We start from the raw sequence: 72,089 nt of genomic DNA, 5'->3' as shown, positions 1-72,089 counted from the left end.
ACTTGTGGCACCTTAGAGACTAACCAATTTATTTGAGCATAAGCTTTCATGCTGTAGCTCACGAAAGCTTATGCTCAAATAAATTGGTTAGTCTCTAAGGTGCCACAAGTACTCCTTTTCTTTTTGGAAATACTCAGTTAAGGCTCCTCCACTCATCTTCACTCTGTCTCCTAAACAATGGGAGGACCTTCACCAGTTGCCACAGAAAAGAACTATAGTCTTCTCTGTTGCGTATATTAGTTACAATAGTATGCTCTTTTTTGTTATGCTATACGAATCCATTCATGGCCTGCGAGCGTGTCTTGGACCCATCTTGTGACCGTAGGTAGATTACTTGGCATCTGTAGCCATTAGTTCATAACATTCTGAGGATAAGTACCTGTACTTCCATCCATCCAAAAGTTATAAAGAAAAAACAAATAATACAAACATAGGCTCCATGCCTGCTTTGTGTGTACCATTGAGCCTTCTTGCAAGATCAGGGCCATAGCTATCTAGAGTTAGTGCCATAGCTCCATGATATGCAATGAGATAATACTGATAACAGCTTTCAAAATAAACTAAGTGCACAAGGACTTGGGGGCGTGGACGGCCAGGAGGCAGACTGAGGCAACCTACTGAATCCTTATATCTGGTCCTTCGGTTCTTACCTTCCTCTCTCCTTCAGTGGAGGGGATGCTTTAGGGCCTGAGGACTGCAACAGTAGCCATGGCGTGGCTCTCATCTTCTGTGGAGCATTCATTCCTATCCTCTGGGTTCCTCCTGAGCTGGGCTCTACTCCTAAAACATCATCTCATTGTATAAAAGAATCCTTTGAACAGGTCTATTTATTTTTTACTAAATTAATAGAGTCCATTGTTTGGTTATGTTTCAGTTTCGCTTTGTACACAGAAATCTTGTCATTCAACTGATCTATTCCTTGAACTGGTACGTTGTCAATGGGTTGGATTTTTAGGGCCTGATTTTTCTCCTACTTATATCAGAGATTTAAGGGGAGGTACTCCTGATTCACAGCTATATAAGTGAGAGGATAATCAGGGCCTAGCTTATTATGCCACTCCCCTCACAGAAAGAAAAGGAGTACTTGTGGCACCTTAGAGACTAACCAAGAGAACACCCTGCTAGCCACCCCCATCTTTTATCATGATGGGAGTTCAGCTCAGGCACTTCCACTGACCACAGCTATTAACTAAAGCCAGCCTACTTCTCCTGTCGTAGCCTGTATGCGGGGTGCTGGAAAAATTTGCATATTGGAGGTGCTGAGAGCCACTGAACCAAATTGTAATCCCTGGATATGAGGGAAACCACATCAGGCCAGGGGGTGCAGCAGCACCCCCAGCACCCTTAGTTCCAGCACCTATGCAGTCATGGACTTTTTGGGGTACAGAGAATTACACAGGACAAGATGCTGCACATGTATATAACACAGGAAAACTATATTACATTGTAAAAAGAAAAGGAGTACTTGTGGCACCTTAGAGACTATCCAATTTATTTGAGCATGAGCTTTCGTGAGCTACAGCTCACTTCATCAGATGCATACCGTGGAAACTGCAGAAGACATTATATACACAGAGACCATGAAACAATAGAGAGTGGGGTGGGAGGAGGTATTGTTTCATGGTCTCTGTGTATATAATGTCTTCTGCAGTTTCCACAGTATGCATCCGATGAAGTGAACTGTAGCTCACGAAAGCTCATGCTCAAATAAATTGGTTAGTCTCTAAGGTGCCACAAGTACTCCTTTTCTTTTTGCGAATACAGACTAACACGGCTGCTACTCTGAAACCTATATTACATTGTATTACTTGAGAAATAGAATGTGATCAACACACTGAAGACGATCACGGTTCATATGCAAAAAGGAGCAGGGTTAAGATTGGGCTTTCAACAATAAGGGCAGTATTTTCTAATTTCTGACAGCCTAACCATGGACCCACAGTTTTATCATAGCAGTTTTTTGTATGACGAGTTTAATAGTCTCCTAGTTAGTTGTTTGCAGTATTGTGGGCAAGCATCATGAGGTACTCTCTACTCACAGCTCGGTGGCACCCCTTTCTGGCAATTCTGGGGATTAGATCTGCCTGGTTCAGCACCCTCTTCCTTCTCTTCCACTGTTGCAGCTTTCCTCCCACTCACAGAGTTGCAGTATGGCTGCTTTGTGACTCAAGCCTGCCGACCAGGGCAGCTGTGATTTTTCCCTTCAAGGGGAATCTTTCAAAGTCTCCCTGCACAACCAGTGTCAGAGAGTCCTCACGCCCACTGCCCTATGTCACTCTCACAGTGACTCAGGCTGTCTTCCCATTCACTGCCCCCAAGCAATACCACTCTGCAGGGGATATTAGGTGAGAGCAGGCATGCCCTCTACACTGAGTTCCAGTCCAGAGACCTATAGCAAGCGGTTAAGGTTTGAGACTAAACCAAGCTTACTACTCTCTGTCCTGGACTACTTCCTACCATGCTTCTTTAAGTTCCTCCCCCATCAGACTCCCTAGTCAAACCCCTCTCTCTAAGATCTACTGGATAAACCCTTCCTCATGAGCTCCTATCTCCCCTTACTTCTCCCTTACCCCAGAGAGACACACTCCAGACTTCCTCCCTACTACCCCCTCCCCCCCATGTGTTGCCAGCCGCCTGGCTTCATAGAAACCCTACCTGTTCCTTCGCAGGTAAGCTCCCTTCTAATTAGCTCCCTACACTCAGCCTACATCTCCCCCCTTTCCAGCTTAATTAGCTGATTGGGTCCATCTAGTCTAATTCAACTCCTTCAGGGCTGGTGTGGGGAGTACAACCCATCACAGTGAGGTAATATCTTTTATGGGACCAACTTTCTGTTGGTGAATAAGGCAAGTTTGGGAGCCACACATAGCTGAAGAAAACCCGAAGAAGAGCTCTGTGTAGTTTACAAGCTTGTCTCTTTCACCAACAGAAGTTGGTCCCATAAAAGATATGACCTCACCTACCTTGTCTTTCCTAGTTAGTTATTAATTTAACCAAAGGTAAAACAGGTTGAGGAGCTCCAATTCTCAGGAGAATGCTTTGCTGGCTAGCATAAAATGGCAATGAAGTGTGGCTATTCCATAATGGGGAATTCTTTAGACACAACCAAAATTCCCAGTCCCACATCCTTTGCAGAATGGTGCTAGAGCACTCCTAAAATGAATCGGTTTCCTGCACACTTTACAAAGGGCATGGCAGCTCTCTCTATCCATGCATGCCTTTAGAATATTCTCCGCAATGCAGTTAAGATAGTCACATGTGTGCACAAACACAGCTTTCCTTAGCTGGTCACTTTATGATCTTAGATGTGAGATGTACTGTGCTTGTGCATTAACATTTCATATGATCATAAGTCCATGAAGTCAATATTAAATTTCACTCGAACACTTAGTAAGGGCAATATTTATGTTGAACTTCAACTTTCTACCCTCACAGGGTTCAGCTGTAGAGTTTTTCCACAAGAAAAGGCAACATTCTTCTCTAATGAAGAAAGTGTATATATACACACTAAGTTGTACATTATTATATATAGTCATGGTACTCAGAGAGAGAGAGAGAGAGAGACGCAGCTGATATGATTTTGTAGAAACTTATAAAAAAATGAATTTTCAGAAACAGAGACCATGCTTAGAAAACATCAATCTGAAAATGTGAATGTTATGAGTGTCTAAAAAATAAGGAAAGTATGGAAAGTGTTATGCTTCCTTAACAGCAGCAGTCAGTGATCTACTCTTCTAATCCAATCATTGTCATAAAAAGTTACTGATTGCCAGAGGATTCTCAAACCACAAGCACAATTATTTCCTATTTTAAGTATAGGGTTAAGATTGTGGTATCTCAGATGACAAGGTGTGGTAACACCTAGAAAATGGTGAGTGCTATTATCTTATAGAAAGCAGAGGATGTGATGAGGTGAATAGGCCACACACAGGACTTTGCTAGGACAAGGTTAACAGAAAGCCCTGCTGTACACAGCCAGACATCCGTATGAAATCTGTACCAGGAATAAAGTGGAACCATCTGACAACGTGGCTGCCTGGAATCAGCTAACAGAAGGTGGTGGAGTGGCAGGCTCTCTGGAATATGAATAATCTCTATAAAGCAGAACTGTAGTTTGGACTAAAAGGCTGGTTGTTTGTGTCTTTGTCTATTGTTTATAACTAAACAGCACCATCACTGGGTGAAATTTAGCCCCGTTGTACAGATTCCTTTGTCTGGTTTCCAGCATTGCTCAGGGTGGGGTTTTGTTTTAGACTCTCTTTTACTGGTGTGGAGTGACTGTTGGCAGGATTCTGAAAGAGTTCTCTGTTTTAAGACTAACTTGATCCCTCCCCTCTCCTTTAATGGGAGGAGGGGGTGAAGTAACCGCAGCTGATGCAGGGTCCCTCCAGCGAACATCTGAAATCTTGTTTCTGAAACACTGCTCTGTTAGATGCCTGTATATATACACAGAAAACTTCTTAGCAATATCAAGTGTTTTTTTCCCCCAACATGCATACCTGCCTGTAAAAAAGAAAGACTAGGTGGGTGAGGTAATATCTTTTATTGGACCAACTTCTGTTGCTGAGAGAGACAAGCTCTCGATCTTACACAGACTTCTTCTAAGCTCGAAAGCTTGTCTCTCTCCAACAAAATCCGGTCCAATAAAAGATATCACCTCACTCACCTTCTCTCTCTTATATCCTGGGAACAACATGACTACAACAACGCTCGGTGCAAAACAGAACACAGTGCAGTCAAGAGAGTTGCTTTGGATGTATGGCTGTTTTGATGCGTACTGTGAACAGGATGCACTATAGAGAAATGTGTTACTGCTTGAAAGGGCAGCAAGCCCAGGGGAAAGGGACTATCATGCAAGCACTCCAGTCTGGAAGAGTAGTTTATGTAAGGACAACTTCCTAGGGTAATGCCAGCTACTCACTGGGAGAACTAACTGCATTACAGTGCCTTGTTAAATAAATCAAATAAAATATTCGTAAGCTGCAATTGCTGGGTCAGCTGACTGTCAGGAGCTCCAGACATCCATGTGTCAGTGCTGGAGAATTCATCCAGATCTAGGTCTAAAAATATGCAACACTATTTGTTTAGTTTCAGCATGTATGATAGATAAGTCTGGCAGATGCCCAAGGCTGCTTGAAAGGCTAGTCTTGGTGGGTATGATGAAAGAAAGCTGAGAGGGGGAAGCCAAGAGCTTTCTCCCCTATTTCCTTTAAATACTTTACTGGGAATTTTTCTGCTTTGAGTGAGAGAACAACATTTTTTCTTAAATAAAAATGACTGATTTTTAACCTACATAATTTTTCATAGATATTAAAGCCATAAGAGACCTTTGTGATTATCTAGTGACTCTAGTCACACCTCTTGAATAACACAGGCTATCAAATTTCACCAAGTGTTTTCTGCATCAAGCCTATAACTACTTTTATATTAGTCTCTGAACATACAAAATATTTCAATTCTTTTTAGAATATACTGACTGCAAAGATGGGACAAATTAACCCTCCTCCCCACCTTCTGAGTGTGTTTGTTTGTATTTAAAGGCACACAGAGATCATTTAGAACACTGGTCTGACCCTCAGAGCATTAAGGCTTAACAACCCTCCACATGTATCCTCAGTAGAGTTTGAGCCCAGGACCTTCAATACAGCAGCACAGGTTTAACAACTTGAAGTAAAGGAATAACTCCAGTAACTGGTAACTGTCATATGCAGTGAAGGGCGGCCAGCATATCCCTCGGCCCGCGCCGCTTCCCGCAGCCCCCATTGGCCTGGAGTGGCAAACCGCATCCAGTGGGAGCCGTGATTGGCCGAACTTGCGGACGCGGCAGGTAAATAAACCGGCCCTGTCCGCCAGGGTCTTTCCCTGAACAAGCGGCGGACTGGCTTCGAGAACCACTGATCTAGTGGACCTGAGAGAGTGGCATGTGACACACCCTTCACCAATGTGTTACACAGCAATAATTGTTTGTTAATTGGTTTGGTTCTAAACAAGAAGTAGGAAATTAATTTTAACTGATTGGGACATAGGATTTCTAACCTTAATTCACACAGAAATGTAACCCTTTCTCTGCAGCAGTATAGATGAAGTCCTATAAAGACTACATCTTCGTAAATCTCCATAATCGCTAGTCTAGGCTGCTGCAGAAATCACTGACAAAACTCCCATTGACCATGACCTCCAGGATAGGATGGGGTCTTTAATCCATCAGCAAAGCTTGTCTCTTAGCAGCCAGTGTAATAATAGAAGGGAAGCTTGTTGCCATAGAATAATCACCACTTTACAAAAAGAAAAGGAGTACTTGTGGCACCTCAGAGACTAACAAATTTGAGCATAAGCTTTCTTGAGCTACAGCTCACTTCATCATTCCACTGAATGCATCCGATGAAGTGAGCTGTAGCTCACGAAAGCTTATGCTCAAATAAATTGGTTAGTCTCTAAGGTGCCACAAGTACTCCTTTTCTTTTTGCGAATACAGACTAACATGGTTGCTACTCTGAAACCACCACTTTACAGTTTTTAATGGCACAAAGTTAAGATCTTTAAGGATAAAACCAAATCTTATAATGCCATTAGTTTGGGATTTTTTTTTCTTTTAAAGAGGGCGTCCTGTGCTGAATTATAGCTGAGTGGGAAAAATACTCATCTGAAATTCTTTTGAACTAATATTGGAGAATATTTATAGAAAACTTTCAGATTTGTAAACTCCAGTAATTGCTCTAGAAACCTTATTCTAAGAGTTCTTCATTCAAGTGTCAAAAACATAGCAGAGCCCCAATCTGCAAACACTCATACATGCTTAATTTTACTACCACAAGTAGTCTCAGTCAAATCAATGGGGCTGCTCACAGTAGTAAAGTTATATGTATAAAGTAAGTGTTTTTAGGATCACAGCAAAGGTGATCTATGTGAGCAGTCAAAATAACCAAGTATTTTGAATACTCAATGAATGGCCTGTGAACTAATCTATTCTGCAAAAGTTTCAACTATATTGCAAACATGTCAGCTAATCTGAGGAAAATCATGACATACTCAGACAAATCATGGACAGAAAAACATACAAACTTTGTCTAATTTATTTTATTATAATTTGAACTGTAACTCCAGTGGAACAGTAGTTTCTTGTTCACAGGTTGTCAAGGTTCCTCCCCCACTCTGAACTCTAGGGTACAGATGTGGGGACCTGCATGAAAAACCTCCTAAGCTTATCTTTACCAGCTTAGGTCAAAACTTCCCCAAGGTACAAAATATTACACCCGTTATCCTTGGAATGGCCGCTACCACCACCAAACTAATACTGGTTACTGGGGAAGAGCTGTTTGGACGCGTCTTTCCCCCCAAAATACTTCCCCAAAACCTTGCACCCCACTTCCTGGACAAGGTTTGGTAAAAAGCCTCACCAATTTGCCTAGGTGACTACAGACCCAGACCCTTGGATCTTAAGAACAATGAACAATCCTCCCAACACTTGCACCCCCCCTCTCCTGGGAAATGTTGGATAAAAAGCCTCACCAATTTGCATAGGTGACCACAGACCCAAACCCTTGGATCTGAGAACAATGAAAAAGCATTCAGTTTTTACAAGAAGACTTTTAATAAAAAATAGAAGTAAATAGAAATAAAGAAATCCCCCCTGTAAAATCAGGATGTAGATATCTTACAGGGTAATTAGATTCAAAAACATAGAGAACCCCTCTAGGCAAAACCTTAAGTTACAAAAAAGATACACAGACAGAAATAGTTATTCTATTCAGCACAATGCTTTTCTCAGCCATTTAAAGGAATCATAATCTAACACATACCTAGCTAGATTACTTACTAAAAGTTCTAAGACTCCATTCCTGTTCTGTCTCTGGCAAGAGCAGCATACAGACAGACACAGACCCTCTGTTTCTCTCCCTCCTCCCAGCTTTTGAAAGTATCTTGTCTCCTCATTGGTCATTTTGGTCAGGTGCCAGCGAGGTTACCTTTAGCTTCTTAACCCTTTACAGGTGAGAGGAGCTTTCCCCTGGCCAGGAGGGATTTCAAAGGGGTTTACCCTTCCCTTTATATTTATGACACAGGTATACGCCAAATCAGAAAATGAGACATGTTGCATTATAAAAGATACACAAGTGGTGGCAGGTCTAGTATCTTGCCTCTTTGCAACACAGCTGACTGACTTTCTGCCACTTACTATATAAAGTATGCAACTAATTTTTGGACTCTACAAGCAGTCTAGATTTTCCTAGGCATTGTTTTATGATCTGAATCTTTGAGGGTGCTGCTTATATTAGGAGGACTGATACAATTTCTTTCCAAATCTCAAATCCTTTTGGTTTCAATTATTTTCATCTTATCTAAAGCTTTTCTGAATTGTACCCATATTACTCCTCTGCATATACTCATCTCTGGTATTTGGGGTTGAGGTGGGACTATTACTTTGGAATCTAAGTGTCACACCGATGAGTTTCTCCAGTTGGTATCTCTCTTTCAGGTAGGCTTTGGGCAGATAGTCTATCCAAGCCTTTCACACATTGTTCCTGCTGAATAGCTATACCTCCTTCATCCATGATCATGTCAAATCTCAAATTTATCTGCCATATTCTACCCCAGAGTCAGCTGCATTTCAGTGGAAGGTGAAGAAATCTCAGTCTATAAATACCACAAAGTCTTTGGAATAAAGATATGTTCAAGGCTTGGGGCACGTGGCACTTCAGTCTAAATTACACATCATGACTTCAAACACACAGTGAGCTGCCCCAAATTAGTTGGCAGTGTCCGTTACAAAATCATTGGATTACTTGAATTTGTATTTAAATAATTCTGTAAATGCACCATTCCCTTGTAGCAAAAAAATACCACTTCCAGAGGAGGGAGGCTATTTAAACCGAGTGCTCAGCTGGGGACGAGGCATGCAGCAGCACGTGGGGCAGAAGCCCCCATTTTGAGCGAGCAGGGGGAAGATTAGGAAGTGGTGGCTGCCCTGTGCCAAAGTTCTTTGGTTGGACTTAGGAGGCCCAGATATCAGCTGCTACCTCCTGCACTGTTTTTTGGGGGGGAAAAGCTTCAGTTCTTCCTAGCCCCACTGCTTACTTCTAATAGAAGGTAAAGTGAGACCAGCTATTTGTCCTTAATTTCCTCTTCTGCCTCCTGTTCTGTGCTGTTAAGGGCAGCAACATAGAATCCCACTGAAACATGCCTTGTGAGGAATTCACACAGCCGTAAAAGATCAGAAGAATGAAGATCAGACAGGCAAGCTACAATGGAAGGTGGCAGGAAAAATGACTATTGGATAGATTTTAATGGAGCATTTTGGCAAAAAGGCAAGTTATGCAGCTATTTGTGAGGTTGTGTATCTGTATTATACATACAACTATATCAATCCCAGGTTCAAAGATGCCCCTAGAATGCATCTTCCCCACTATAAAGACAACAGCCGCTCTACAGAGAATAGCTAGATGTTTTTTAAAATACTATTTTCAATCAAGAGAAGAAAAAAAAAAAGAGGTATTTGGAGCAACAGGCAAAGCAATTCTGAGTTTCTCTTTTAAGGTGAAAATACTCTTGTTGGAAGGTACAATGCACGGCCGGGAGGAGTAGCAGGAAACCCAAAAAGGAAGGCACAGAGTGTGGAACAACATGGTTTGAACTTTTTAAAAGGAGGTACAGTGTTAAGATGTAGACCTAAAAAGAAACAAGTGAACAAACTGCGCACACACCTTACCACTGAGGTGCTGAAAATTTTTTGTTCAGAATGTAGCTGCCAGCCAAAGGCATCTTTTAAATAATAAATGTAGGAGCAAATACAATAAAGAAGGATGTGCTGTGGGGAGAAGAGATTATAAACAAGATTGCAGCTATTACTGACACCAAGTGTTGGTTTTGGAATTGCAGCCTCTATTCCCAGGTACAACAACTCTATCAAACATTCATATTTCAATCCCTCCCTTCCCATTTGGGTCTTTTCTTAAATAAAACTTTCCCTATTTTATTCTTTGGCAGGAATGAGTGACGCCCTCCTTTCCCACACAGAGATTATAGTGTACCACATTCTGTTGTTTTAAATTTGTGCTCTGGCTAGGAAGCACCAAACTCTTGTATTGACCACAAATGTCAGCTTTTACCACATACTTTTTATTTTGGGAATCTCTTCAGACACTCTCTGCATCCACATAAGCTGCACTGTGTTAAAGAAAATGAATTGCTAGATACAAAGAAATCTAAAACTTGAGATTTTAGCAAAAAAATGATGATCATTCCTCAGTCAGATCATTCATTTTCCATAACTAAGAAACCAGTGCTGTTTTATGCTTGCCAAATAAGCATCTTGGGAGAACTGGTTAATTATGATCCACTGCTGACTTGGGAGACCAGTGCAATCTGAAAGTGAATTTCACTCAGAGGCCAGGATGCAGGGCAATGGGGTCAGCGCCTCTTGAAGGAATCAACTGAGATTTCACTTGCTGATCTGAGTGGTGGTCCTAACAACATTCACCATCCTTCTTCATAGCACTCGCTCACTCACAGGCTCTCTCCTGAGACTGGTGATCTCATGTAAGGAAATCCAGACACCACACAGGGTTCTCATTACTTTGTAATGACTGTACTTTCAGGTCCTAAACAAAACGAAATGACTTCCAGTACAGTATTAAGTGACCAGTTCATTACAAGTTTTCCTACTGATCATGTCTAGGTATACAGTACTTGGGTTTTGTTTCAGTGCGAGGGGTTGAACTAGATGACCTCTTCAGGTTCCTTTGAGATCTGTATTTCTATGATTCAATGTCACGGCTTGTTAACCTCTCCTTCCATCATGAGCAGTCATGACTAAAGGCTTGTAAATATTATGTTACAGGGAGCACTGGGTCTTTTCTTTCTTGTTAAAAATTCAGCAGTCAACTAGAAATCCCTTTTTTTTTTAATTTACTCAGAATAACTCTCAACTCAGATGCTCCTTTTTGAGTAAAAAGTCAAAGTTCTGCTTTTACAGACTGTAACAGTTGGACTGACTGAAGCATGAGAAGAGAATGTGCTTTGCCCCAGGTCACACGCTGCACTGAGTGTTTCAAACTGCATTTGAATCCTGGCTCCCAGTCCTTTTATGTCAAACACCAGACCAAAGTGCTTCTTAATACGTACTCTTTCCCCATAAGACAACAAAAACAGGCTATATCCCACAAATCTGTTTGTATGGCAGCTCCATGCAAACATCATAGGCAGCATAATGCCGGAACCATCTAGAACTGCTGTACCTCACACACAGAGAGCTAAAGTTCACCTCCCCAGACCCTTTAGACTTACAGCCAGAATGCTGGACCTCATTAATACTTGCTGACCCCCTGATGTTTTCAACAAATCTATCAAAAAGAGTGTGTAGGAGGAGGGAGGGGGGGAACATAGGTAATCAAAAACAGAAATTTTGAGAAAAATATCACAGAAAAATTTTAATTCAGAGAATTTTGACCAGTTCTACTCACCAGTGTTACTCCTTAAGGCTGCTCTTGCCATTACAGGCCATGAAAATTGAGGTTTTAATCAGGCATTATTGTGATGACTGATAAAGCAATTGACGGAGAGGTTGACTGTGTGCTCAGCTAGGTTGGCCTCTATCAGCAGTGGCCGCTAGCGCACAGTCCAATACAGGGTCCAAGATGGGAAGCAATGTGCCTCCCTCTGTCCTGATGCAAACTATCCCAATAAATCACCTTGCTGCAGTGGCCCCTATTGACCATTGTAACACCATAGGCAGAATGGCCAGGCCCACCCCTTACAAACCGCCACAATACCTCCTGCACAGTTCCTTCCCACTGTCCTGGTAAATGCTTCAGTCATGTCCCTTTGTCACCTTGGATATGGTGGTCCAAAGCAGCAGCAGTATGTGTGTGGGCTTTTTTAAAGCTCTTTTACTCTCTCCTCCTCCTGTTGCATATTTCCTCTTCATAACAAGGAGAGTTGTAGGTAGACCTTTGTTTTCAAAATATTATTCCAAATATTATTCTATGGTGTTCTCGCTTTTCTGAGAGTCCACAATGCTGTAAAGATTTAATTTTGTCTTCTCTAAATTCAGACTTCCCATCCAGCTGTGTTTTTTTTTTAAAGTTCACAATGAATCAATATAGATTTGTAGAATTATGGGAATTTTCTTTAAGTGGTCCAAGATATTCCACTAAAACAAATGGCTGCTGCTTTTTATCATGAGAAGCTGTATAATATTTTTTTTCTTTTTGCTGATGTGCATTAGACTTTTTATAGACAGGAAGTTAATAACAAATTGGATTGGACTCATCTGTAAAGTTTTTTCTTCAGTAACCTTTATCAGTAAATATGGACGCCTAACCTGTGCTTGTTTGCATTCAGACATGTTTGACAGTTGACACACTTTTATCTGCAATGTAGCAAGCCTAAAAGTTTACAGTGACTTGCTGATAGTTGCTTGATTAATCAGTTTTGTATAAAATACTGTAAAGTCCAATAGAAAATTATTAGCAGCAATGACTCAGTGTAATCCTATCCTGAAATGCATACTGATTTGTACATAATAAACCATGTTACAGGAAGCGTAAAAGCTCTGCCAAATCACAAAAAGCCACGAAATTCAAAGAGAACATCAGAATTCCCACTCTTAAACTGACACCCAAACCTCGCAGCACATTTGCTGGATAAAATCACGTACTGTTTGGGGTTGGCTACAATAATCTGATACAGAGGAGTGAGTTTAGTTTCGTAATTACTACTACGATATAGCTAGCACTTTAAGAACACAAGGACGGCCATACTGGGTCAGACCAAAGGTCCATCTAGCCCAGTATCCTGTGCCACAAGTACTCCTTTTCTTTTTGTCTTCCAACAGTGGCCAATGCCCCAGAAGGAAATGAACAGAACAGGTAATCATCAAGATAGCTGTGCCCTGTCGCCCATTCCCAGCTTCTGGCAAACAGAAGGCAGTGATGCCATCACTGACCATCCTGGCTAATAGCCATTGATGGACCTTTCTTCCATGAACTTATCTAGTTCTTTTTTTAACCCTGTTATAGTCTTGGCCTTTACAACATCATCTGGCAAAGAGCCAAATTCTCCATTCCGCCAGCCCCTTAGTGATTGTCTGTTGGTGCAAAGAAGCCATAAAGTGGCTGGAGATGGTTAGGTATGATAAAGGAATCCCTTGGTAGTATAGCAGTTCTATCCCATACCTCTTGCTACTCTCTATATAAGGAGCAAAGCCTAAAAGGTGAAAGTTGGAGTGTCTCTATGCTGTGGATTATCTCAGTTGCTCTAATTTAAACTAGGAGATGAATGAGCCCCAGCCAGAGCCAACATTTTAAATAATGGAAATTTATAGGATTATATACTAAGGAATTATTCTATATTTAGATACAATTACTCAGCTCTAAACAGCATAAGAATAGAGCTACTGAACAACTTGTAACTGTGCAAAGCCTTTTCACTGTTGGAAAGCAATTTCAGTTGTAGCTATGCTGCTATTTGAGAAGGGATTATGTGTGTGTGTTAAAGGAAGAGTCCACGTAATTTTTTAATCTATACTCCTTCAATCTTCGGTAATCATAGATGTTAATTGTAACAGTAATAAATTTAAAAAGCATCAGGAAAAAAAGTGATTGAAATTATTTTCCTCTATTTCTTTTCACATTGTTTACTTTTTGCAGTTGACAGCACTTTGTGTATAGTCAGTTTCACAGTTTCTACCTATTTTAGGGATCTGTGCTGGTGTCCTTTACCATAAAACCTGTACACTGTACAGTCTGTCATTCCTTTTTATGTGAGTCATTCACACAGTAACAGAGAAGAAAAATATTTCTAGAAAAATAGGACAAGGAGATTGCAAACCCACAAACATTGGAAGGAGGATACAGATTTTTTTTTAATAGAATAAATTTCAAATTGGTGACTTTTTAATCTCCTCAGTGTTTTTGGTTCATTAAATTTTTTTCTAAAATGCATTTTTTTCTGACATTTATCTGAAGGTCTTTGTAGGCCGTGAATAAAAATGACATTTACAACCTAAATAACTATTCTACGGTTGAGATACACAAAGTCTAAGGTCAAGTGCCTTCATCCATCCAAAAAGTACAAGTTCCTGTATAGCCCCATTTCTTGATGTATATTAGGTTAGTCATATTTGGCTGTGTTTGACCCATTGAATTATAACAGCTATTTCTACACAGCCCAACCTGGAATGAATGGCTTACCTGCCAAAGCCCTGCATTAACCAGCAGGATCAACAAAGCCTCCTAGTAAGGAAGATAATTGGATTTACTTACTATGGAAGGGATTAAACATCTCAAAACAGAGCTCTTATCTGCTCTTCATGGACATTAAAGATTTCTTGGTGGTTTTTGTCAGAGTAGGGGGTTTGCCTTCATCTCCTTGGTGAAAATGTCTCATCCCTGATTGTTCTATAGTATGTTACGTGCTGGCTGCCATCCCCTTGCATGCCAGTAATAGGTATCACAAGCAATTCAGGTCCTGACATAAGACCCAACTTTGCACATATTTATGCCTGTGGATAGTCCCACTGAAACTATTCACTTGTGTGCAGTTCCTCAAGTCTGCACGTCTTTGCCCTATTTTGTAAAGTGTTTTGAATGCAAGCACTATGCAAGATTTTCATTTAAAAATCATCATAGAGTGAACTGCACGGAAGTGCATGGTCCTTGTACTAAAAGACTGATAAGGTTTTGTATATTACTGTGGCCACTTATCTAACAGATGTTTGGAGAGTGTGGTCCCGTGGTTAGTGCAGTGGGCTGGGAATCAAGATTTGTGGGTTCCATTACCATCTACTTCTAACTTGCAGTGTGACCAACTCTTGTTATTTTATTGAGAGTCTTACATTTGGTGTTTTTCTTGATCCATCAGCTCCTGGAGTCATGTTATTTTATGAGAATGTCAACTTTCATTTTTTAATTAAATTTTAGCCCTCCCATTTCCAGAGAAAAGCTTGAAAACCTGTCCTAAGTGTGTCCTAAAGGTTTGTAAACCAGAAAGCAAGAACTAAAAATATATTTAAAGAAAAACCATCTCATTTTAAAAACCAATCTCAGGATTTTTGAATATTCAAGTCTCTCAACAGCGGCCGGCGCCAGATGCTTTAGAGGGAATACCGGAATAGGGCAATTTATGGAGTGATCCATTCCCCATCATCCACTCCCAGGTTCCGTCAGTAAGAGGTTTAGAGACACCTGCAGCATGGGGCTGCATCCCTGAGCATGGCCATTAGCCACTGCTGGACCTATCCTCCGTGAATGTTCTCTAATGCTTTTTTTTTTTTTTTTTTTTTTTTTTTGAAGCCAGTGATACTTTTAGCCCTCACAGCATCCCCAGCAAGGTGTGCTGGGTGAAGAAATATTTCCGGTTGTTGGTTTCCAATCTGCTGCCTCTAGAGTTAACCCGGACGCCTGGTTCTTCTTCTGGTCTGGCTCCGTGCCCCGCGGAGCCGCCAACGTTTCAGAACATCCTCCGGCCACTCACCCAGGCACTGGCAGCTCTGCCCCCGCAGACAGGCGAGGCTTGCCCGGGCGTGCCGGGCCGAGACGAAGGGGAATCCCGGGCGGAAAGGGAAGCAGCCACTGCGGAGCGGGCTCCGAGGCGGGACTCTCCGGGCCGGCCGCCGCATGCGGGTGCGCGGCGCGTTGGGAAGGCAGATACCGGGCGCGGCTGGGCCGGCGGATAAGCGGCCCCTGCGGGCAAGCGAGCTGCGGCCGGAGCGCCTCCTCCCCGCGGGCGGCCGAGCACCATGGCCGCGGCCTCGGCCTCCGAGACCCTCGAGCTGAACGGGCAAACCGGCGGCGGCGGCGAGCGAGCGCCTCCCGACAGGGTAAGGAGCAGCGCGGGGCCGAGTGGCGCATCCTGCGAGGCGGGGCTGGACCAGCTCCCGGCCTGGGCTGAGGCCTGGCGGCTGAGAGGGACCCGGGGCCGTCGCGGCGCAGGCGCTGTCCGGCCCGGCCAAGGCGCGGGGGCTCTGGTCGGACAGGCGGGGGCTGGCTCCCGCTGGGCCCCGAGGCGGGAGATGGGTCAGGGGCTGACAAGCCAGAGGTCAAAGCGCTGGCCCCAGAGAGGGGAGTGGGAGCCAGGCCCTTCACCCCGCAACGAGACGGGGCTGAGCGAGCCCCTGCCACCGCTGCCCGTGTGTGCTCCGGGCTGAAGGGAGGAAACCCATCACCTGCCAAGTGCGAACGGAGGAGAGCGGGAGCAATCTCTGCCCTGCAAAAATATGCCTTAGGTTTTAATCCTGAACCCCATTCGATGGGCGTATTGTGTCCTGGGTTAAATTTAGGAAGAGCATCTAAGATTTGAGGTGCAAACGCCTCCCCCCCCATTTCCATGTACTTCAGTCAGTCCCTCAGGGAACGGATAATATAATTTGCATTTATCACACTAAAACAGACTGCAAACGGCATGCAAAACTTTTTAAGTTCCTTCTTTGCTATTAATTTACCTAGAAGCAGGATTACACCTGTTCTTTCCCTTCATATATATGAAATAAAACTATGATTAACAAAGTGCTTTCTGTTAGAATATAATACAGCGTGTTCCTATTCAGACTTCCAAGTTTGCCTATGGAAAGGTAGTAGAGAATCGTTCTTCCTCTCTCTATATGCTGGCCCGCCACTCCCTGCAGCTCCCATTGACCGGGAACGGCAAACCGCGGCCACTGGGAGCTGTGGGGGCCGTGCCTGCGGACGGTCAACGTCAGCAAAATGGTTTGTGGCCCACAATCAAATTCTCCTGACGGGCCGCAGGTTGTCCACCACTGCTGGAGCTGCTACCTTCCCTTGCCAACTGCTGTTTCAGCACACTTGTTCATCCCTGGACATTGTCATTAAATTAGAACATAAGCTTTTCGGGGCTGGGACCATATCTTTCTACATATTTATACAGTACTTAGGCCAATGGGGCTCCAAACCAGAAGGTGGCCTTTAGGTATTACAATATTACAAATAATAAACAATGTAGTTCTATTTAGTTCAAGGGGAGTTTTTAGGAAATGTGTGTGCTATAGCTTGCTATCAATTCTAACCAGAGACTATTTGCCACAGAATCACTCACTACCGTGCATATACATAGGAAGGATGACTTTGCTAATGAATATATGGCTGACTCATAGCAGTATGTGACCAAGGAGTAATTCTACAGTATTTAAGGGAGATAGGAACTCCAGTAGCTAATGGAATTTGAGTAAGGACAGCTGATTTAAACTGAAGCCACGGCTCAAATATTTAGCGGATAGTGCTTACTACAAATGTCAGTTGTTCATATCCCCTTTGGAAATCTGATTCTGAGACTATTTTGAATGCCTTGAATCTCAAATATACTATAGTCGACCAGAAAAAAAACTTTTAATCTATTCCTTCCAAGATTGGCAGAACATTTCTCTAGTAGAGTTTTTCTGTCTTTCCTGCTTGAGTGCACAGCTTTTAAAACAACAACCCCTATTTTCTAATATTCTTACAGTCACATTTGTATAAGCTATTTTTGAATAGACTGCTCACTCAGCTTGATGGAGAAATCTCTCTTTTGGCCTGAAATCTCCCGCTTTGTCTATTCAAAATCTATGTTTTAAAATGCTGAGACATTCATTATCCACTGAGAGCAGCACAAAGGAGCATAGGAAAGTTGATTAACTGTCTGTTTTTGTTTGTCCTCAGCCTTGAGGCTGTTCAGCTCCTAGCTCCAGGTATCCAGTCCCGCTCATCATACAGCCCTCCACTCAAGCCTGTGCTCACTCTCCACCTCCTCTTAGGTAGAGCTGCTGTGAGAAGCAACAGGATTGAGTGCATTTTTCCCTCCCTACAGAGCAGCTCTAGCAACTCAAGGAGAAGCAGAGAGGTCCTCTTTATGCACCTGAACAGTGAGGAGGATAGAGAAGAGACCAAAAGAGGTTCAGGAAAAGATGTGTGTGTGTTTGGGGCGAGGGGGGGGGGGGGGCGGGTGCCTGAAGTGAATTACTTAGGATTGTTTGTGAATTTTTCATGAATCAGTCCAAAGAACTGAACCAAAAAAACCCAACAACCACCTTCCACCACTAATTGGATGAATAGTTGACAAATTCCTAAATCACAACATCTGTCTGTAAAGTATTGAATCCTCTACTTGAAAAAGGCTTGTCTCTATGCAAAAGTTTTTTCTTGGTGTAACGGAAGGTGCAAATTTAAACTGATCTAGTGTGGACACTTATCCTGGTATAAGAGAACCTTTTTTATGGTTTAGCTTAAGTTGTTTGTGAAGGGGGTTAAGCTAATCTGGAAAAAGCCACTCCTATGCCTGAATAAGAGTGTCCATATAGAACAACATATCAGTATAACTGTAGCTGTATAATTGGTAAAACTTTCCCATGCAGTCAAGGCACAGGCACATCTGTGTAAGATTCCTGTTCCCACCTTGATGAGCCCTGTGTGTGATGTCATATAGCCTTCCTTACTGGCATAAGTTCTAAAGCAGATTGTCAAATACTGGAAAAGTACCGCAATAAAAAAAAATTGGTTGATTTTGGCATTACTCATGTCTGATCCCAAGTCAGGCTTGATGTACTTGAGTCAGAATGATGAACTGAAAAATTCTCTTTAGAACTGCCAATTCCTCATTCATCTCATTTTAACAGAAAGGAATAGCTTTGACTAGGTCATGTTAACTCAAAGTGGGGATGTTTTTCCCTTTCAGTTTCTGTTCTTGGAATTTTTCTATATACTTTAGTGGGTTTTCTGCTCTTGCTTTATATTCTGCCATCTGTAGTTACTGTTCCATTTGTGGCAAACCTTTCCCAAAGAAACTGACACACAATCAGTCAATTAAGATATCACATGAAGAATAAGCAGCTGTAAAATTAATTGCCAAGAATATTTAAAACCAAATAATTCTATAAAGTAATGTTGTAGAGGTATTTACAAACTTTAATCCTCCCATTACACCTGAAATAGGAAAGTGCACTTTTGTTTTGGCAGGGGCGGGGAGGAGGAATGAGGCAGAGGCTAAGGGTCAGATTTTCCAAAAAAGCTCAGATCCCCTTAAGGGTATGTCTACACAGCAAAGAAGAACTCGCAGCTTGCCTGTGCCAGTGAACTCCGACTTGCGGGGCTGTTTCATTGTTGTGTAGAGTTCCAGACTCAGGCTGGAGCCCAGGCTCTAAGACCCTGTGGGGTGGAGAGTCCCAGAGCTCAGGCTACAGCCTGAGCCTGGAAGTCTACACAGCAATAAAACAGCCCAAGCCCGAATCAGCTGGCACAGGCCAACCATGTATTTTTCTTTGCTGTGTCGACATACCCTTGGATACCTAAAAAAGGGGGAAGCACTCAGCACCCAACAGATCCCACTGCGATATCTATGATCAGATTTTAAGAAGAGCTCAGCATGGTGGATAACTGGGAGCTAAGCTCTTCTGAAAAATCAAGCCTCCATTTTCGATGCTAAGCGCTATTGAAAATCTGGCCCTTATTGACTAGGCCAGGACCCCAAGGGATCTATCTATATGAGAGAGATATATTAAGAGCCAGAAATTCCTATCTTCTATGGTTAGGCTAGATTGTCACGCCTTTGCTCACAATGAGTAGTTCCTTTCTCACTTTTAGTAGAGCCTATTCTTCATTATTCCAATTAAAGTCAATGATCCTGCCTAAGAGATTTTTTCAAGAGTTTTTAATGCAAGTGCTGCTGGCAATAGCTAATGAGGACAAGAAATAGAAAAATATGGAAGCTGTCTCAAAAGTTTTCTTATAGCTGGTGTGCTATCTCACTGTATCAATACACACAGTATATTCTGTCAGATGAATAAGCTACCAAAGAGAGGAAAAATAAACCTAAAAGTTGCATAGCAGAGCAAGGGATATTAATGTCACATTGTAGCCATTCATACATTTATAGTTTTTTTTCTGGCTAGAAAGATATGCAAAGCAGGTATTTTCACTATTAGCATCCATAAGCAAATGTTAATAAAGAATATTGAGGTGTCCTGGCAGTCTAAAACTATAATGAACAAACTTCAATACATGTGGGAACCTGAAATAATTATTCTGTTCTTCACTAGAATGAAATGTGTCCTGAAGCATTACATATTTCAAATGGAAACTCTGTCTCATCTAATGGCTAGTAGTAATTATTTATAGCAAATGCAACATGTCAACAGAGCTTTACAAACACACAACACAACACAGCACAGTCAGCTTACAATGTAATTCTGACAAATGCTGTAAGACCAAATAGCTGTGGAGTGGAGAGATGGAAGGTGAAAGCCAGCAGTCTACAGATGCTCTAAAAATCATTTTAAAAACAAGTTCTCATTGTCTTAAATTATTAAAAACTGATTTTTAGAGTTGGCTTTTTCAGCATTTTTGTTGGTTTACTTTTTCCATAGCCGGTCAGTTTGGGTAATAAAAATATTCCAAACAGGATTTGAGAAAAGAAAGACGACTTGGCATACACGAAAGATGAAGCTGTTCTAAACGTAGGGAACAGACCGTAAAGAAGTACAGATTCAAAAGCAGGATGAGCCGCCAAGGGAATATTTAAAAACCTAAAACCTCTGGGGAGAGAGTCTACCCTTATCTGCTCAATGCCCAGACTTAAGCTACTCATTTAGGGCCCAATCCTGCATACCCCAAAACTCATTAGTTTTACAATATTAAAATCCTCATGGAACAAAGATGCACAAGTCAGTGATGCTTATTGGCAAGGAAACAGTTACACAGAGGACTATAAAAGAAAAGGACCAGAAGAATGAAGATTTGAATCTGGGCAGAATCTGATAATGCTCCACACAAAGCAAAACCCATTGGAGAACATGTGATGTGCCATATGATTACAGGAGTCAGACCTCTAGTACCCTGCATTTATCATCTGGATCAAGTTTAGTTCTCAGTTGTAGTAGTACTTTTAAAACTTATTTTGAAGCTATCAGAATGTCTGCAAGCCACAGCAGGGCTCTGTGAAAACCTGCCACATTAGTTATCTTGTCTTCCAGAATGGTATTCCCAGATTTCATGAGCTTTGTAGTTAGAACTCTCATGTGCGATTATAAAGCATCATTAAATAATCATATTGGCTCTGAATATTCATTTTCTTCTATAGAGTTTGTGTCATGCAGAGAAAATATTAGTTTGTATTAAAGGAGAAACCTTTGCTGTTTCACCGCATAGGGTGGTAATTATACTGCTTCAGGGCCTAATCTTGCTCTCAGTGAATTTATTGACAAGACTCCCACTGATTTAAAATAGAGCAGGATCAGTCCCTCCCTTCCCTTTGAATTTAAGTCTGAAAGCTAAACGCAGCCCTGGCATGGGCTTCAGTGGAGTTGCTTCCGCTTACAGTGGTTTTGAATTTGGTCCAATATCTTTTGTAAGAGACAATAGTATATAGTTATACACTCATTCTTTGGAGCAAGTTCTACGTAAGCATTAACGCAATACATTAACATGCAGGGACTGCATTCTTGTCTAATCTGGGAATGATGGCAGATTGGGAGGCTTTCCTGAATCTGGGCCTATTTAAGCATGTTCTTATGTGCTGCCCTTAGTGCAGTCCTGAATAGGGATGGACTTAACTTCATGCATACACACTTTCCCGAATCAAAGCCTTAATACAGAAATGAAAGGAAAACATGATGCAGGGAAAAAGAAATCTAGCATGAATGGTTTTGTCTTGATTAAATAAGTTGGATTTGTTTTCCTTTTAAAACCCTTTACTACTTGATATGCATTGTCGTCTTGATTGCTTTCTAAGGAATTCTGTATTGTCTTTATCTGAATACATTATTAATCCTACTTTTTCCTTTTCTTTTTTAATAATGTTGCTATAATAATACTCTTGATTTTAGACCTGTGAAAAACATCTCAGATGTGATTTCACCAGCTCTCACAAGCTAAGCATCGTTGAGCTGCATTAGCACTTGAATGCCAGACCTCTAGAGAAAATGGAGGTACTACTTTAGGAAGTGGTGTTGATGAGGGCTTGTCTACACTGGCAAGTTTCTGCACAGTAAAGTAGGTTTTTGAACTCAAACTGCAGATGTGTACACACTGCCAAGCCACTTTGTGCACAGAAACTCCTCCGTTGCAGTGCTGCAAAAAAACCACCTCAACGAGAGTCGTAAGGCTATTTGCACAGAGGCTCCAGCGCTCTATTGCCAGTGTAGACACTTGATTGCTTTCTGCGGCGTAATTGGCCTCCGGAGCTGTCCCATAATGCCTCAAGTGACCGCTCTGCTCATTGTTTTGAACTCAGCTGCCCTGGAGACATGCGCCCCTCCCCTTTCAAAGCAGGGCTGATGTTGGGGTTTCCCCCTCCCCCTGCCTCAGGACTGGTTGCTTCCTGCCGCTGTCTGAACTTACAAGACAACATGCTGACACACTCTCTGTCCCCCAAAACACACTCTCTCCATCCCTTCATACACACACACACACTCCTTGTCAAACTCTCCCCCCTACCACTTCAGTTGAAAAGTAGCTGGCAATGTAGTAGGATGCCCATGGAACAATGGAATTGGGAAACCTGCATCATGTGATGCTGTGCCTGCCCCATGAGGCATTGCAAACCCTTCCCAAAGAACCCTGCGGCCAGTTGCACAGTGGGATAGCTACCACAATGCACTGCTGTCTTTGCCATGGCAAGACCTGCTAATGTGGATGCTCTCAAGCGTCACAAGGAGCACAGTGTGGACACGCAACAGCGTTTTAATAAAAGTGGTATAATTTGTGGTGCAGAAACATGCCAGTGTAGACATACCCTAAGTTCTGTATGTGGTATTCTTCTATCTGAGTCAGTAGTGAACTAGTGGTTGAGTGTGGTGTTGTGGGCATGGTCCTTTGGCGGTTTTATCTTTGAGGAGATAGAAAAACAAGAAGGTCTCAACCATCTGTTGCATAGCTGCCACCATTCCAAAGATTTTCCTAGGCATAATACTGAAAAACAGCAAGGGTTCTGGAGTCTTTTCAGGAGAGAATGCCTAAAACAAGATATTTCTGGTTGTGAGTGACCACATAGTTACCCATCATATTTCTGATTTGTGAATGAGAGAGAGCCGGGGACGCTGCGATTGACAAACAATTATATAATCAGCTTAATGGTGTAGTTACAGGAATAACATTTCGACTTAGACACTGGGAAACTAATAGATTAGGTTTATGCTTAAAAAAAAAAAAATCGGGAAGTTGTCCCCCTTCCTCACTTTTCTTCTATGGGGATTTTGTGCTTTGCAGACAGAAAGTATTGTCTATTATACACACGCAATGGGTGAAGTTTTCTGAATTGGCCAGTGCTTTTGGATACTTCAGTTTCTGGAAGCCCAACTTGAGACATGGGGCCTGATATTCAGAAGCACAGAGCACTCACAGCCCCAGTTGAAACCCACAGGAGCTGTGGGTGCTCAACGATTCTGAATCAGGGTCAAAGCGTCTCAGATTGGATGCCCCAAATTTGTATTGTGTGCACACAAATCAAAGATTGCAGTATATGCAGAGAGCTGGAAATTGAAGTTTAGTTTAACAGCTCTGAACTGTTGGTTTTCCAGTGTGGTCAGTTAAGGATAGATTAACAGTCATAGAGCTTGATCTTGCAAACCCCGATTCATGTATATGAGTAACTTCATTCATGTTGTCAAGTATCAGAGGGGTAGCCGTGTTAGTCTGTATCCACAAAAACAACGAGGAATCTGGTGGCACTTTAAAGACTAACAGATTTATTTGGGCATAAGCTTTCATTGGTAAAAAATAAATCCGTTAGTCTTTAAGGTGCCACCAGACTCCTTGTTGTTTTCATTCATGTTAACAGTCCTATAGCTCTCAATATGCACAAGCATTTGCAAGATCTGGCTCATAACTTTTAACTTTCAGGTCTCTGTTGATTTAGAGCATGTTCTAAAACAAACAACTCTGAAACCAGTATTTAATTCTATCCTCTTAGAAAGCAGGTGTATGATGGGAGAAATGTAAGAGGCTGACCAGAACAATAGCTGCATGTAAGCCAGAAGCAAAAGGGCATACATTAAAATCTCCAGCGCGTGAAGTCACGTGCATTTTCTTTCATACATGCAAGGGCACAAGAAAGTCACAGAAGTGAACTTTAACATCGTTATGGAGCGAATGAAAGAAATGAGTGTTCAGTGGTGCTGGTGTTTGCAGACTAATTTCCAGTGTGGAGAGGTATCCACATAAAAAACCAGCATGCGAATTGGTACTGACACTTTTACCTCTCCTGACAGTGTAATTGGTACCCTTTTGGGGACTCTCAGCAAAGGCCAAAGTTTGAATAGCAAGACTAAATTCCTCTTCCCCCCATCCCCCTATCAGCCATTCCTCTTTGTCAGACTTTAGGCATGTTAGTGTGCTAGTGTGTGGAAGCTTAAGTAGACAGCGTAGGTTAGTGAATGAACAGGGAAGTTTGGTCTTCAGGCTTTTCAATCAGGTAACTTTCACCACTGAGTCAAAGAGCAATAAAAGCGAGAGCCTTACTATAATACACACAAGACCGGACTAAAGAAAAGGAGTACTTGTGGCACCTTAGAGACTTACCAATTTATTTGAGCATAAGCTTTCGTGAGCTACAGCTCACTTCATCCGATGCTGTAGCTCACGAAAGCTTATGCTCAAATAAATTGGTTAGTCTCTAAGGTGCCACAAGTACTCCTTTTCTTTTTGCGGATACAGACTAACACGGCTGCTACTCTAAGACCTGTATGTTTAGCAAACTGCCTTGATATTTGTTTTCAAACTTTATCTGAAGTGGATACTGTCCCTGATTTGCAACTAAAAGCCAGAGCATTTTTGTTGTTGAGTCATCGGGTGTAAGGAATAAGGCTCTTTTTACAAAGGAAATCCCCATGAACTGGAAGGCACAGGGTCAGAATGGTCAGTAAAAACAAGTAGTTGCAAAATATTCTTTTACCCACACAGTTGCCAGTAAAATATTACTAAAATTAACCGTACTGTGGGGAAATAAGCATTGGGTTACTCGTTACCCTTTTAATCTTTTGGCAAAGATTTAAGAGAAGGAAAACAATGCAACTATTCTGATGTAGTGTCTTAATTAGTTGGCTCCCCACAGACGAGAGTAAACACTGCTGGTGAAGACAGTGGTCCCACAAAAGGGGCTGCAAGATGCTGGGTGGGTGAGCAAGCTCTGTCAATGAAAAACGAAGCTGTTCAGCAAATGGTTCTCACTGCTCTCAGAAGAGCGACAGAGATTGGAGATGGGAAAGCTTTTCACAGCTCTCCTTTTCAGAACAAGCTAAAGAACACACTGCACAGACAAACATGGTTTGTGCCCAGATGTCCTGATTTTTTAGGGACAGTTCCAGTATTTGGGACTGTGTCTCATGTGGGCGCCTGTCATAAATATAAAGGGAAGGGTAAACACCTTTAAATCCCTCCTGGCCAGAGGAAAAACCCTTTCACCTGTAAAGGGTTAAGAAGCTAGGATAACCTCGCTGGCACCTGACCAAAATGACCAATGAGGAGACAAGATACTTTAAAAGCTGGAGGGGGGGGGACGGGACGGAGACAATGGGTTCTCTCTGTCTGTGTGAGGCTTTTCCAGGACTAGAACAGGTCAGAACTCCTGTAAAGAGTTAGTAAGCAATCTAGCTAGATATGCGTTAGATTCTGTTTTGTTTAAATGGCTGATAAAATAAAGTTGTGCTGAATGGAATGTATATTCCTGTTTTTGAGTCTTTTTGTAACTTAAGGTTTTGCCTAGAGGGATTCTCTATGTTTTGAATCTGATTACCCTGTAAAGTATTTGCCATCCTGATTTTACAGGTGATTCTTTTACTTTTTCTTTAATTAAAATTCTCTTAAGAACCTGATTGCTTTTTCATTGTTCTTAAGATCTAAGGGTTTGGGTCTGTGTTCACCTATGCAAATTGGTGAGGATTTTTATCAAGCCTTCCGCAGGAAAGGGGGTGTAGTGCTTGGGGGGATATTTGGCGGGGTGGGGGGGAGGGAGGAGAAGTTTCCAAGTGGGCACTTCCCCTGTTCTTTGTGTAACACTTTGGTGGTGGCAGCGTTTAACCTAAGCTGGTAAGAATAAGCTTAGGGGGTCTTTCATGCAGGTCCTCACATCTTTACCCTAGAGTTCAGAGTGGGGAAGGAACCTTGACAGCGCCTATTACCCCACACCCCCTGTCCCACTTGCTATCTGGTCACCCTACGCAGAGCTCAGATACCAGCTCTGCTGTGGCAGACGTGCGTGCATGCTGGTTGTTAACATGGAAGTGAATACACTAAGATCTTGTTCACATGAGGGCTTCTTTGAAACCATTCTCAGACACTTGTGAGGTTCCCCCCCCCAAATATAGTCAGTAACTTGTCTGTACTAGATAATTCTGGTGGTAGGAGCATGGCATGGGATTGCATCACACCACACTGTGACTAAAGATGCAGAATATTTGCAGTGGTGCAGAAACATGCCAGTAGTATTGATGTTTTAGTTCCTTGGAACAAGACTCACCATCATCACATCCAGCACTGGCTCACGGCCAGAGGTGAAAGTAAGCCGTTACGCCCTGGTATGGCGTACCGGCAAGAGCCGGTGTGCTGTATTGAGGCAGCCTGGCTTCCCCAGGGGGCAATTTATAGCTGGCGCCCCAAGCCCTTTAAATTGCCTCCAGAGCCCTGTTGTTGGAGCCCTGAGGTAGCAGCTGCGGGGCTCCGGTGGCTATTTAAAGGGCCAGGGATTTTCTGCTTCTACCACCCCTGCCCTGTAAATAGCCGTTGGAGCCCCGCCGCCGCTACTCCAGGGCTCCGGAGGCTATTTAAAGGACTGGGGTGGTAGAAGCAGGGGAGCCACAGGCCCTTTAAATAGCCCCCAGAGCCCCAGGCTGCTACTGCTACCCCGGTGGGAGAGGAGAGGGGAGGGGAGGGGAGAGGGCAGTTACCTTACAGGGTGGGCTGGGGCTGGCTCTGACCCCCTCAGCCCCGCCCCTTCTGCCCTAGGCTCCACCCCTTCTGGGGGCCAGAGCTGGCCCCAGCGTCCTGGTAAGTCACTCGACTTACTTTCACCCCTGCTCATGGCAGTGCTCATGTAAACCAAGACCACATCTACATTAGGCAGATCGCCCAAAGTTATTCATCCACTGGTGTAGCCCCACGAGCGATGGCAACAGTGCTAGCTGTGGTGTAGTGCTGAGAGTTGCTTACATTTTTTATTGCACGTCATCTAGACCTATCCAAGTAAGGTTAGCTGCATATTGCAGGGATGCAATTCTCTGGTGTGTGCAAGGCTATTAAGGTACGGCACTGACTGTGAGGCAGAGAAACAGCTTTATCCCAGCCACATTTATGCAGAGAGCTCCAGGAAAAAAGGATGGGGAATATATTTCATAGAATTGTCTCCCCACTACTCCATAAGCTGTCTGGCAGCAGGTGTCCTCTCACTGCTCCTTATGGATCTTTACACAGTTTGGGTAAAATAAGCATGTTGGAAAAAACAGTAAGGGAGACAGATCCTAGACATGTGCATGGAAAGAACCTTCTGTAGCTGGATCTTACCCTTCCTGTATACATTTGTAGAAAGGGGGAAATACAGTCGCACCATCACTCCTGCCCCAAATACCAGAGGGCCCTCTGAAGATCCAGCCTTTCACTGACTGGGGGAGGGTCTCTCTGTAGTGGAAACACTTAATCTATCTTGCACTCACTGGAAAAGGTTACTATCGTTGGAATCTGTGCCCATTTATTTGTAGTCTCCCCTCTGTGTGGGAAGCGCCTTAAAAAGGGCCAGGCACTGGCTGAGGAAGTGCCGCCAGCATTAGCAGTATTTCAGACTGCAAGCGAAGGGGTAATTGTAGCACAGATAGGCAAAGCCATGCTAGCTTTAATCTAGCTAGCATTGGTAACCGTAGAAATGGGGCAGCAAAGGCTGGCATCCAGAGTACAAACCCTGCAGGAAGCCTGCATACACTCTGGTTCCTAGCCCGTAGGTAAATCTGGGCCATCACATCTACACTACTATTGTCGTCCAGGCTAGCTAGATTAAAGCTAGCATAGGCATGTCTATCCACGCTATAGTCACACCTTCACTTCGCAGTGTAGACATAGCATAAAGCTGCATTAGAACTGGACAGAGTCACAGGGTGCCAGGAGCCACTGCAGAAGTGAGCAATCCCAGCTCTTCTTCAGGGGGCAAATGTTGCCCTTGTGGAGGGGAAAAGGTAGATACCCTGTGGTTTCTGAACAGTGCTTATAAAATGGAAAGCACTGGTTAAATACGTGGCACTGTTACAGCATCGTTGCAGCGAGCACTGGATGGCATTTTATAGCCGCATAGCAAAAAGCATTTTGGACAGTTATTGTAAGCCCAGTTCAAGTTTTAGCATAGACCTTGCTTCTGTGTCTCACTTTGCTTTCGGGAGAGGGATAGCTCAGTGGTTTGAGTATTGGCCTGCTAAACCCAGGGTTGTGAGTTCAATCCGTGAGGGGGCCATTTAGGGACCTGGGGCAAAAATTGGGGATTGGTCCTGCTATGAGCAGGGGGTTGGACTAGATGATCTCCTGAGGTCTCTTCGAACCTTGATATTCTATGATTCAGGCTTAAATCTTCTAAAGCCAAGAAGCTGCAGCACAGAGACCTAATTTACTGGTACCTGCCAGCTACATGCTGTTTCTTAATCACAGTATGAAATCATTTCCTGCTTTCCTCCTACATAGTATTTAAACATAGATATTGCTATCTAACATGCTTTTTTCCCCCCAATTCTAACTGCCATAGACAGCAAAGCCTCTGCAGTAGTACTGACTAAATCAGTATTTTCAGCAGTTGCCTTAAACTGATCTTCCAGCATGTCGATCTTCAATTCTGACACACTAATCCATGCACTGTTTCTTTCCTCTTCCCTTGCCAGATGGGAAGTACCTCTCCCTAATGAGGGAGTGGAAGTTACTGGAACTTTTCTGGTTACATTTTCCCTCTCCCCAAATAAAAAGCGATAAATACCACCATTTCCTCAGCTAAAGGGTGTTTGGAAATACTTGCATACAGTAGAGGACTGACATTTTTCAGTGGTGAATTTGTTAACTTGTTAGAACAGCTGCATCTGAATTTCCGAGAGTGTTAGAGTCACCATATAAAATGTCAATAGTAAACTTAAATAGGACATGAATTCAGTGGAGTGGACACTAGAATATCAAGTGTAGGTATTCTCTCCATGCCTTACTTTCCCCGCTATTTAAAGTAGTTATTGTTGAAAAGCAACTCAAACCCAAATTACTGTACTTGTTTGCTCTATGAGCCACAAAAGCCCAAAGCACAGTGCTCAACAGAGGTGCTCTGCAGTAGCTCAGAACAGGAGGTCGGTGACTAAGGCTGTCTATTGACCATAACCCTTACGTGGGGCTGGAACCCAGCAGCCACTATAATAGACGATTTAATGAATCAGGATATTAACCCTCCATGTCCCCCATCCTCCCAGGATGTTTAAAAATGTGGGAGTGCTTTTCCTGGTATAAGGACTGGGCCAAGTTTCACTCTGATGCGTGAGCACCCTATTATATCCACAGGTGGAAATTAAAGCGGAATGAGCCCCAGTCCATTTACATGTAGTTAATGAAGAGTTGTGTATTAAAGTAAATTATTTAAGGCCATGTTCCCACTCCCATTGAAGCCAAAGGGAAAACAGAGAGAGCTCCAAGACTGGGCCCTAAAGATTTTATTGCAATGTGGATAGGGAACAGGGCCGGTGTAACCACTAGGCAGCTGCCTAGGGCGCCAAGATTTGGGGGAGCCAAAAAGCGGTGCCCCCCAAATTTTTTTTTTTACACTATTGCCAGAAAACAAATGAATAAAGAAAAGAGAACTGTTGTTGAACTTGCATTTTAACTTGTCGTTCTCTTGTACATTACAGCTATAGCCTACACCAACTCTGCATTGTGGGCATGAGTGTACTGCTTCACTATGGTACAAAGTGGCAAGGACGTCATTTTTCTTGTCGTGTGCAGCCGTCACCCATTCTGACAGCCTGTTTATAATGCTACGTTCACTAGTTTTCGGAGGTTGTCGACTGAGGCTAACTATTTTTGTTGAGTTGTTTCAGATCTAAGACTCTTGCAATTGCTGCTGCATCATTTTGCTAATACTTTGTGTCAATTGTGTGTGTATGTTCAGTATCTGAGTGTATATGTTTATCATGTGCAAATGTGTGTAGTTTGTTGAAATTTGTCATATTGATTGTCAGTTGTTGTATGATGGAGTATCCGCCATTCTAATTTTATAAATTTTATTAACAATAATTGGATAGTCTAAAGGTAGAATAAAACGTAGTAGATTTTGATATGAAAGAATGAATGAATGAAGTATATGTGACTAAAAAGGGTGTATTTCTGATTACAATCAATATTGCTTAATTTTAAGGAAGAGTCATCTTGATCTCTTAATAAATGTTTACGTCACACAATTGATGAAATTCAAATAGTGACTCAGGAAGTGACATGTATTCTCTATCCTTTACTTTTAATAGTGAACAAGAAAAAGAACTGATAGGAATAAAATTTAATTTTTTTTCGTTTTCAGTTGTTGCAGCCTCATGGCAGATAGAGAAAAATTGTCTGGGGCACAATTTCGTAAGTGGAAGGCAGACAAGCAAAAAGAAGAAAGAATAAATTTTCAAGCCGAATGTGTATTAATTCTAATGAACAATGCCACGTTATGCAGTATTCATTTTTGAAAGTTTATAATAAGCGATGCTCTGGGGGAAGGAGAGAGGGGGCGCAAGGTGGAAGTTTCGCCTAGGGCGCAAAATATCTTTGCACCAGTTCGCAGTCTGCTTTCTTCATTTAGAATTGGAGCCTGGGTCAAACCAATCTACTATTTACCATAGGTCAAATATTGCACTCTAAGTCAGTTTCTTTGGAAGGAAGAAGCAAACAATTAGCCAGCAGATACCTGAACAGATAGTTATGCTTCCTCAGTTATGAACTTATTGCAAAACCCCACAAATGGGATCAGTTTTATAGTCCATAAAAAATTTTTTAAAAAAAGTTATTTTCAATAGAATCACACAGGCCAAATTCTGCTGTTACGCTTGTGCAACTTTTTGATGTTATTGGCATTACATGTTTGCAGCCACAGGCAGAATATGGCCTATATTGTACAATTAATAATAGGTGATATTAGTTTAAGTCTTTTTGCTCAATAGTTCCAACATTTATTTTGTGCTGCTTTTCCTTGAAGGTAATGGGAACACAGCCACAAGGGTTTTCACTTCTGTTAGGGAGACGATATCATTCAAGGAACTGTAATGTTTATATAAGTGATTCAGTAGCATGTGTCCATGTCTTCCCCCCCAGGAAACTGGGGCAAATAGGGTTGGGTTTTTTTTTAAAAAAATTTAATACCATGGGAGCTAAACAAAGCTAAAGAAATAGATATTTCTGACTGACTGAAGTTTTGATCTGAAAAATTAACACTTCCTCTTTTCACCAAGTCTCAGTAATCCTCTGTGTGAGGCTATGATTACATGGCTTCATTCCCATCACTGCTGTCTCATGACATTTTTCTCTCAGTACATTATTTAAATTGTGTCCAGAGAAATGAGGTCAAATTTTCAGTTTGTTCTCTTGCAAGGAACTGGGCAGTTACGTGATATAGCATAAAACATTTAATGCACTGAAATTTTTCTAGCTTCAAAGACGACAAGCACAGGATGGACAGTGGCAGAACTGGCTTTGAAACTGGAAGTTTGGATGCTTTGATCACAGCCACTGACCAGTTTAATTAGAGAGTGTCTTCTGAATTTGAAAGAACCTTTAAATAGAGACTTTTCCCCACAGTGCTTAGCCTTTCCAAAGAAAACATTTATATAGTAAAAATATCCCTAACAAATGGGAGTTAAAAAACCCAAAACCAAAAAACCCCAGCCATGACACTTTTTATAATCTTTCAAAAGAAATTATATTGAAGTAGTTAGAAACCAAAGATATGGACAAGATGGAAGCTCATATACAGTCAGTCACCCAAGAGAAAAGGAAGTTGTTTGCATAATTAAACATTCAGTAAGGAAGAAGAGTTATTAAATCAGATATCGAAGGTCTATATTCTGCTCCCTCTTATGCCTGTGCAACTTCATGGAGGTGGGTAGAGGTGCCTGGGTATATAGTTGTGCTACATGGGTGTAACAGAAGGCATAATTTGGTTCATAGTTTTAAGTGTGTACCAAGGGCCAGATTTTTTAAAGAGGTCAAAGGGAGGTAGGTGCCTAACCTGCTTTGAGAGAGACAAGGTGGGTGAGTTAATATCTTTTATTGGACCAACTTCTGTTGGTGAGAGAGACACGCTCTCAAGCTTCTGAAGAAGAGCTCTATGTAAGCTCAAGAGCTTGTCGCTCTCACCAACAGAAGCTGGTCCAAATAAAATATATTAACTCATCCTCCTTGTCTCTCTAATACCCTGGGACCAACACAGCCACAACATAAGCTGCTTTTAGGCAGTTTTGAAAATCTCACCAGGTGCCTAATTCCTTTAGAAATCTGTTGCCAATGAGAGTTTTACTGATATCCTAAAGGATGAGGAAGGAAAAAAAGCAAGAGAGAACAGACCTGCTATGTCTACTGCTTTCCCCAATAGATTACTGCTTTTTTGGCATTTGGTGTTAGAAATCCCCTGACCTTTCAAAACAAAAAGTCCATTGCCTTTGTAGCGGGGGGGAGGGGAAGTATCTTAATCATCTCCCATCACATGAGATCAGAAATGGAATATCCACATACGTATTGGGGTGGGCACAGCATGGGAATATCCACCAGTGTATCTGGATGGCACAAAGGCTTATGCAGCAGTTTAATCCAACAAATCCTCAGATAGGATTATTGAATGACTCTGGTGGTGCATAGGTCTTGTCCCACATAGGGAGGAGTTTCATCCAGTATAGTGGGTGTTTAAAGCAGTGGCTCCCAACCGTTCCAGACTACTGTACCCCTTTCCAGGTGTCTGATTTGTTTTGCATATCCCCAGGTTTCACCTCACTTAAAAACTACTTGCTTTCAAAATCAGACCTAAATATAGAAAAAAAAGTGTCATAGCACACTATTACTGAAAAATTGCTCATGGTCTCATTTTTACCATATTTTTACAGTTATAAAATAAATCAATTGGAATTTAAATATTGTACTTACATTTCAGTGTATAGTATATAGAACAGTATAAACAAGTAATTGTCTGTATGAAATTTTAGTTTGTATGGACTTCGCTAGTGCTTTTTATGTAGCCTATTGTAAAACTAGGTAAATATCTAGAGGTGTTGATGTACCCCCTGGAAGACCTGTGTGTACCCCCAGGGGTACACGTACCTCTGGTTGAGAGCTGCTGGTTTAATGTATAGCCCTGGTTTTAAAAATGTTTAAAAGCAATCCAATTTCTACACTTCTCAGCCTTTAGATTATGCAGATTCCCCAAACTTTCTGTCTCTTGTGACATGGAAATTCTGATGCACATGCTTCTAACAGTTAGTACATTGTATATATCTGCCTTAAGTCCAGGCATAATCTATTGCTCCTTGATGAGAGGATCTTGGTAGGTGTGAGCACACAGAAACAGATGAGAGCAGTACAGGGGTGAGCAGAACTATTAGGGAAATCAGTCCCTGGTCCAGAGTCCCTTCTTTAGCTCTCTATCCTGTTAAACTTGACGTATTCATAACTGGAATTTTTTTAACTTTCAGCCTAGACCACAACGCTGGCTGCAGGGAAATGGACCCATTAATATGAACCACTATGCCAATAAGAAGAGTGCTGCAGAGAGCATGTTGGACATTGCTCTTCTGATGGCCAATGCATCCCAGTTGAAAGCAGTAATGGAGCAAGGACCTTCCTTCTCATTCTACATCCCACTTATTGTTCTCATCAGCATATCCCTCATACTTCAAATTGGCGTGGGCGTGCTCCTGATATTCCTTGGTACGTATTAAGAACATTACTATTTATTTTTCCTTTAGGATTAACCCTGTTTTTACATTTTCCTTTTGGAAAGAAAGCTATTTGAATGGCTTTGTCTCAGAACAGGTTAAAATTCAGCTACAGAATACAGGAAATGTTTTTGGTATGTTGGCTTCCTTTTCACTGGGGAAAGTGGATTGCCAATAAGCTTCCTCATTTTTAATTGCTGACTGCAGGAAAATAGACTATTATTTCAGTGAGGCTGGAGGACCAAGGAACATAGTTAAATACAGTGCACTTTAAACAACAACAACAATCTATATAGGGCAGGCTCTTTATGCACCATAGCCTCATGCAATTAGAAGCAACAGAGTCTTAAGGAATGACCAAAAAGTTATTCTGTAGCAACAGCAGTAAAAGAGTAGATTACACCTCCTCCCCAACATCTTTATTAGAAGTGACACTACAGTCCTCCACCCCCACATTACCAATGTGACAGACTAATAGTGGTATCCTAGATGTTTTCTTTAGTTTATCACTAGTTACACCCCCACCCCAAATTTCTTTTACACTGATGCTGTACATGGCTTTAACGACTTTAAACCAGTGTGAGTGAAAGCAGAATTTGGTCCTGAGTACTAGACATCAGCATAAGGCTTGGTAAGAATAAAATGAACTTATTTGAAAACTCCCAGCCTTATGGGGTAAATAGGGGAACTCATATTACTTTGCATGTACCATAAATGGCATTAAGGAGTATTTTAGAATACTGACATTCTGGTTACCACACGTATCGTACAAAGAACAATGGAAAGATATAGTTAAGGATGCCAAAGTCGTTACAGGTTTTGACACTAGTGATTTTTAGAAGTATTAACTGGACTTAAAGCTAAGAAGAAGAGATTCACTCTTTATAGCATCTCTTATTGGTATATAATCCCTTGAAAGAAATGGATTGACAGCCATAAGCTATTAGAGAATTGTTCAAAGGCAAGATCCTGGATTCTATTTGAGGAATGGTATAGCTAACAAACAGCTAAGATAGAATTTCTTCACACCAAAGACATGTCTAACCCATGATCAAGCCACCATCACTTCATCTTGACTTTTGGGTCAACAGGACATATAACATCAGAGTAAAAGCTGATATGTCTATGCCTGGGGACCATCTTCTGGACTGGCGAGGAGATTCTAGCACAAGTATCAAGATCACTTTGATTTTGAACTTATTGTCACTATTAATATTCATTATTACCAGTGTTACATGTGTCTGATTACTGGTAAGACTAAAGAAAACATCAGTAGAGAAAGCATTTATACTTTTTCTGAAAAATATTTAAGATGATATATTTATTATTAGGACTTATTTAAAGATAGAGGGTGAAATCCTAGCTGCATTGGGCTTCAATGGGAATGTTGCCATTATATTAAATAATTTGGATTAAATCAAAGGGACTGATCTATGTAGAATCCAAGTTCTGCTTTTTGCATTTTCTATTATCCTCGAATTTACAGACCCCATTGCCGTTTCATGCAGCTGGAAATTAATGCAGCATTTTTATTGATTTTTTTCAAAATACCAACATTTACTGTACCAGCACTAGGAATTTCTGTATTTATACTGCAGATGAAAATCCAAGACCCAAGAACTAGTTATCCAAGTTCTGAGTTTAAAGTTAGACTCCTTCTAAATTAACAGAGCAACTGTGTTGTGTGGGCAAAGGGCTTGATCCTGTGCTCCTTATGCAAAACACTGACCTCAATAGAAGGGATGTGCATGGAGGGTGGGTGCAGGGGAATCCATTTCCTATACTCCAATCCCATGGTTGCATTAGTGGTCCAGTATCCATTTTGGTGGAAAATTCCAAATAAATGGTGCTAACGGACTATAACCTAGAATTTGCTAACATGCGTCTCTGGGATGAGAGTGGAGAGCACCAAGGAATTATGCAGCATTCTTCCAAAACATTTTTGAAAGTAGAATCATTTGCATTGTCACTATCAGAATCTTTGGTAGTCTTTGCATATACTTTGCCATCACAGGAGTGAGATGTGTAGTGAGATTCCAGCATCACTTTGCAAAGTTTTTAGAAAAGGCCTGTATCTGGGGCTGTAACATTCATAAGAATCACCTAGTCAAAAGGAAACCGACACCGAAAATATCTGCAGCTCAAGTTTAAAGAGTTGACCTGAGATGCTTATGCAAGTTGCCAGAGGACAGGCTTAGGTTTTCCACCAACAGCCCCTCAATAAGAGACTGCCACAGCCCATTGAAATAAGTGGGAGTCCTACTGACTTCAGAAGGCATTGGATCAGCCCCTTGCTACTGACAGCTGTATATATATAAACATTTCTCAGGTAGATTTGAAAGGCTCTTCTTTTGAAATTAAGCCCGTAAGATATTTGTGTTTTTCCATACGTAAAAAGGAGAAGTCTGGAAAGCAGAAGCCAGAGTTCACACAGGGCACTTAAAGAACCCCTCCACCCCACCCCTGATTTCTCATTGGCTGCTATTTTGCTTAATTAGCTTTCTGTGCAGCACAACTGAGGAGGCAGCCTCCTGTTCCAAGGAGGAAGTTCCCAGTTAGTGAGGATGCATGGGCTGTGGTGTCTTGGATACGCCAATGGCACCCAGCTTTGTTTCTCTCTCTTCTCATCCAGCCAGGAGAGAAGAGTGCCTTTGCCAGTGTCTGGAGGAGATTGGGGAATAGAGATCTAACTGGCTGTGACTCACTCAATTCAGATAAGACAGGAGTGATGATGGGTTACAGCAGTGGTTCTCAAACTTTTGTACTGGTGACCCCTTTCACCTAGCAAGCCTCTGAGTGCGACCCCACTTTTAAATTAAAAACACTTTTTTATATATTTAACACCATTATAAATGCTGGAGGCAAAGCGGGATTTGGGGTGGAGGCTGACAGCTCGCGACACAACATGTAATAACCTCGCGACTCCCTGAGGGGGCCCGACCCACAGTTTGAGAACCCCTAGGTTAGAGAAAGCAGCCTGAATACATGGCAGAAATAATAATAATAATGTCTTTGATTGTTGCTGAGAGACTGGTTTGAGCCCCATTGCTGCTGAATAATCCATCTCTCAGCAGTGGCAGACACTGCTTTTTAACATTTACATCTGGCTAGCAGGCTGCAATCTTCTTTCAGATGTGGACCTTTCTTCTCTAACCCATACCTTTTGTCAACCTGTAATGTGTTCTATTTGGGGGCTACACCCAAACTGTTCAGAAGCTAGAGATAAGGCAGCTGTGTAGCAGCCCACTTAGTAAACAGAGTGGTGTTCAGCCAGCACATTTAGCTGGTGCTTTAAGATTAGCACTTGCTGCCTGTGAATTTCTAGATGTGTCAAGTGTTGGCATGACTTATAGAGCTCTGAATTGCTTAGGGTGTTCCTATTTGAGAGGCTCTTCCCCAGTGACACACTGCCACATAGGTGCTGGAACTAGGGATGCTGGGGGTGCGGCCGCACCCCCTAGCTTGAAGTGGTTTCCATTCTAGACAGGGTTTACAGTTTGGTTCAATGGCTCTCAGCACCCCACTATGCAAATTGTTCCGGCACCCCTGCACTAACCACAGTGGAGATCAAAGCAGTCAAGTTGGACCCCTCCTTGGTATAAATGAAATGAAGGCATGAGACACTGTAAAGGCAGCTTGCCTTTCACAGTGCAGATATGTCTGCTGCCTCAGTGTATGGTTGTTGGACAGACAGGTTAGCTCTCTGGCCAAACAAAAACTTCCCCATCCCCCCCTTTCAGGGTAATGGAAGTTGAAGCCATTATTCAATCTCTTTCCCTTTGTTATAGATCAGTCCCAGAGTATGCCAGTTTTCACCCTTCTCTAGAGAAGATCAGCAACTCTTCTCCCTCTTTCTTCCATCCTCTCCTAGAAACTCCAGCTTCGAAAGAGGGGGCGGCAAGCGCTCAGTCCAACACCCAACCACCCTCCCCAAATGTGTCCTTGCTCAAGGCTGCTCTTGCTCCCATGGTTCTCTTCTCTAGCTAGCCAGCTTTCTAGGCAGCTTCCTCCAATTGCTCAGATGAGGCCCAGAGTGGTCTCACTGGGAGGCAAAATATATCCTGGCACTCCTTCCCATCATTCCTTGCTGTGAGCCTCCAACTCCCATCAGAAGTGGGAACAAGAACTCTGAAGAATTCCCATGTTCTGGGTTGAACCAGCAACAGGGCCATGAGCCTGCCATAAAGGGCCAGTATTCCCTGTCACAAACACAGACCAAGTGCAGAATGGGTCTGCTATTTGAGAAATAAGTTTGCTATTTCCTTCTGGTTCTAAACTGATGGAAGATTACACATGGCCTGTCCTTTGGAGAGACTGGTTTTCTGCACACTTTTCCTTGGAGGTGCCATGGCAGCGTTAACAACTTTTTAGAACGGGGAAAAAGAGAGTATTTTGAAATAGTTTAGGCTGCCTGAAATGATAGTGGGATTGGATTACTATGACAAAAGGAGTAGGAATAACTGTACTAAAGAACGGTTGAGGTTAGCTGCATGTTTCGTACTATAATAATGAAATAGGATTACTATAATTCCATCTGAAATCTCAGAGTTCTGCTTTACTAGATGGAGCTGTATTTTACCTACTTCCTCGCCCCCAATTTTGATGAATCATCAAAATGACATTTCTCTGTAACCTGATGTCTAACACATGAGATCCTCTAGGTACATATACATTGTCTTTTTTCCCCCTCCACCAGCAGCCAGCCTTAATAAACCCTTTTCTTAAATACTACAAGAAAGGAGTTGTAGTTCATTTGTCTGGAACTGCCATGCATTACAATGATCCAGGAGATGTTAGAAGACACACCTCCACACACACAAATGACAAGCATGCTACCAGCAACGCTACATAACCTGTTTTTTCAGGGTTGCCTACGGAGTTAACTCCCAAAAAGTTTTAGTGTCAGTGTAGGTGCAGAGTAGCTGAAATGGTCAAACAGTCCCCCCACTACTGCCCTACAGTGTTCTGGCTGGCTTGGGAAGTCTCTCACAGCATGCTGCTTCTGGGAACAGAGCCGAGAACTATGGGACAGATCCCCAGGAGCCTTTGGAATCGAGAGAGAGTTTAGGGCACCACTAGCACGGACGCAGGGCAAACCTGCAATGGGTCATAAACTAATTCAGCATGACTAGCCGGGATTCACTGAACCATTTGTAACTGAGTTAGTTTAAGTACAAATGGGGTCAGTAGTTCTTCAGTGTTGACAATGCCCACATGTAGGGCCCTACCAAATTCATGGTCCATTTTGGTCAATTTCATGGCCATAGGATTTTTAAAAATAATAAAATTCATGATTACAGCTATTTAAATCTGAAATTTCATCATGTTGTAATCGTAGGGGTCCTGACCCCGAATAGGATTTGTGGGAGTGGGTCGCAAGGTTATTGTAGGGGGAGGCTGCAGAACTGCTACCCTGACTTCAGCGCTGCTTCTGGCTGGGCGCTGTCTTCAGAGCTGGGCACCTGGCCTACAGGCGCTGCCGCTCTCCGCTGCCCAGCTCTGAAGGCAGCGCAGAAGTAAGGAGTGGCAATACCGTGACCCCCCTGCAACTCCCTTTTAGGTCAGGACCCCCAATTTTGAGAAATGCTGGTCTCCCCTGTGAAATATATATAGTATAGGGTAAAAGCACACAAAAGACCAGCTTTCACGGTCCGTGACGTGTTTTTCATGGCCATGAATTTGATAGGGCCCTACCCATATGCTAAAAAACCCCCACCCTGATTTGTATAACAGAGTTCGCAAACTGCACATCAAGGGGCTTTGGTAACACTGTTTATGACACTGTTGCTGCCAGAGCCTGCATGGTACTTAACATTTTATTCAGATTTCTTTTGTTTATATAATTTATGTATCTTACTACCAACCAAAGTTAGAGGAAGATGTCCTCTCATTAGTTCTCTTTAAGGGCCTGATCCAAAGCCCACTGAAATCAATGACAGTCTGCCCACCAACTTCAATGATATTTGAATCAGGCTATAAATTACAGAGCCCCTGTTTAGAGAAAAAGTGGTCAGAGGAGATTTTTGGCTTGCCATAATGCTGAACAGTCCTGCCAAATTTCACACAATCCTACACAAGCATATTCATATTTAATATTACTCATATATACAGTTTACAAGATCTGGAAATGAGGCCTACACCAATCTAATTTTATCTTCTCTTATTTGTCCTCCCCTCAGCAGTTAAAGCAAGGAAAAGTGCAAGCAAAGAAAAGAAAACAATGTTGACACAGCTGATGCTCAAAATAAGAGTGACTGCAAGCTGTGATGCTTTGAAATTTCACTCTCTGTTAATGTATCATAGATGAAATAATGCTCCTGCTTTCTAAAACTAAGAACCAGAAGCCCTAGGAATAGCCATCAGTGGGTAGATATGGGGGCAGGTACAGAGATCTCCTATTGGAACAGATGGGAGAGAGATGATTGGGCTATCTAGAAAGGATATACAGCCTATTCTGGCATTAGAGGCTAGACTTTACTGGTTCTCATTGGTAGATCATCTGATAAATGAGTAAAGACAAGTTTTCAAGAGGTAAAGTAATAAAAAATATTTAAATTTTGCATTATGACAGTTTTCCTTTTGGAAAGAAAGAAATTCAATGTACTGTAGGGAATATTAAGAGCTACAAGTGTTGGGGATCTTTTCTGTAGGATACATTCTGCATCTAGCTACACATAGCAAGTCAGTGGGAGCTGCACAAATGTATCTAAGAGCAGAATATGGCTCTTACAGTATAAGAGGATATTACATATTCATCACAAATGAAATTAGTCCTCAGATTTTGCAACATTGGCTGCAATACTAACTTCCCTTTTTGCAGGACGGATGGGTCTGGCATCTAGTGAGGGGTAAAGAGAAATCTTTATATAAGATAAATAATAAAAAGCTTTTTACCATGTATGTTAATGTGTTTTGATAGTAAAAATACCACTTTTCTCTTTTCCTTTCAAGTAAAATATGACCTTAATAACCCTGCAAAACATGCCAAGCTGGATGTCCTCAATAACCTTGCAACTGGACTGGTGTTCATTATAGTAGTTGTGAATATTTTTATCACTGCCTTTGGAGTGCAGAAACCAGTGGCTGAGACAGCCTCAAGACAGTAAGTGACAAGAAGGTGAGTTATGATCCTTTCAAATTTTTTTCTATTGCCTTCCACCCAACCGACAGTACCCACTCATACAGCCTCCCACACTCCTCATCAGAGCCTGAAAATCATGTTTTTTTTTTAACCTGGCCATTTCCCCCTTTAAAGTTTATCTGTATGATCTCTGTAGAGGGAGAACAAGTGTATTCTTCACACTGTTCTTGAATGAGATTATAAATACTAGGGATTATCAATGAATTGGATACTGGATTTTGACTGCAAAGCGCAAAAAAAGACTTAGGCATATAGAAGACAGTTTTGTACTCCACAGAGGGAACATACAAGGGGCCCCTCTTGAAGTCGTAGAGAGCATGCCTCAGGAAAAGCCACTCCTTCTTCTCAGTGCTCACAAAGCCAAATCAAGGGACTGAAAACTGTACTTTTACCCTTCTACCACAAAAGCTTTTTTACTAGGCAGGTTTGCATTTGCAGTATATTGCTATGCCAGTCAGTTATTAACACATAAAAGACTTTATCCAAGTTACTGGTATGGTTTATTGTTAACCCAATACAATGTTAGGCAGCAGTAGAGATGTTAGACTTCATTTACTGTGCCCTGTGGTTTTCCCAGGATGCACTTCTTCCTGTTTGTAGGAAGCCCAACCCAGGAAATTCTGCACTATAGGTTGCTTTGATAAATGTGGTAGAACTGTGTTATTTCCCCCACCCGAGCAGTGTAAGGCTACTCCTCAATGTGGAAGGTACTTGAAAATAAGAGGCTCTGATTTACCCTTCTATGTAAGCATAGAAGAGCTTGTGAAAGATCAAAATGTAGATCTCAGCAGCATTGAGAGGCTGCATTCTGGCTGAAATTCATCACAGCGCAGAAGGCAAGCCCAAGAGCAGGGTACGACTACCATCACACTTACACCCTCAACAGAGGATTTAAATTGTATACCATGTGCCTTGCTTTGGCCCTCTGCACAGGGGGGCATGTCCTCTTAATCCCAAATCCCTTTTCAAGAAGGCCTGTGGACGAAACCATTGCATGGAACTGCCAGTAGTAATCCCATAGTATGCCAGATCCCCACACTAATCCCACATGACACTGCACAGCCTCATACACATCCCACATCAGATGGGCAAGCTCCAGAAACAGCAGCAAAGACAGTTACATTAATTTTATTTAAAAAATGTAACATTAAAAAGGCATCCATATATTTGCTCCAAGTGCCCTGCCAGCTATTCAAAATTACGAAGTCAGAACAACCATCTCAGTCAGCCTCATCCCTTCTACAGAGTAGCATTCTCTAGCATTACATACAAAAAAAAACCCCAAAAACCTATGAACACTATGGTTGCAAAGTCAAGCACTCAGAGGTTAGGGAATTCTGGAATTGCAAAAGCCTGTGCAACCTTAGTTCAGCCCTCGAGCCTTGCCTAACGTCACACAAGAAGCCTGTGCAAGAGCCAGCAATGGAAGCCAAGAGGAGACTACTAGGTCCCAGCCCTCATATCTAAACTTTCTTTCACTTCTTACAACCCTTTTCCTCATTCATACCCCATACTGTTCAATGGTGAGGCAAGGGAACTGCTGAACTAGTATTAGGTAATTCTGTATTTATCCTACCATAATGCATACACACAAGGGGGCCAAATTAAGGTTCCTTAATTAACTTTAATTCTCATATTTCCCTCGCTTTTAAGAGCTCCACTCTGCAACCTCAACTTCCTTTTAAAGGTAGGGTGTTTGTACGTGGATTCCTGGGGTTTTAAAAAGGAAAATTGAGAAAAACCCAAATTCCATCATTTAGAATCATATCTAACATCTGCTAGGGTCACCAGCAGAATTGGAACTGAAGACCTTTAGCTAAAGTGAGAGAGATCTGTGCTGTGGATCTAAAGGAGTAACTTCTTTTTTTGGACTTGCCACTAGAAGGGGACATGTCATGGGGCATGACTACCCTGTAGCACTGGAGGCACTCCCTGCCTCAGTTTCCTCCTCACAGGTGTTTATGTGGCTCAGCCGCGCAGGTGGGTGAACCCGAGTTCAATCCTTTTTCAGGGGTAACAAGTCCAAACAAACATCCCAAACAAATAAGCCCCAAAGACCAGAAGAACCTTTAACTGAAAGCCACCACTGGGCTCTGTTCCCGTCCAGTAGGTTGTTCCCTAACGAGGAGCCCGAGCGCTCCTCCTGGAGCTGGGTAATTCAGTCAGTTATTATCTCTCTCCTTAAGCCAGGAGTTCCCAGGTCTCCTCCTTGAAGCTGAATTGTAATTTAGCCCTCAGTAGGACCTGGGATAGCTTCTGCCTTAGCTGGCCCTTCTCTCTTCCCTCCCCACACCTGCATCCTCAGGGTCAGAGGATTCAGCGGGCCAGCCTTCTCTTGCTAGTGTCTGCCCTGCTGTGAGGGAGGAGGCAGGATTTATGCTGGTCTCCTTCTCCCAGCTCATCCCCAGATAGTTGGGTGAGAGGGGAGCCTTGCCCCACCCTCTCTAGAAGCCTCCTGCTCCTGGCCTTTAAAGACACAATGATGGGATTTCCTCCCAAACACCTCTTAGAAAGGGAGTGGTCCTGGGACCATCAATAACTCCTACAGCCTCGTGTGTATATATTGTGACAATACTCTGTCCTTGCCTCCATGGGTCCCGCATTTCCTGGCAGATTTTGCTAGCCTCAGAGGCTCACTGTGACCCTCCACATAACCCTTCTCTCTCTAGAGACAAGGGTCACAGTCTACTGAGCCATTTTCATCATAAGCCAGTGAGGGAGGTGAGGAGAAGTTATCCTTCCTTGTACAGTCTCTGTTATCTCCCAGTCTCAGTGATTAATCAGGGGGCAAAGGTGGCCGGTGGGGAGCCCAGGCCCACCCTCTACTCCGGGCTCCAGCCCAGGGACCCTAATAGTATCAGCTATGGTAGCTGACCTTTTAGAAACATGACATGTACAATTCCCTGAGCTACTTCCCCCACACAGCAGCCCTCACTTCCTCAAGCTCCACTTCACCCTTACCTCAGGCCTCCTTCCTTGTGCCTGTTATGGTGTATACTACTCAGTCTCTCCAACAGTGCAACTTCCTCCCACAGCTCCTGACATGCGCCCCCACCTGACTGACTGGGAGGTTTTTAACTAGTTTCAGCCAGCCCCTGATTGGCTTCAGGTGTCCCAATCAACCTAGCATTCTCCCTGCCTTCTGGAAAGTTCTTAATTGACCTGGAGGTGTCTTAATTGACCTGGAGCAGCTGCCATTTCACTTATCCTGGTACCAAGGATTTGTTTAGCCTGGAGCTAATATATCTATCTCCCACTACTTTTCTATAGCCATCTGGCCTTGCCCCGTCACAGTATATAATCAGGCCTTTCAAAATCTCAAAGTGCCACATGAGTTGGTGGGGGTAGACTGATCCTTAGGTACCATTACCGTTAAGAGGGCAGACTACTTTGGCACAGGACATAATAGCTCTTTGCTAGACAGCAACAGAACATTAGGAATCAGAAGTCTGAGGCTGTATTCCTGACTCTGGAGGGGGTTGTCATCCAAGGGTTACAAACAGCCACCCACAGAAATCTGGCTCATTTGTTCTGAAAGGCAGCATGGCTAAGCAGATGAATCTGTCGTACTCAGGACCTGTGTTCTAGTCCCAGCTCTCCCAGAAGTGAACTTTGTTACCCCATCTGTAAAATGGGAGAATGTGAAGGGAGGGGCAAAATAATAGTTGCACACCTTTTAAGGTAGAGGGTATGAGGGCTTTTGCTAAGAAGTTAGGGCCATGAAGTGCATAAAATCATTAACACCAGTCAGCAGAGAGTTGAGACCAGAAAGAGTGGATTCCTCCTCCCAGTCCAGCACACCTTTCCCTTTGCAGCATACATGAGATGCTTAGTAGAGTCTTGAAGCATGCTCAGGGTAATTGCTTTTGTTAGGGAGCTATGTGTAGCCAGAGCATACTCTGTGCACAAGGAATGTTCAGAGATTTTACCAACTAGCTTCTAATCAGCTATACAGAGTGTGCAGATAGCAATTTTCAGGGGCTTGTAACTTCATCAAATCTAGGTGAGTTTTCACGGGACAACAAAAGGCACTTCGTGCCCCAGGACTATTCCTTTGCCAAACATCAAATCCCTCCTTCAGGATGGAGGCACTAAGAGACAAAGATAGTTGGAAACACTTAAAATTCAAAACTATTTGTTTCTAAACCTGTTCTCAGGAATGGCTATGCAGTTGATGCCAAAGTTTAAAAAAAAAGCCACAGCATGGGACAAATACCTGGCATAGAACACACTTTAGTTTAAGTGGATACAGAAAACAGAGGCTTATAAGATGAAATATTAGCCAGCCCTAACTACAGGTATTGCTACCAGCTCTACCTGTAATAACAACCTACTGATAGTAATACAACGGTATAGCAGAGTTGACTCACCGCTGGTGTGACCCTCTCACGGCACAAGGAGGGAGGCAGTCTCACAAATAGGCTGGTCCCAAACCAAACCGTTTAGTGCTTCATAGATTATAACCAACACCTTAAAGTCTATGCAGAAGCTAGCTAGTAACCAATTCTGGAGCACAAGTGTCCTCTGTAAAGAGCCACTCACTCGGTAGGCAGTGCATATCTCCTGCACTAGTTCCTGAACGGATTTTAGACTTATCATTGGCACTTGGGAGAATTGGTTTCACGTTCTCTCTCCAACAGTGAGATCCTCCACAGCTACAGGACTCAGCAGTGAACATCTTAATGGGACTTGCAGCTGTTACATGCGATCCACAAGTCATCTGTTTCCGGGCTTCACAAGCCAATCGTGCTTTGGGCAGAATTAACATGCCATGCTGGTTTCTGTGTCCGTTGTACATCATCCCTCTAAAACATGCACAAGTGCTTCCTCCTGCAGATTTCTACCACCTGCCCATTGACTTTGCTTCTCTCCCCCACCACTCCTCCGCCCCATACGTGGCAGAACTATAGGCATTTTGTGGAGACCGTTGTTTTTCAGTTGCTGTGGTTTTGTGAAATATCATGTTATTTAGCTGTCTCCATTGAGCATAGAGGATTCTATGGAGCATTTATGTAGGAGTTTCTTTGTTTCATTGCCCTGGGCAGTGAACATGCTAGAAAAAACACATGGCCCAAAGGTTTAGGGGTTTTTTCCCCCCTTTACATTATGTTTGGGAGTGTCTAGCTCGCAGTAACCATCTTTCTGAAAAGTCAGAGTCTGAATGTTCCTTTTCTCTGTGATCCCAATGGGAACCTTTAAAACCTTGCATTCTGCCCAGTGGATGCCTCTCTTTATAAGCAGAGCTTACATAGGTATATGTTTCATTAGTCATCCACAACATTTGTACGCACACAGGGTTATGTATCTACCACAGAGGCTGTCTGACTGAAATTGTAATAGAGATTTCAATTTCCCAGTTTGCAATGAGGGCAAAACAGCAACTAATTTACCTTGGTGGTAAGAGGTCAGGTAGAGAAGTATGTCCCATCACCTGCACAAGACTCTGTCGCTGTGGTCCGACCTATAAACTGTATGTGCGGGCACACACATACTTCTCAACTTGAATGGCTAACTCAGAGTTGTGCCTGGGTCCTTTACCTTTTTAATCCTTACTTGGTATAGGTTTGGGGTTTCTGAAAAAGGTACTTTGGATCTGTTCAGATTTTAATTTAGCAAAGAGAAGATTAAGGGGTGACTTGAATATAGTCTGTAAGTGTCTACATGGGGAACTGATATTTAATAATAATCTCTTCAATCTAGTTGAGAAAAATCAATATTGTTAACCTATCCAACTATACTCTCAGCCCAGCAGAAGCAGCTGTTCTATCTCGGGGCCTCTCCTTCTGCCCCTCCACCCCCACGAACATGATACAGTTCTGTGGTGACCTAGAATCCTATTTTCGACGTCTCCGTCTCAAGGAATATTTCCAAAATACCTCTGAACAACATACTAATCCACAGAGGTCTCCCTGCCAACACTACAGAAAGAGGGATTCTAGATGGACTCCTCCTGAAGGTCGAAACAGCAGACTGGACTTCTACATAGAGTGCTTCCGCCGACGTGCACGGGCTGAAATTGTGGAAAAGCAGCATCACTTGCCCCATAACCTCAGCCATGCGGAACGCAATGCCATCCACAGCCTCAGAAACAACTCTGACATCATAATCAAAAAGGCTGACAAAGGAGGTGCTGTTGTCATCATGAATAGTTCGGAATATGAACAAGAGGCTGCTCGGCAGCTCTCCAACACGAGTTTCTACAAGCCATTACCCTATGATCCCACTGAGAGTTACCAAAAGCAACTACAGCATTTGCTCAAGAAACTTCCTGAAAAAGCACAAGATCAAATCCGCACAGACACACCCCTGGAACCCCGACCTGGGATATTCTATCTACTACCCAAGATCCATAAACCTGGAAATCCTGGGCGCCCCATCATCTCAGGCATTGGCACCCTGACAGCAGGATTGTCTGGCTATGTAGACTCCCTCCTCAGGCCCTACGCTACCAGCACTCCCAGCTACCTTCGAGACACCACTGACTTCCTGAGGAAACTTCAATCCATCGGTGATCTTCCTGATAACACCATCCTGGCTACTATGGATGTAGAAGCCCTCTACACCAACATTCCACACAAAGATGGACTACAAGCCGTCAAGAACACTATCCCCGATAATGTCACGGCTAACCTGGTGGCTGAACTTTGTGACTTTGTCCTTACCCATAACTATTTCACATTTGGGGACAATGTATACCTTCAGATCAGCGGCACTGCTATGGGTACCTGCATGGCCCCACAGTATGCCAACATTTTTATGGCTGATTTAGAACAACGCTTCCTCAGCTCTCGTCCCCTAAAGCCCCTACTCTACTTGCGCTATATTGATGACATCTTCATCATCTGGACCCATGGAAAAGAAGCCCTTGAGGAATTCCACCACGATTTCAACAATTTCCATCCCACCATCAACCTCAGCCTGGTCCAGTCCACACAAGAGATCCACTTCCTGGACACTACAGTGCTAATTAACAATGGCCACATAAACACCACCCTATACCGGAAACCTACTGACCGCTATTCCTACCTGCATGCCTCCAGCTTTCACCCTGACCACACCACACGATCCATCGTCTACAGCCAAGCTCTGCGATACAACCGCATTTGCTCCAACCCCTCAGACAGAGACAAACACCTACAAGATCTCTGTCAAGCTTTCTTACAACTACAATACCCACCTGCAGAAGTAAAGAAACAGATTGATAGAGCCAGAAGAGTTCCCAGAAGTTACCTACTACAGGACAGGCCTAACAAAGAAAATAACAGAACGCCACTAGCGGTCACCTTCAGCCCCCAACTAAAACCCCTCCAACGCATTATTAAGGATCTACAACCTATCCTAAAGGATGACCCAACACTCTCACAAGTCTTGGGAGACAGGCCAGTCCTTGCCTACAGACAGCCCCGCAACCTGAAGCAAATACTCACCAACAACCACATACCACACAACAGAACCACTAACCCAGGAACTTATCCTTGCAACAAAGCCCGTTGCCAATTGTGCCCACATATCTATTCAGGGGACACCATCACAGGGCCTAATAACATCAGCCACACTATCAGAGGCTCGTTCACCTGCACATCCACCAATGTGATATATGCCATCATGTGCCAGCAATGCCCCTCTGCCATGTACATTGGTCAAACTGGACAGTCTCTACGTAAAAGAATAAATGGACACAAATCAGATGTCAAGAATTATAACATTCATAAACCAGTCGGAGAACACTTCAATCTCTCTGGTCACGCAATCACAGACATGAAGGTCGCGATCTTAAAACAAAAAAACTTCAAATCCAGACTCCAGCGAGAAACTGCTGAATTGGAATTCATTTGCAAATTGGATACTATTAATTTAGGCTTAAATAGAGACTGGGAGTGGCTAAGTCATTATGCAAGGTAGCCTGTTTCTTCTTGTTTTTTCCTACCCCCCCCCCCCTCCAGATGTTCTGGTTTAACTTGGATTTAAACTTGGAGAGTGGTCAGTTTAGATGAGCTATTACCAGCAGGAGAGTGAGTTTGTGTGTGTATGGGGGTGGGGGGGATGTGAGAAAACCTTGATCTATGCAGGAAATAGCCCGACTTGATTATGCAAAGAGTTGTCACTTTGGATGGGCTAGCACCAGCAGGAGAGTGAATTTGTGTGGGGGGTGGAGGGTGAGAAAACCTGGATTTGTGCTGGAAATGGCCCACCTGTTGATCACTTTAGATAAGCTATTACCAGCAGGACAGTGGGGTGGGAGGAGGTATTGTTTCATATTCTCTGTGTGTATATAAAGTCTGCTGCAGTTTCCACGGTAAACATCTGATGAAGTGAGCTGTAGCTCACGAAAGCTCATGCTCAAATAAATTGGTTAGTCTCTAAGGTGCCACAAGTACTCCTTTTCTTTTAACATGATCCAGTGGCTGGAAGTTGAATCTAGACAAATTCAGACTGGAAATAAGGTGCAAGTTTTTTTTAAGGGTGAGAGTAATTGACCATTGGAACAGTTTAGCAAAGGTTGTGCGATCAGTCTATCACTGATCATTTTAAAATCAAGATTGGATGATTTTCTAAGAGGTCTGCTCTAGGAATTATTTTTGGGAAATTCTATGGCCTGTTGTATCAGACTGGATGATCATGGTGGTCCCTTCTGCCATCAGAATCTGTTAATTATTTGCCCACTGGCACATGCAGCCTTTACTAAAAATAAAAAAAAAATCGGCCCATTCACTCATGTACAGTCTTTATAGATCTTTGAAAATAACTCTCTCTTTTCTCACTGGGATGTTGGCAAAAATACAGCCCCTGGTAGCCAAACACAGAGTGGCAGCTAGAAGAGAGGCCCTCATTGGACATCTCCCAGAGTCTGTAACAGGCACTGGTCTGCTCATGAAGGACTATCTTGGCATGTTACCTGTGAAGGACCATGCCGGGTGGAAGTGGGCACTTTCCAGCTTTGCCGTACAATAAGCCAACATGGCAGAAGATTTTTATTCCATTGTCGAGGGAACTTGTGAGTCACTGTAATTCTAACATAATTGACCTTAATTTTTTGCTTTTCATTTTATTTCAGAGATCTGAACCATTGATCCCTCCTCTAAGTACTTCTGCACGTGAGCCAGTTAAACTTGGACACAGAAAGGAGAAGCTGAAGTTCTTCAAGCCAGCATTTTTCTGTTTCCTTCAAATGACTTGTTTTCTGTGCCTGGGATTTTCATCCTATTAAATATGTAATTTGTTCAGTTTCTAGTGGAAAGGTTGAGTGTTTTAACTGCTAGTTCACTGACTCTACCTTCGAAGAGTCTGGCATCTCAATATCTATAGAAACTGGAGGAGTTCTTCAGAGAAATATGCAATGTGAATGCATTCAACAGGGAACATAAAGCGATGGCATGAGCTCCAAAGGCGTCTTGGACTCCTCACTTTTTGTGCCTCCTGTTTTCTTGATGGATGAGAAGTTACACAACAAAAATTGCTGTCATTTCCACTATGGAAACCAAGGGTTTTACATTCTGGCACAGTCATACTGTCCTAACCTCTCTCAGTTGTAGCTAGGTATTTATATTCCATATTGCTGTAGTGGAATGCCTTTATGTTGTCTGAAGATGGCCAGGCCTAATTTTCCCACTCTTCCTAGGGAGCTGTTTGTCTCTTCAGCTAAACCAAAAACTCCACCTCTTCCAAGGTGACAGGAATCCAGTAGGAACAAAAGTTAAACAAGCTTTCCTTTGCCCAATTTTTCTCTCAAGTACTTATTGGCCCAGTTTCTCTGTCGGTTGGATCACAAGGGCCTGCATAAACGTTCCCTCCCCTTGGCACAGGGTCCCACAAGTAGTCCCTTTGCATAGTTTCTCACTCTCAGTCGCTGCTCTCCTCCAATCCATACAGGATGATTATTATCCGCAGCTCTAGCACCCCTTGAAAAGGCTTGTAAAAATGCTGCCATAGTTAGGCACCACTGAGTAACTTAAGGACAGAGGGTGACATTTATCCCTGCACAGAGGGCAGGGCAAGGCCTGTAAGGTATTAAGTCACACCTAATCCATCAAATTACGATACAGAGGGGCAAATTTCCCTCTGAGAAAAAGCTGGATCTCTGCACTTATTTGATTTTGTGAGTTTGTGACTGATTAACATTTTTTTTAAGTAATAAATTTAAAGAGATAGCAAGAAAAAGATCCTCAAGGGCTCATGTTCCCTGCTGGCACAGGAAGCAAAAGTTTTTCGGAGGGCATACTGTTGCTGGCAATGGTGTATATTGCGAGTTTTGCCACTGAAAGTATTTTAAACCTTTTACTTCTAATTGATCTTACTTGCAAGTAGAAGGATTTTAGTGTTCTTGCATTTTAACTTTCTTGTACATATAAATTTATACTAATATATTTCTTGTGTTATCACTTTATTTTATACATTTGTAGCCCAAAGGGTAAGCTTGTAGGAGAGTTAACAGCAGCGCTCATTTACAGTTTTAAATTGATAATCCTCTCTTCTAGTTATGAATAACTGGGTTTAGAGATTCATCTTGTGTACTGTAGGTTACATAAGAATTATCCTTTAACCAGAGACAAAGCAACAAAGTTACTGTTTTTCTATATTGCTAGTAGCAAAATATATACATACAAGCAACATAGAAGAATATTAATCTTTTCCTGATTTGTTTCTGGTCAAAAGTTTTTCTGCAAGATTTCTGGCAAATACTGCCTCTAATGACATGTTGTATATATTTAAATGTAGCTTGGAGCAGCTGTGAGATGAGGCACTTAGCACAAGTTTCCCCAACATTTAATTTGTCTTCTATTAAAATTAATGAAGGAACATCAGAATGTACCTGTATTATAGAATATTCTCAATGTTGTATTGCAATGTGTTGACTGGTAAAACATCATTGCTTGACTGCTTTAAATAAAGATTTTCTTCCATTAAAAAAAAGCAAAAAACAAAAAAATCCAACAACAGTAAAACTGCAGGTGGAACCCTTCTGAACATGTAGTTACCATAAATAAATATCAGCAAGTGGCTTTGATATACACACTTTGAGTGTACCGCATGTGTAAAGGTAGCAAAATATAGTACTATGCAATATAGTAAATCCTCATGGTGTAACCCTAACTAAATAGCCATTGCAGTGGGAAGACAAATTATTCTGACCCTTTAACTCAGGTTGGGATCCTAAGTATTTCTGATTGCAGAATAGCATGAATTTTTCTAAGTACAACTTTCCTCTTTTTATTGATAAATAAATCATTTTTCTTACTTTTGTTTCTGGTTCTCATTTACTCTCCACCTTCAGACATTTTATTACCCCACAGTGCACACCTGATGTAAATGACTCCATTGACCTCACTGGAGTTTCTGCTGCTTTCACCCGGTTGGAATTTGGCTCAGTCTATTTCTAATTCCTTCCTCCCCATCCTTACAGACACAGAAAGCCAAACAGGGCTCATTTCACACTTAAATACCTTTCACTGGCTAACAGTTGTGGTTGAGAAGTACAAGGGACTCAATTGCTTACTACCTGCAGACTCATCTGCTGCATTAAGCAGCCTCTGGGGACCTGGGTTTTTTACTCACCAACACAGAACACTTATCTCTAGAGCAATCCTTGGGGCTTCTATATGACTTGACGAAATCAGTTTCCCTTCCCTTTATTTATTCTAAATTCTCAAAGCGTTTTCTAGATTTCTGTGTTTGCTTCATTTGTCTCCTCCATTCCGTCTGTCTCTCTTTCCTTTTCTCAGTCTCCAATTTTTGTATATTGGCTTTCCATTCCCTTTTAGTTTCTTTTTGCTACTTGAGCTTCATTCTCACTGTCATGCAAGGGAACCAGCTGTTTCCATGGTTTTTCCTTGAAAACATCATAGGAACAGCTGTTCTCATAGTATTTTCCACCAGAAAGATATCCCATCCTCCAGCTGCTTATGTTATATCGGGGGGAGAGAATCTACTGGATCCAAAACACCAAGTGGTGAAATTATGGCTGGATACAGTCTGTTCCCAATGGATTCTGGGGAAAATGTACCCTAGCTAAAAAACGTTCTCTCTTGGCTATTGAGAGCTAGGCATGTGTATCCAGAAATTAAGAGCCAGATTTTCAAGACAGCTGAGGACCTACCACAGCAGACAGATTTTCTAGAGCATTCAGCTCCCATTTACTCAGCATGCTTGAAATCTTGAAAATCTGGACACCAAGTGTCACAATGGGAGCTGCTGCTGCTACTGAACTCTGAAAAGTTGGCCTCAACTATGGGTTATGAGCACATGAAAAGAAGAAAAAAAAAATTCAGACCCTGAGTAAAAAGCCTGATTTTCAAAAGATACCAAACACCCTCACCGTGTTCCTTAGATTTGAATAACTTTTGCCAGATGAAAGGGCCGGATGTTTTATTGCCATGTTTTTACTGCAATTAAATGAGAATTGCAAAATGTCTTCAGTCATGCAATCTATGTTTTTAAGACACTGAGGCCTTTAAAGATCATGTATTTTTTATCAGGCAAAAGCTTCTCCAAGTTGGTTTCACCTGTAAATAATTTAGTCACATTAAAAAATTCTTACTGGGCACCTATTTAAAATCCTAGATGAACTTCTCTTAGTGGTATCAGATAAATGCGTCATTTTCTACAGCTTCTTGGTCTATTAAGCTGTCCCCATGGTCAAAAACTGCTTGTTTCTAGGCAAAAGTTTCAGTTAAAAACAAATCATCAATAATGAAGCAAGATGAGCTTTTACTGGCCGTCTTGGCTCATATCAGTTCATCTTGCTCTGTATTCAGCAAATTGGAAGTAGGGCAAGAGTTACACATGCTGTTTAGGTTATGTTTATCAGTACCTCCAGCTCTAGGGCTGTTTAATGTTGCAGCTCTCTTGGTTTCATTTTAATTCACTTCAGCAAGTTACAATGACCAAATGTACTGGTCTGCAAAGTTATTCTAGGGTGTATGCCCAAAAACTCGTAAACAGATGGAAATTGTTCTCCAGCAGAATGTTGCTATAAAGTGGACTGAAGTGGTAAATGTATCTCTGGTTTATTTCAACCTTTACTCAGAAAGAGAATAATAATAATAAACCCCCCCTAAAACTCTACCCCTGCACGCTGCTAAGAGCTGCACAGCTTAGTGTATGCCAGACCTGTACTCGGTTGTTTTGATAGGTGTGTGTGTAGATTTGCTTTGGAACTCAGTTCTTTCACACATGGCCACTGTTCTGTGCCTAGGAAAAGTTCTCCATTGGACATCCTTTTCTTGGTCTCTTTGCCTTGTGATGGCTGTGTCACAGGGTGACTGGATCCTGTAAATGAGGGAGGCCCAGAGTCACTCTGCCAGAACAGGTGCTCCGAGTTTGGCCAGATAATAGGGTCAAGCAGCACCTGGGGCTAAGGGATCATGGACAAATCAGAAAGGAGACAGGCTTGGTGAATCAGAGCTGGATGAGTGGGAGTCAGGGCAGGCAAGAGCTACCACAGGAATGTGGAAGGTGTTTCCTGGGGGAAGGTTGAAGGCAGGGAGTGCAGCAAGAGGGGTTTGCTGGCTGACTTCCCCAAGCTAGAGTCAGGGGGCCAGACAAGACTGAAGGCAAGGGAGCAGCAGAGCAGAATACCCACTGATGTCTCCACAGTGGAGAGCTGGATCTAGGGGAACAGCGAGAGGAGCTGGGGGAGAGAGGGATGGTCCCTGGGCAAGGATGATCTCCCAGTAGTGTGTGTTGGGGTTCCTACTGGGAAGCGTGGTGTTGCAATCCAGCTGGAAGGCTGGGGTAGCTGTCCTGGCAGAGGGAGAGAAGAGGGCTAATAGGAGCCTACGTGTGGTGGAAGACACTGGAGAATGGTATGGATGCACTCCCAGCAGAGAGGCTGGGGGCGTTCGTGCTGGGAAGAGCAGTCTTAAGAACTAGATTCCTGGGGAGTGGGGGAGATATGGACTATGTTTTGGGACTTCTGTTACAGACTATTTGCATTTATGTTTTGTAATAAACTGGCCCCAAGGCTGGGTGTTATTTAATCAAGAGCCCAGTGTAGAGGCACATGTGTTGTGCTGTGGTCTGTCATGGGAGGGCACTTCAGGCATGGTTGCCCGCTGACAGGTTGTCAAATCCAGAAAACTAAGTGATTTCATACAGTTGGTAATATACAGTACTGTAATCTGAATAATAATTGAGATTATTCGGGAAACCATTGTCAGGTGGAATTGCAGATTCCAGGCGGAATTGCAGATTCCAGGCAGATTATCTGACTCACTTTACCAGGAAACTGTGTGGAAAGTCTGGCCCCCATTTCATCCATGGCTGCTGTTGTCACAAGTTACGTCTAGCCCAGTAACATTATATTAGTAGCTGAAAGCCCCTGCTGCCACATGGATGTGGCAATTGGGCCCAGTAATCCACCATCTGTGCAGTCTCCATGATACTACCAATGAAATTGTTGCATGTAAATTACCTGTAGGGTAAGGGAGGTGATTGGTTGAGTTACCTCTGATATCACAATGGTGTAGGTCTCTTGGCAAGGCATAGATACAACAGGAAGGCATGTAATATGGTAGAGAACTTAAAAGTGAGATAAACAGCAAATCCTAGTGATGATCGAACCTGGTGATATTCTGAACCAAAAGAGCTCACAGCCATGCTTCAAGCTGCTTTCATCACTTCACACTGACTCCACAGACAGTCTAGGCTTCAGAGTAACAGTCCTGGAATCTTATTATAGAAGTACTGCACCATTTTAAAACAAGTCTCTCAGTAAAATAAAGGCATATTAAGCAAGTAATTCTGATACATTATAGTGACAAGCCTGACAGAATAGGCTGGTTTACTGCAGGCCAGTGGGAGCAATTACTAGTGAACAGCTAATACCATAATTCAGTGACTGATATTGACTGGATTACCTATATTACACCTGACTCCAATACAAATGTGATACGCTGGTGAAGAATCCATTTGTTGGTTTATGACTCCGCAGTTCCTCCTGTGAAGTTTCTGAAATGCTACAGTTTTGCTCCAGATTTCTCATGTGCATGCAGTAGGGAGACAGCTACTCAGGGTATGTCTGCACTGCATTGTAAGCCCAGGGTTTGAACTCAGGCTCAAGCCTACCCCCCAACCTAATTTCCATCTGCACACAAGTCACGCTAACCCAGCGCTTGGACCCCATGGGAATGGAAGGTCCAAGGCTGGGTCAAGCCAGGACCCAGGAGTCAAGCTCTAGCCCTTTGGAGTGCAGACGCAGCCCCACTGAACTAGTGCTCTGGCAGTCCACCAAAAGTACCCACAATCGCACAGGCTGACTATCTTTGTCCTCAGATGGTCAAGTTTGGTGGACAGTCCAGTTTTCCCACACTGCACCATGAACAAAGGACTAGAGCTGCCATATTTTGGGAGGGTGCTAGGAAGTCTAGAATAGGGTGGTTGGACTCAGGCCTGCATAATGCAGCATAGACGCTGGAGCTCCAAGTTGGAATCCAGCATTCAACAACTCCTAACCTGGAGTTACAAATGAGCGTCGACACAAGCTCCAGGTTAACAAATTCAGGGTCTGCTAACTTGAGTTCTATTGACTCTGGGCTTTGACTGAAGTGTAGACAAACCCTTAGTGACAACACAGGCAAGAAGGTTTTCATGCCTTTTTTTCCTGCCCAAGAAGCTGTATGGACTATACTGCACATATGAAAAACTCCTGTTGCACTAGTGTCAGATGGGGAGGGGAGGGGTTTGGGTTTTTTTTTTTTTTTTTAAAGAAAGGACAGATGCTGTGACAGTGAGGAAGTTAAAGATGAAGAACAGTCATGCAAGCAGAACTTGCACTGTGGAAATGCCGCTTTCACAACAGGTCATCTGAGTATCAGGAAAAAACAAAGGTCTAGACCGAATATTAAAAACCCATAAAAGTGAGATGGGAATTAGAGGAGAGATTTCCCTGGCCTAGTGATCATGCTCTGTATTACCAATCAAAGGAATCGGGTTTCTTTTCCAGCCTAGTCTTTTGCTGCCTGTGGCTGAGAGTGGGATGCATCAGTTAGGGACCCTCATTGCTCTGCTAAGACTGTAGGAAGCTGGGCAGCAAAAAGGTTGCTTCACAGTTTGGCATTAGCTGCTTCTGGAGTGCATCCTACGGTAGGGAATGACTCCTAGCTGCCTCTGTGCGCTCTCCCACCCACCGCATCCTAGCCTGGAGATCCAAATTTCAAGTAGTTTATTCTTCACCTTGGCATTCCCCTTGTAGAAAAGGGTCTATAGAATTTAATTCATATATTCATTTTCTGTAGTAGAGTAGCAGCCGTGTTAGTCTGTATTTGCAAAAAGAAAAGGAGTACTTGTGGCACCTTAGAGACTAACATTTATTAGAGCATAAGCTTTCGTGAGCTACAGCTCACTTCATCGGATGTATACAGTGGAAAATATAGTGGGGAGATTTTATATACACAGAGAACATGAAACAATGGGTGTTACCATACACACTGTAACGAGAGTAATCAGGAAAGGTGAGCTATTACCAGCAGGAGAGCCGGGGCGGCGGGGGAAAGAGACCTTTTGTAGTGATAATCAAGGTGGGCTGTCTGATTTGTGTCCATTTATTCTTTTACGTAGAGACTGTCCAGTTTGGCCAACGTACATGGCAGAGGGGCATTGCTGGCACATGACAGCCCCTCAACCTGAAGCAAATACTCACCAGCAACCACACGCCACACAACAAAAACACTAACCCAGGAACCTATCCTTGCAACAAAGCCCATTGCTAACTGTGTCCACATATCTATTCAGGGGACACCATCATAGGGCCTAATCACATCAACCACACGATCAGAGGCTCGTTCACCTGCGCATCTACCAATGTGATATATGCCCTCTGCCACGTACATTGGCCAAACTGGACAGTCTCTACGTAAAAGAATAAATGGACACAAATCAGACGTCAAGAATTATAACATTGAAGTGTTCTCCAACTGGTTTTTGAATATCTTTGGTCACTCGATTACAGACCTAAAAGTGGCAATTCTTCAACAAAAAAACTTCAAAAACAGACTCCAAGGAGAGACTGCTGAATTGGAATTAATTTGCAAACTGGATACAATTAATTTAGGCTTGAATAAAGACTGGGAGTGGATGGGTCATTGCACAAAGTAAAACTATTTCCCCTTGTTTATTTCCCCCCCTACTGTTCTTGTCAGCTCCTGGAAATGGCCCACCTTGATTATCACTACAAAAGGCTCCCTCCCACCCCAGCCCCCCGCTCTCCTGCTTGTAATAGCTCACCTTTCCTGGTTTCACAATAGCAGCCGTGTTAGTCTGTATTCGCAAAAAGAAAAGGAGTACTTGTAGCACCTTAGAGACCAACCAATTTATTTGAGCATAAGCTTTCGTGAGCCGATGAAGTGAGCTGTAGCTCACGAAAGCTTATGCTCAAATAAATTGGTTAGTCTCTAAGGTGCCACAAGTACTCCTTTTCTTTTCACCTTTCCTGGTCACTCTTGTTACAGTCTGTATGGTAACACCCATTGTTTCATGTTCTCTGTGTATATAAAATCTCCCCACTATATTTTCCACTGTATGCATCCGATGAAGTGAGCTGTAGCTCACGAAAGCTTATGCTCTAATAAATTTGTTAGTCTCTAAGGTGCCACAAGTCCTCCTTTTCTTTTTTCCTCTAATATAATTATGCTACAGTAATAAGGAATATTCCTGTTCATTCTATAGGCTGCTTTAGTAAATCTGTAAAAATAGTTGTGTTTGATAAGTCTGAAGACTACTTTCTATATATGTTTACTCCTATTATAGAAGGGTTTTTGATAGGCCTACAATCCTATTTATTCACATAACAGATATTTCATGGCCAGTGACAGTACTGTCTTCCCTGTACTGCCCCACCAATATGCCTCAACCCTGATTGGCAAGGACCACCACTCGGGCTGAGAGAATAATCCAGTATTTCTGTGCCCATTTAGTCCTTGTCAGATTTTGTGAGGCATCAAGGAAAAACACAGCTGTATTCAAAGGTGTGACACAGAGATGGAAGGCTCCATGTTCCGTAACCAAAGCCATGAACTCCCTGTTCTACCTACAAGGGATGATTAAAGAAAGCAATATGATTAATTAGGAGTACTCTTACACTACTTTGTTACAATATTTGCCAATCAACGGGCAGGGAATTTGTTTAACAGGTCATATAGTAACTCTTTGAATGTTCTTTCTACTCTATAGGAACCACATAGTTATCACCATTAAACCAATATCTGTGAACAGTTACCACAGAGAGATATCTGAGCCACCACATTTCCTTAATAGTTAGAGCAGGAAATAACTAGTATCTGAGATACTACCACATGGTAATTGTATGCAAATGAATTTATAATAGAAGCAACTGTAGTTTAGATCACTTTTGGGGACACACATATTAGTTGGACTTTCTCCACTGGTGGTTTTTCCCTATTAAACAGCTTCAAGTCATCTACCCGCCCTCTGCCTTAAAAATGCAATACTTTGCATTGCACTGGTATCAGAGGAAAAGCCGGGTAGGGTTCTGGGCACTGAAATGTTGTCAGGGAGTCCAGCAAAATGTGTGTGTGGATTTGTATGTGACTAGACACTCAGTTATAATCAATTTAGTCACTAACATTCTTCATTTTGGACCTCATCCCAAGAGATGCTGAACAAACACAATTCTCACTGACGTCAAGCACTTCTCTAGTTTCAGGCCATGACTGTGCTCATTACATCTCCAGGGATTTAAATATATATTTTAATGTTTCCCATACAAACTAGAATTTCCACAATCCTGTCTCTGGAATAACAAACAGCTTTCTGAGCTGGGATTGCATTTGTTATTACTTTCAGCCATGGAGCTATCTGATCTTCTTTCTTCCACGGGAAAATCGTGCATCATTGGGTAACTAGCAATACAATGTCAATATATTAAGAGCTAAATTCTGCCCTTGGAGGAACTGAGCATCCAAATCTGAGGGCAGAATTTGGCCTTAGGTTTTGTCTACAACTAGGTGACTGCATAGGGAAGAATACATTGTAATGTAACATTTCATGTAGAAAAATTCATAATTAAAGGCTAAAAGTCTCTGTTTCTGGTAATGTAATGTGTCACTGGGTGTATAACAAAAACCAACAAAACTGAACTCCAAACTGTGAATTGTACATGTCTGATAATAAACCAAAGCTAAATAACTGCTTTGGATAGTCACTGACTTGGGAACAATTACTGAGGTCTATTCTGTTCTCACTCAGACAGGCTCCTATCGACCATGCTGGGAGCTTCCTTCAGTAAACCAGAAGTTAGTGAGAAGCCAGGATTTGGCCCCTTAATGAACATAATAATTACCCTAAATATTGCATCAATTGGTGGGGTTATTTTTGGCTTGTTCCCTCCCATCTTCTAGACATTGCCTCCCTAATCTCACTTTCCCATCTTTTCCTTCATAAGTCTACAGTTGCTACTTGGACCAAGAGTTTCTTCCATTACAATTATTGCTTATTAGCTACCTAAATCATCATCCCTTATAAACCTTTTAATTCCTTTGGATTTCTTCATCATCACAATCTTCCTTTGAAGGTATTTATAAGAATATTTATTTGGTAAATTATCTTTAAAATTTATTCTTATCTGGAGATTATACAAACTGTTATTCTGCTATTTATTACTGCTGAGCAAATTTATTTTGGCTAATAGTTTATTTGCTCAAAATGCAGTTTTGTTCACTATTTACAAATTTGTCAAAAAATTTCAACCAAACTGAAAAATCAAAGTGTTTCAATAATATCCAGGCACATTGCCAAAACATTCCAAGTTTCCAACTGGAGTCACAAAACAGGTGGAGACGTAGCGGTTGGTTGTCTAATAGCTTTTAGCCCATTATTAATGGCTATGAAGAGTCATTGGGCCAGGCAAAGTGTGAGAATGACTCTATAGTCTGGTGGTTAAGGAACTGACCTAGGATTTGAGAAAACCTAAGTGCAAATCCTTGCTCCAATGACTAATTAGTTATACACAGTGGGACAGCCTTAAACAGGACAGACTGAGAAAGACCTATGCCACAGTATCCCATCTCAGTGGCGAGGGTACTCTGCTACAATGTGGGAGACACAAGTTGGTTCACATCAGGCAGAGAGGTGAATTAAACCCTAGTCTACCACTTCCCAGGTGAGTGCTCTAATCATTGGGGAAAAAGTTGTAAGGAGATCACCTCCCCCTCCCCGTTGTGTTAATCTAATTCTCTTTTGCTTTTATTAAAATGCCCCAAAACTAAATAAAATATTTGCGTCAGATCAAATAAAACACTTTGTTCAACCTGAAAAAAATCCACTCGTTGCCCAGTTCTGCTATTCACTGCATGGATTTACTCATAGATCAGAGTGGATTACTGGAGCCCCCAGACCTGTCTCACAACCCTTTGTTCAGTAGAGGAAGAGCCATTTGTACATGCACTTGCAATATTTAGCATAGGACACGAGGTGACATGCAATCATCCAATACACGGGCACAAAGTAACATTTTTGCAGGTACAAGGACCTATTTTTATGGGTGCAACCGGTGTTTTTGCTAGTCCAAAGGCTGCACCAAACCCTGACCCACAAATGTATCATTTAAAAGCCCACTGCGCTATGTTGTCCAGGGATGCATTAGGTCACATTGTTCATCTCTATTAAACTGCAGTACCTATGGCAAAACTAAGCCAGGGGGTGGTGGGGGGGGAGCGGGGGGGGGGGGGTAGAAGGGGAAGGAAAGCCCAGTGGCCCCTGCTCCATCTTCCTTTAACAAGTAATGAAATGAGACTACATTTCTTGGAAAAAATGATGCAGTGACTTGCCTCTATTATTAAAGTGAAGTGTCATTTCACTTTGGGGAGAAAGTATCGTTTCTGGAAAGGAGAGGACAATGATTGTGTCGTGGGCGGCCTAGGTTCTATTCCTAGCTCCACCACAGACTTCCCGTGTGACTTTGAGCAAGTTACTTGGAGCCAGATTTTTGAAGGTACTGAGGCACCTACTGGGATTTCCAAAAGCACTACATGACTATCCGCATCTGTTAGTGCCTAAATACCTTTAAATCTGATTCTGAGGGACTTGAAGTCAGATGGGAAAGCTTTGTCCCTCAGTTTCTTTATCTGAATAATGGAGACAACACCTACCTTACAGGATTTTTGTAAAGCTTAGTAAGTGGAGATTTGTAAAATGCAATGACCTCTGCAGAAGGCACATAAATCCATAGCGTAGACATTTCTTATCTTGAACTTAGACATGCCAGCTCTGGAATATCCAAAAGTATATCCACCCCCTACCAGCACTGAGTTTCCATCCTCTGTATAACAATCAATTTCAAGAGTATAACAGTTTCAGAAATATTTACTTTACACTGTGAACACTTTTACACTATCATCATATTAAACATAATTAAGTTCTGGAAGCACTAGTCATACATTTCAAGGTTTTATTAATCAATTCAAAATTAACATGTAGAAGCTAAACATTATACATTTGCAATAAAGAATGCTTGGGTTTAACAGCATTTTGCGCCTTCCCCTAATTAGCATGAGAGCGCATCAAAACATAGGAAGAGAAAATATGATTTTTTTCAGGTTGTGTTTGTTTGTTTTTTTGGATGGGGGGCGAAGAAGGCAATTTCTAAGTTTTGACAAAATTTAATCAAGTTTTTAAATTTCAAAGAGGTTGACCAGATCTTGTTATCACCTTTAGGGGATTTATTTCTTTTGAAAATCTCTGTCTAGACACCTTTCAAAGTACCAGCCTTAAAGGATAGTTTCTTACATAATGCAACACTTCAGAGTGAAATTTTATATCTTGCAAGACTTCATAAACTGTTCTAACTGACACCCCTCTGCTGAGTGGCCTCTGTTACCTTGAGCTCTTGGTTTGCTACAGCAAGAGAAAATTGCTTTATTCCTATTTAAATAAATGTGTGGCATGATAACTCCCTGATAGCCAGTTAATTGCTCTTGTTACACAGGTAGCTTTAATCACAGAAAAGGAGCAGGTAATCAGGAATTACTCCAGGGCACTCAGATACTGACCAGGGCCTTTGTAGTTTAAGGACAATAGATGACAAACTTTGTCTCCCTAGGATTATGAAGCTTTCTTATTAGCATTGCTAAGAGACCTGCCTTAATGCTTTATTTTCTAGGTATACAGTATAGTGCTATTCCACAGAGAGGGTAGGTGGTGGAGAGAAATGTCAATGTAGGAGCAGAGGGGGAGTTTCCCCACACACATCCAGATACCTCAGCCCTTTCTACCAAACACTGTTTCTCAGTTCTGCTTGGGTGTCATTTCAAAGACTACACAGAGGGCAGACTATGTAACTAGGAAGTGGCTCTGGTATCAGCTTGGTGATTGTTAGGCTGGGAGCCCCAGGCTGCTTCACTGCCCCCATAGGGCAGAACTGGCATGATGGTTATTTTGCATTACAGTTAACAAAACTGAAAAGTGTGCTACCTCCCATGTCCACTGCTCCCTCCCAGCATTGCATTGTCTTTGTCCTTGTGAGGGGGTCTGCTTACCTCTCCAATGGCAGGTACAGCTATGCCTTAGTTTCTCCCCCTGGTCAGTACTCTCTGTCTCACTGTTAGGAGATGTGTGCCTCAGTTTCCCACTGGTCTTGGGTAGTTTTGCTCTTCGGGCAAACTAGAAGTTCCCACTCCTCAGGGTAAATGAACGTCCAAACAAAAGCACAACATCAATATTTGCCTCTCAACGCTGTGGGACCGCCCCATTAGGTCCATTTCCCAGCTTGGGCCACACCCCTTTCTCCAGAGTCTGTGTAACCTCAGCCATCTCCCCCTGTATTAGGGTTTTGACCCTCTTGTTGTCCATAGACAATATGACCCTTGGTTGCAAGGTAGCAGCTCCCCACCTCCAGGTGCAACAGCTGAGGAGTAACAGGTAGGGGAGCCTGTGCTTTCCTTCCATCACAGGCTCCAGCCACACAGCTGTCCCCTCTTCCATCACACACTGGAATCTCCTTCTGTCTCTCCCCATTTAGGGCTACTTCCCACCTGGCTTACCTGCCACTCAATGTGGCAGCACTTCAGGCAAAGTTTGTTAAACTCAGCAGCAAATTGCTATAGAGGTGAATGCTGATCAGATAGGTGTTAATAGCCCCATCAGGACATTAAGCTCTTGCAGATGGGAGAACAGAGCCTGCAGCTGTAAGTGGAGAGCCAGTGAGGCATGGCTTTACATGGTGTTTTGACCATACATTTCCCAGGACCCTTTCACCTGACTCTTGTGCAAGGCCATCATCCCTGTGAAGCTAAAGGAAGGGTATGAATAAGATGGAGCAAAATAAACCCCATGGATTTTCCAGGTCCATTTTCTTTTCTGTGGATTTTCTCTTCAGTGAGAGGATGATCTGAGCCTTATGTATATGAAAGAGAGAGAATGTGGCATTTGCTAGCCTATTTCATGGAGCACTTGCCATTGTTAATAACATGGAATCAAATGGATCACTGCACCAGTGTTAGAATTAGGCCTGGGGCTGATGCAAATATTATCAGGGGCCATCTTCATAAGTGATCCTCCCTCCAAAGTAGGGAGGCTGGCCTGGTCCAGGCTCTGTTCCACTACAGGATTGGTTCTTTACTGGACGTTTACTGGTGTGTCATCCAGTGGTGTGCAAATGGCCTGAGCAGTGTGGCATGTGCAGCAGAAGGGAAGAGTTTTTAACAACAAATGTTACAGTTTAAAACCTGCTCTTTCAAAGGAGGAGGAGATTTCCCAACACACTACAAATTGCACCAACCTCTGGGCTCCATGTTTAGGTTCTGACTCATCTGACGCAGGCCCAACTCCCAATGGGGGCTCTGTGGAAGCTGTTTCTGAATAAAGCTGAATATAAACCTTGGTATTTGAGTCTCTTTATCAAATGGGCACATGTAGGATTGCTGCTCCTTTTCTGACTAGCCATAGGTTTCAGTCATGCAGGAGGGCCATATCCTGGAATTTCAAAGGGCCAGGACTGTGTGGGTATAGATAAAGTGCAACATACGTATTCATTCACAAAATATACTGAAGTAAATAATGGAAGGCAGAAAATAAAATATTATTATAGAAAAATACACAGCCAATTATTAACCAGTTCCTCCCCCCATGTCCAGAAATGACAGAACCCCACCTGCAGTCACTCCTGGAGACAACATACAATAACACAAACTTTTTTCCTCTTCTGTATCCTCTGTTTGTCTAAGCAGTGAGGAGAGCTGACTTTCAGCTCTGGATTATTTTCAGAACAGAAATGATTTAACGATTTCAGTCTAGTAATGTTCATTTATCCATCTCATGACACTGACACACAAATGGGCACAATTACAGGTCTCTTCCCAGGGTCACAGTGCTGGAATAGCCCGAAGGTGCAGTTCAGGACCGCTGGGTATTTCCAGAGATCTAGTCAGAAACACGAACACTTCGTGGGTGTGCTTTGTCTGGCTTTTGCCAGTCCTCTCACAAGGAGTAAAATTCAGCAACAGAGCCAAGATTATAAAAGAAGATAGGTTAGAAAAGTCCACGTGACCAAATGTTTGCTGGGATGATCTGTTATAGGAGAGTCAAATGGCAGCATTTTGTATTCCACCATTTGTGGGTGATGTGAAAAGTTATTTTGAATGTTCTGCTCATCAGGCAAAAAGAGTCAGGAAACATGAGTCATCAGATATGTCAGGGAATGTACCATCCTGCCAAGGAACTGAAACCCGCACGTGAGCCTCCCTCCAGACTGCTGCAAGTTCCAGTCTGAACTAGTTTCACCCTACTGCCAAGAGGGTGGAATAATGTGATATTCAAGGAAAGCGCTTGGTGGAAGTGTGTGGAAAAGCAGGTAACTGCCTCAAAAACCACTCACCCATTCATGTCTTATAAGCAAGTATAATCCTGTCCACTCAGATGCAATACAAGGATGGCTCCTTTGCCACATACACTAAGTCCCTTTGAGACTCTTAATCCACCAGAGCCCAGCTGACTTGGATGTTCAGAGGTAAAGCATGCAGCAGAGAGGGAAGGCCACGGCACTGGGAATTGAAGGGGCTTGTTCAATTGCAGTGTGCATATTCCTTAAAAGCCAGTGCACGGCCCCTTTAAAGTGGTCACTGCATAGCTGTGCATAATGCATGCAGTATTTGTCCTCCCTCTCCCAATGCACAGTGCCAATGCCTGAAGCTGTGACTGTTCTCAGTAGGGCCTGTTTTGCATTTGACGGGAGTGGGTGAGTTTCTGGCATTCTTTGTATTTGAGCCAAAAATGGTGGTGACATGGAATACATGTCTGATATTAACCGTGGGAGAACAGACCAGTCTTTGTACTGGCATCATAACTACATAATCCTCCTGGAACAGTGTCACGGAGCCACAGGTCTGGTGCTTCGCATGGTTCTGGAGCAGTCCCTGGGACAGACCCTTTAGAGTGTCAACTCCCTTCGGGTCACATTCTCTGTCTGGGGAAAGCCCCTTGGCTTTACCACTTCCTGGAGCTGAACCTTGGAGCCTTCAGCATATCTGCCTCACTCCATGAGCTCCCCTCAATGAGTCGACTTGAATTGGACCCCTGGGGAAGACTTGCACTCCCAAAGGGAGTGATGCACCCCTGACCTCTTTAGACTGGAGTGACTCTCAGCCAGTGCTGTAAAAGCAGAAGGGTTTATTAGATGTCTGGAACACAGTGTAGAAAGTTCTTAGTTAACATAGAAAATAGGAAGTTACAGCATAGTCCATCAGGGTCTGACCAGAGCCCAGGTGGGCTCAGACCCCTCTGTTGAGTCCCCTGTTTGTCCCCAGTCCAGAACCGTGTGTGTTGCTTCCAGCAGTCCACACTTTAACCACTTCTCTGTCCCCTCCTCAGTTCTTTGTTCACTTTTCCCAAGCAGGACAGGTCACCTGGCTGTCCACCTCAGTTCTTTGTTCTCCAGCTGGTCGCAGCTGGCTGGTTTCTTGCAGAGGGTAGGCCCACAGGGTCGTCAGTTGCTAGGTTACAAAATGTGCCGGCCATTGTCTGGGCCCAAGCAGCTGGGTGGCAGTCACACCTGGTCCTCTGGGTCTCTGCAAAGATTAAACCACCTTTTCTCTAGTTAAATATGCAGCATATAGGGAAAATTGAGATACACAATATCCATACAAAAAATTAAGAAAAATTCCTACTCTGCCATAAATAGTAAGCAAGATGCCCCTTGCTATGGGCAATAAATCTCTTTCTGGCTGGTATAGGACAAATTCTCAGTGACACCCTGTGCAACCCCACTAATCTCAAAGGGGTTTTACATACACTCCAAGTTAGGGTGCATTAATCACATGTGGAATAAGAGAGGAAGGATTATCCAGAGGTTAGGGTGGAGCCTAGGACTTGGGAGACCCAGGTTTGAATCCTTTGCCAAGAGATTTCCAGTGTGCCTGTGGGCAAGTCACGTAGGCTACATCTACACTAGATGTGCTACAGCAGTGCAGCTGCACCAATACATCTGTGCCGCTGTAGCGCTTCTGGCGAAGATGCTCTAAACTGACAGGAGAGAGCTCTCCCATCAGCGTAATTACTCCACCTCCCACAAGAGGTGGCAGCTATGTCGGCGGGAGAAGCTCTCCTGCTGACATAGCGCTGTCTACACTGGCGCTTAGGTCGATATAATTTACGTCGCTCAGGGATGTGGATTATTCACACTTCTGAGTAACACTGAAATAAGTTCTAGTGTAGACAAGGTCTTAACCTCTCTATGTCTCCCGTTCCCATCTGTAACAGGGGGATAATACATAGTCCTGCCTTGAGTGCAGGGGACTGGAGTGCTTCTCAAACTATCTGATGTGGCGGGCCGGCAATTTTTTTTCCAATGTGCCAGGGACCAGTATCATATTTGTGCCATACTATTATCGTAGTCACATAGGCACCTAGTACATCAGATCAGACAAACGAACATTCTTCACTGGTTTAATTGGAATGGGAGTGTGGCGTACTCGCGGAGATGTTCCCATTTAAATACACTGAAGACTGACAAAGGCTGTGCTTCTGTGCGGATAGTATAAAATGGCTATTATTTGTTTATGATCCGAGAAAATATTATTTGAACATTCGTAGTAATATTCATTTATATGGGAAACAATATGAATGAATATAATAAAAGTTGGCAGACATTTTTAGGGGGCTTATCCGCTCCCACCTGACAACCTGCTGCAGTGTCTTTTTCCTCCACCAGCTCCGCTGGTCAGTGCAAATGCTGTCAAATTTCACAGTGCAACACCAACAATAATAATTAATCCTCCTGTCCCCAAACCTGAGCTAAACTGTCTTCCAGCATCAAGGGGCTACTTTTCTTTTTTTTTTTTTTTCAGTGGGGTGGACAGGTGAGGAAAGGAGAGAGGGTGGCAGCCAAGCCCAAGAAATTGCCAGAGATTAAGGAGTCTTCTCCTTCTGAGTGTGTCCATGGGCTTTGTCTGCTCAGGGCTGGGCAGGGGGCAGCGTGAATGGATGGCACAATGTGCAGGAAACAAACACATACATTACACATGCTGCAGCTCGGGCAGCGCCTCTCCCTCTCCGCGGCGTAAAGGGGTGTGTGTGTGTGTGTGTGGGGCGACCCGGCCAATGGCAGCGGCCACAGCAGAGTTACTGGCAGCTGCTGCTGCGGCGGCCGGGGTCGAGTCAGTATGAGCCGGGGCAGCGCGTGGGGAGCGGAGCGGAGGCGGGGTGAGCAGAATGCGCTGCCTCAGGTCCCAGGCACCGTGGACCGTCAGCCGATGGCTCGCGGACCAGGCCACTTTGAGTAGATGACCTCTCAAGGTCCCTTCCAGTCCTATGATTCTATGATAACAGCACTGGGGTGCTGTGGGGACAAATATGCTAAAAGATTGTGAGGCATTCAGATACTCTGATGGTGGGGGCCATGGCAATACCTAAGATATTTACAGTATTGTTGTAGCGGTGTTAGACCCAGGACATGACAGAGACAAAGTAGGTAAAGTAATATATTTTATTGGACCAACTTCTGTTGGTGAAAGAGACAAGCTTTCAAGCTACACAGAGCTCTTCATCAGGTCAGGTCAGATAGATAGATAGATCACAACAGTTCTGTTTTGTGATAACTTTTGAGGTCCCAAACTTGTTTTCATTCTGCATTTGAACAAAAAGGAAAACTTTTGAACATTTTTGTGAAACAGAATTGTGGGGAAACAATTTTTTTAGAGCAAATGGCACAGGTTTTCAATTCTCCACTGGAAGTGACTGAAGAATCCAGCCTGGACTTCAGCATCCCTCCCACTGAAAACATCAAAATCACTATGTCGTTGTGAGATGTTTTGCTTCAACAAAGCAGCATATTTTGATGAAAGAACATTTAGTTGAAAATGTTCTGACCAGCTCAAAGGGAGAGCAAGGGGAGAAGCATTAGGTCTGCCTGGTCTTGCTGAAAAAGCAGAAAGATCCTGCATTTCTCCTGGAGCAGGACTGTGTGGACCAATGCAAACTTAAGGAATTGGTTGACTGAGCTTTAGACACCTCTGTTGGGAGGTGATCTGGCAGTGGTAGGAAAAGAGCAGAAAAGAAGAGAGAACAAGCAGTTGTGGTGGAAGAACTGGGAGGGATAAAGGCTTGCAAGTTAGCAGCCTAGGCAGTAACTCCAGGAAATTGATGAATATGGGAATGTGGGCACACAGTTGCAGGCCGAAAGACTGTTAGCCAGGGGCTTGGAGATTTCTACCAACTCACAAAGTAAATGATTACAGAGCCAGTCATGCCCCTTACTGGCTTGAGAAGCCTAGAAATGTAAGAGATTATATATCAGGGATTGGCAACCTTTGGCATGCAGCCTGTCAGGGAAATCCACTGGTGGGCCGGGACAGTTTGTTTACCTGCAGTGTCCGCAGGTTCATCCGATCGCAGCTCCCACTGGCCGTGGTTCGCTGCTCCAGGCCAATGGGGGCTGAGGGAAGCGCATGGGCCAAGGAATGTGCTGGCTGCTGCTTCCCGCAGCCCCCATTGGCTTGGAACAGTGAACCGCGGCCAGTGGGAGCTGCGATTGGCCGAACCTGTGGACACTGCAGATAAACAAACTGACCTGGTCCATCAGTGGATTTCCCTGACGGGCCGCGTACCAAAGGTTGCCGATCCCTTTTATGTATATATGGACTGTCATAAATATAAAGGGAAGGGTAACCACCTTTCTGGATACAGAGCTATAAAATCCCTCCTGGCCAGAGGCAACATCCTGTTACCTGTAAAGGGTTAAGAAGCTCAGCTAACCTGACTGGCACCTGACCCAAAGGACCAATAAGGGGACAAGATACTTTCAAATCTTGGGGTGGGGGGGAAAGGCTTTTGTTTGTGCTCTTTGTTTACGTGGTTGTTCTCTCTTGGGACTGAGAGAGGCGAGACAGAAATTTATCTTCTCCAACCCATCCTAATCCAAGTCTCCAATATTGCAACCAGTATAGGTAAGCCAGGCAAGGTGGATTAGTTTATCTTTTGTTTTATGTGAATTTTCCCTGTGTTAAGAGGGAGGTTTATTCCTGTTTTCTGTAACTTAAAGGTTTTGCCCAGAGGGGGACCTGTGTGTTTTGAATCTGAATACCCTGTAAAGTATTTTCCATCTTGATGTTACAGAGGTGATTCTTTTACCTTTTCTTTAAATAAAATTCTTCTTTTAAGAACCTGATTGATTTTTCATTGTTCTTAAGATCCAAGGGTTTGGGTCTGTGTTCACCTGTACAAATTGGTGAGGATTCTTATCCAGCCTTCCCCAGGGAAGGGGGTGTAGGGCTTGGGGGGATATTTTGGGGAAAGACGTCTCCAGGTGGTCTCTTTCCCTGTCCTTTGTTTAAAACACTTGGTGGTGGCAGCATACGGTTCAAGGACAAAGCAAAGTTTGTACCTTGGGGAAGTTTTTAACCTAAGCTGGTAAGAATAAGCTTAGGGGGTCTTTCATGCGGGTCCCCACATCTGTACCCTAGAGTTCAGAGTGGGGAAGGAACCCTGATGTGGGCATTTGCCGTAAAAGCCCTTGCTTTGCAAGGCCAGCCTTGAAAACAGCCTTAACTGATTGCTAGGGGTAGATGATCTCCACTAATTTTTTTTCCCCCTACAGATCACAGGTTATTTGTGGTCTCCATACAACTGCCTAGGGTTGCCCTTTGGAGTCCATGATAAAAATGATCACAGGTCCCAAATTTTTCAGTAAGATGCCGTTTCAGTTTGTGGGTGTGGGAGGCATTGCCAGATGGCCCCTGCTTGCACCAGGGCTACAGACTCCCTTCCATCCTGCAGCCTCAGCCTGAGCCAGCTCCTCTTCTGAGCAGCCAGCATGACCTCTGGTCACCAGCAGGAGAATATGAGAGGCTATGTAGTATAGTGCAGTGGCTCTCAGACTTTTCAGACCACTGTACCCCTTTCAGGCATCTGATTTGTCTTGCATACCCCAAATTTCACCTCACTTAAAAACTACCCACTTACAAAATCTGGCATAAAAATAGAAAAGTGTCACAGAACAGTGTTACCAAAAATTTGCTTACTTTCTCATTTTTACCATAAGTTATAAAATAAGTCAATTGGAATATAAATACTGTACTTATATTTCAGTGTATAGAGAAGTACAAACAAGTCATTGTATGACTTTTCAGTTTGTACTGACTTTGCTAGTGCTTTTTATGTAGCCTGTTGTAAAACTAGGCAAATAGTTAGATGAGTTGAGGTACCCCCTGGAAGACCTTTGCATGCCCCTGGTTGAGACCCACTGGGCTAGTGAAGTGTGCATGGACAGAGAATAAAGCACTCCTGCAATAAAGCAATCCCAGCTTTGACACCGATTCCTTGCCCTTGGTTAGCTCACATAACCTTTCTCCTTAGCTTTCCCATTGCACAATGGGGATAATACTTACTAATACATCTGAAGAAGTGCTGTGACCATTAAATACTTTATTTGCTGAGTACTCTACATGCTTAAATTCACCCAAATGAATATAGAACCTCCCAGTGGCAGGGAGCAGACGGGGTCCAAAGATCCCCTTCCAAGATGATTTTATTTTAAATGTTTGCAGCTACATGCAGGACCCCTCCCATTCCACCCCCACAAGCAGCTGCACTTAACTCTTGCAGCCAGAGGCAGGGGGGAGGTCTAAGGATCCCACC

General features: G+C 43.0%; 1 protein-coding gene across 1 annotated transcript; it reads left to right on the top strand.

Moving 5' to 3' along the window:
• Nucleotides 1-15,326: 15,326 nt before the first annotated feature.
• NINJ1 (ninjurin 1) lies at nucleotides 15,327-52,247 on the top strand. Its single transcript, XM_048858456.2, has 4 exons — nucleotides 15,327-15,814; nucleotides 33,629-33,863; nucleotides 40,823-40,988; nucleotides 50,068-52,247. Exons 1-3 carry the CDS (start codon nucleotides 15,734-15,736, stop codon nucleotides 40,975-40,977), a joined length of 471 nt encoding a protein of 156 aa, XP_048714413.2. The 5' UTR covers nucleotides 15,327-15,733; the 3' UTR covers nucleotides 40,978-40,988; nucleotides 50,068-52,247.
• The last annotated feature ends 19,842 nt before the right edge of the window (nucleotides 52,248-72,089 follow it).

The sequence above is a fragment of the Caretta caretta genome, chromosome 7 (assembly GCF_965140235.1).
Source record: "Caretta caretta isolate rCarCar2 chromosome 7, rCarCar1.hap1, whole genome shotgun sequence".
NCBI lineage: Eukaryota > Metazoa > Chordata > Testudines > Cheloniidae > Caretta > Caretta caretta.
Note: the sequence above shows the minus strand (reverse complement) of the source record. Positions and strands in the feature narration are given on the sequence as shown.

Coding starts and splice junctions, on each gene's coding strand:
- NINJ1 (XM_048858456.2), top strand. CDS start 15,734: ATGGCCGCGGCCTCGGCCTCCGAGACCCTCGAGCTGAACGGGCAAACC. Junction 15,815..33,628: donor AGCGAGCGCCTCCCGACAGG/GTAAGGAGCAGC, acceptor TTTAACTTTCAG/CCTAGACCACAACGCTGGCT. Junction 33,864..40,822: donor CGTGCTCCTGATATTCCTTG/GTACGTATTAAG, acceptor TTTCCTTTCAAG/TAAAATATGACCTTAATAAC.